Genomic DNA, 72089 nt, shown 5'->3' on the forward strand with positions numbered 1-72089 from the left:
ATCTTCACCTAAATCAAGGGAGACTCAATTTTTACTTACATTTTGCCTTGCTATTTTCTCTCATTCAAATACACAATCATGTCATTATGAAACTTTTAATCAAAGTTGTGCTTAGTTTTTTGCTTGCCTATTGGAGTGCTTCATACCAAATGAAACTGTTACTGAAATTTTTTATAAAAGTTGAGTAAAAATATGAGTAAGGGCTGAAGATGATCTTACAAACTACGTTTTCCACCATAAAACTCCACTTGCATGCTTTACAAGCATTTACTACCTATATGCTACCAAAGAAACTTGAAAGCAATAAATAAACCAAACATCAAGTGTAACTTGAAGATCAAGTCCCCTTTCCATCCATAAAGTTGAGTCCAACAAGACCATCCCCAACCAACATCCATCGTCATGGATATAATCTCCCCTTCTTCATCTAAAATAATACTCTTTTTCAATCACCTTATAAAACTTTTACCTAACAATATAATATCAACTATGTTTTGGCACCAACAACTAAACTCACCCCTAAGAATGGCATCTTCCACTTTTTGTAACAAACTCCTTTTAAGTTAACATGATTGGCCTTGATGGCTTGGAAAGGCTCCTTTTGGATGAGATTTGAATGGTTAACAACCTATTTGCAAGGCACTGGACAAAGACAACAAAAAATGATGAACTCGTGGCCAATGGAAGGTGTTCAAAGGACATTAGGCTCATAACTATACGGTAGTTTCTCAAACGAACTTATATCCTCTAAATAGATTTGATACTTCGCTATACTTCACCAAATAATCTCTGCCTGCAGCATTCCAGAGCAAGTGTGGGTTCATCTTTTCCTGTTTTGACCTACTCTTAATTCGTTCTGCTTGTTTTTTAAGCCAGACTACTAATTACACAGCATGGCTATCTAAAGAGGGAAACCCAAGCTTTTGGCAATTTCACCACAGAATTACTTTACGTGCAAAAAACAAAAACTTAGATATGCATTTTGTGCCAATGGGGAAAGATACCCAGTATGCCAATTCCATTCACCCCTATTCCCCTAACAAACAAGATAGTAGTACAAATTTGAATCACATCAGCTAGCAAAATCAAAATTGCAAAACAGAAAACAAACTTCATGCTCTTAAACAGATGTAGTAAAACGAAAACTAAAATAACAAAAAGAACCTGCACAACAATTTTCCGAACGACTTCAACAAAGTTCAATTATAGTATTATCCAAGGTGATCATACCGAAAGACTAACCAACCAATCCCAAGTAATATACACGTGTACACAAAGCAAGAAGGCTAGACATAGCATTACAAGCTTCATAATACCAAATCCATACCAACCAAAAAAAAAAATGAAGACAAACGCAAGTCCACCATTAGTTTGTTAAAAGACCAGAGAGTGGTACACTGTTACGCCGCCGAGGTCCCCTCCTCCACGTCATCGCAAATCCTCAGGTCATCCATGTGACTAAACTTCCCCAACAGGAACCCGTTCTTGTCGATGATCATCGACGCAATCAAACCCAACCGGTGACAATCACCGGAATCCGTACCCGACACCGAATTGCTCGAATTGCTGCTACCCACGTCGACTGAGCAGTCGCTGTCGATCTCAGCTTTCGGTTTGGCGGCTAGGGCGGCCGCGTCGAACTCGAGCCGCTTAGCCAGGTAAGCGGCGCGGGCGTCCTCGGCGGACCCGAACGTGCCGAGCCAGACCCGTGTCTTGGTGAACGGGTTGCGGATCTCGGCCGCCCAGCTGCCCCAACGCCGCTGCCGGACCCCAACGTACGGGCTCCTGGACGGCCGGTTGCTGTTGTTGTTGCCGTTCGAGTTCGCCGAGACACGGTGCCGTTTCTTCGGGGGGATGAGTTCACGGGGGACCTTGACGTCGGCGAGATCGATGAGGCGGACCAGTCGCTTGTTCCCTGTCTTGCTGCGATCGCCCTCGTCGGATGAGCTGTCGGTGGCGTCCGGGTCGGAGTAGACTAGTCGGAGTTTCCTCATGATTTCAAACCCTAGCTGGCTTTGATCTATGGAGTATTCAAGTCCTAATTGCTATCTGTACGTGGGGTTAATGTATTTACATTATCTACGACTATATATACATCTGTGTGCCTAGTGTGAGGATGGAGAGCAATCCATATCCATGTTTGATGAGGAGGGAGAGAGAGAGAGAGAGAGAGAGAGAGAGAGAGAGGAAGCTGGAGATGGGGGAGGAAACGGATTTGTGCGGAGAATATGCTGATGGTAGCGTAAGGTGGGGGAGGCGCAGGAGATTATTATTAGGGCATGAGTAAATTGGGTTTGTTTACCTGAGTTGGGCTTGTGAGGCCTTGAAAAGGATAAGAGTTAATGGACTGGGCCATGAAGCCCAACCCGGCCTGGTCAATCTGTGATGTTCACCAACCCAATTAGAGGAACTCAAGACTATCTTTTTGCATCTTATTCTTTTTCTTCTTCTTTATTCTTTTTCTTCTTCTTTATAATTTGGGTCACAGCCAAGCAAAAGGTGGTAAAATTCCATTGAGATTAGGATCCTCAGAGGTCAAGTGTGAATAAGGATGACACTTATTGGATATAGCAGCCATAGCTTTTTTTAATCCTAAAGGGATCAAAATTTCCTGTGGGAGTTGGACTGTTTGTAGTTATCCACATAGAGTTAGAAGACTGGAGACGGCACAAAAGAGTCCTTCCTAGTTCCTAGGACCCTCAGGAACGGTTCATTTGTTCCCTGTGCTCGGTCTCGTAGACCTTGTTCTGTTTGGTATTTGGGTTTTGGACTTTCTCTCAGCGTCGTAAGGTCCTCAATAAATTTTTCCCTTAATCATTACTCACATTTCTCTTTCTATCTCTCTCCACTCAAAATCCAAAATCTAAATACCAAAACGAACAAGGTTGTAAGGTCCTAGCAGGTGCATTCCGTGTCGGGCTGTGACTGGTCTATTGCCGGTTCAATCGAAAATAACTCTCTAATTCCTAAAATAAGGGGAGTGATTTTGTTACTCCATTTTTTGTTAATGTCCCTCTTCTTTGTGTCTTTATTAGATGATTTCTTTTGTGAGAGAAGAGGAATGACATTAACAAAAAAATGGAAGTAACAAAATCAATTCCCTAAACTAAACTGACTTAACTTGCAAATTATTGGATAGAATAACCTTTTCAATCACTTTTTATGTTTAACACATTTTTCACTGATGACCGACTTTTGTGTTAAGGTTTTAGCCAACCATGAGCATTCTCCAAGGACTGCGATACTGTACGGCATGAAATGGAACCACAAATTAAGTATATTTGTGAACGGTGGAGGAATCGATAGTCCTATTAATAGCATCATACTTTAACTTTTGGTCTTGTTTTATTTTTTCGTATCTCAACTTTTGGTCTTGTTAAGAATCTATTCTTCTACTGTATTATTTTGTTTCGTCTAGCTTGTGGACGACTATTCTATATCCACGGGACACGGGGTTCTTTAATGTTTAGGCGTTTTCCACTCTTCAGATTAACAAACGTCCTTATTTTTTTTTATAAAAAAACAACACTAGATTCTTACTATTTTGAAGGAGGAAATGGATGCCAAATTACTAGTCTTGTTATTATATTGAGAAACTATTTCCCAGTGTCGTGCAAATTTAGCCAAATGAGAATCTCTCTTGATTATCGAAGAGAATCTATTCTCTGTATCATCCCAATTTGGCCAAGTAAGCATCTTTCTTGATTTTATCTAAAAAAATAAAAGAATCTCTATCAAAGATTCTTTTTCTAGATGGCAAAATAAATTACAGAATTACTGTTGTTTTTGTTTCTCACTCAATTGATCAGGATTCGATTTTTTATTTTTTATTTTGAATTATCTAGTACTAGCATATATGATCTGTCTTTAACCAGATCAGGGAAGAGAATAGATGAGGCGTACGTAAATTGATCCGAACATTCTGCCCGTCATTTTTACTGCAAAAATAACAAACCCGCATGCCCCAAATACAAAATTACTACATGTACCTTCTCTTGTAGTGTTTTCCATACAAAAAGTCACATCCGTTCTATCCGGTTGTTGTTTTCATCCTATATTCTTATTTTAAAAGGAAATTAAAATCTACACTCCCTTTTTTCACATCTACACTCCTTTTTTTGTCTTTTAACAAAAAAATTACATACACTTTCAACACTAAAATCCAAAAAAGGGAGTGTAGATGTCAAAAAAGGGAGTGTAGATTTCAATTTCCTTTTAAAAACTGTTTTTGCAAATAGTACTAAATATTTTAAGAGTTGCGCTATAAGTACCGACCGGCCGGGAGGGATTTCGTACCGACCGGCCGCGCCGGGCAGTCTCCGGCCACTGGACGGCCGATCCGAGCCGTCCAAAAATTCTAAAAAAAAAAACCGAGGGTTCTCTCGCGGGAATCAACGGCATCCAAGGTGTGTAGCTTGCTTGATCCGAGCATCCCTTTTTTGTGTATATACACGTATATACATATATACACGAAAAAGGGGTGTCGGATCAAGCACCCTACACATCTCGGATGCCGTTGATTCCCGCGAAAGGCCCATCGGTTTTTTTTTTTTTTATTTTTGGACGGCTCGAATCGGTTGTCCGGTGGCCCGAGAGGGCCCGGAGCTGCCGGTCGGTACGAAATCCCTCCCCGGCCGTCGGTACCTATATCATTTCTGATATTTTAAAGGGAAAAAAACTGTAATAGTCCTTGTAGTTAAGTGTTCGTGTCAATTTGGTTCCTGTAGTTATAATTGGCTCGATTTACACTCTGTACTTTCCATTTTGTTTCAATTCGGTCCAATTACTAACTTCTGTTAGTCCGCTGTTAGTCCTTCAAATAGCAAAATCATATGGCCCTCTTTTTTGGGGTTAAAACAGACACGTTCAGCTAAATAAGCCAATTTTCTTATTTTTTGTCCTTATTCAAAAAAAATTCGTATTTTTTAGTTTTTCGTCAATTTTTTGGGGGTTATTGCATCGTCATGAAGAGAAGAATCTAAAAAGTAAAAAATTATTATCGAAATTCAATTTTTTTTAATAAAGACAAAAAAATTGGCTTAGGTTTATTTTTCAACATTCCTAATCAGGAATCAGTGCATGGGCCAAGTGTAGGAAAATGAATGAAATGACAGGGCACTATTTTTTGTAACCACTTGGGCTGTTAAGTTATGTTTATTGTAACCTAATTGAGTGGTTTGTTATGTCTATGTATTAGGTTATGACATGGTAAATTTGGAACTGAGTTTATATAATATTCTTACTTTTGGACATGGTTATTTATCATGTTGTGACTTTTAGATCTATATCATGTTGTGACTTTTGGACATGGTTCTATATGCATTTTCAGTACTATGCAGAAAAATAAGGCATCTCAGTATTTGTCCACAAGTTGAACATGTAGACAATATCAGTGGTTATGATGCCTCATGGCTGATCATGAAAATGCTGAATTCGAAGGCAATTTTTTGTAGAAAATTATAACTAACTTTCTTCCCAAGTGCCTCATTATCAATGGAGAATGGAAGAATGAGCTGTGTTTTGGTTTGGATGTATATTAGGGCAAGAGGGGAATGAGTAACCCTATTCAGCTAAATAAGCCAGTTGGCTTATTTTTTGTCCTTATTCAATTTTTTTTCGTATTTGTTAGTTTTTCGTCATTTTTTGAGAATTATTTCATCGTCATAACAAGAGGAATCTAAAAAGTAAAAAATTACGATCGAAACCTATTTTTTTTGAATAAAGACAAAAATAAGTCAATGAGCCAATTTTTTCGTCTTTATTAAAAAAAATTAGATTTCGATCATAATTTTTTACTTTTTAGATTCCTCTCATCATAACGATGCAATAACCCCAAAAAAATTGACGAAAAACTAACAAATACAAAAAAAAAAATCAATAAGGATAAAAAAAAATAAGCCAATTGGCTTATTTAGCCGAACGAATCTATTTTAATCCCAAAAAAGGGAGCCATATGATTTTGTAGTTTAAAGGACTAACGGCGGACTAACAGAAGTTAGTAATTTGACCAAATTGAAACAAAATGAAAAGTACATAGTGTAAATCGAGCCAATTACAACTACAGGGATCAAATTGACACAAATGCTTAACTATAGGGACTATTTCAATTTTTTCCTCTATTTTAAAAACCCGTAGTGTTCAAACAGTAAGTCTACACACAGATTTTTTCACATAAATCGGGCACAGATTATAGTGTGGGCACATAAATCGGGCACAGAACAAGGATCATAGTGTGGGGCCCACTACAGGGATCATAGTGTGGGGCTCACTACAGGTCTCATACAAATGATCCAAACTTTTCATTAAATGTAGAACAATTTTTCAAGGGCCCTGGCGAAAAATTAGGTCAATCCAATGCGCTATAAGTATTTGATCCAATCATCTAACTTTTTATTATTCGAAAATCTTAATGAAAAGTTAGATGATTGGATCGAGCACCTATAAATATCGAATTGAGCTGATTTTTTGCAAGAACTCATGAAAAAATATTTTACATTTAATGAACGATTTTGATCGTTTGTATGGGACCCTTATTGGACCCCACACCATGATCTGTGCACGATTTGTGTGCAAAAATCTGTGTGTAGCAGCATTGTTTTGTAAATTATGACCGCAATGCCCAATAGACCCGTTCAATTTAAACCCGTGGATTGAATTGGTCCAACAAATATATTCAAATGATGATTTCAAGAATATACAAATGAGATGAGAAAAGTCATAAAAGATACTGTACCTTGCAAACAGTGATACAAAACAACCGATTGGGACTAGCTCATTTGGTCAGGACTCTTGCATCTTATTAGGAGATCAGAAGTTTAAGTGGGCTGCGTGTGGGAGTTCTTCCCTTAAAGGGCTTTTCTTTCTTTGTTTGTTTTTAGCCTTATAATGAGCTTATTTATTGTATTGGTTGAGTTGTTGGGCTTGATTGTCTCGTGGACTCTCATAATTAATGTAGTTCATGAGTTTGTACTCTATACTTCATATCTGATGATGTAAATTGATCTTTCCTACCGATTGAAAAAAAAAAAACAGTGATACAAAACAATGGGACAACAAAAATGCCAAACCATCCAAACACAAAACCGAACACAATTCCTCACGCGTATGTGAAAGGTTGTATTTGGTGTTGTGTTCGAATGATTGTGCAACTAGCATTTTTTAACTAAAACAGGCAAAACTATACGATTTTGAACCAAGCAATATATAAAACACAGAAATGATACAGGTACAGATATAAATCTGTACCAGCGAGTACATACGCTTTTTTTTTGGCATGTTTTGGGTCTCAAAAAAATGATCGGACCCGCTCATTTTGTTTAAAATATTTTTTTTATGGTCTTTGCAAAAAATAAGCTCAATCCAATATCAGTAAGGGTGTTTACAAAACATCTAACTTTGCTTTAGAATTCAGGCAATAAGCTGAATTCTGTGGCAATGTTGGATGTTTTGTAAATGCCCGTATCGATACCGGAATGAGCTTACTTTTTGCAAGGACCATAAAAAAAGTATTCTAAACAAAATGAGCGGCTCCGATCATTTTTTTGAGACCCAAAAAAGCATTTTTACACGGTGGTAAAGATATTAGCACCACTGATATAAAGGGCTAACAAATTTTTTCTGGAACAGGTGTCCAGCCTTATTTGACTACTGTGTAGAAGATACAGTTATTTAAATTATGTCAAACAGAACATAAACTCATAATCATACAAACCTTAGTTGACAGTCTGTTAAATGAAAAAAAAATTTAAAAAAAACTGAATAAATAACTCTATTCAAAGGAAAAAATTATCAATCGCATTTTTTGCCAATGTAATTGACCCCTAATTTCTCCTATGAACGTGTATGAAAGTGGCCAATTGAGCTCACCCGAGATTTTCTGTACCAAAAAATTGGTGTACCTTTAGATCGTGATGTATTGAATAGTTAGATTGCGGAATTAATTTACCGTATGGTGGTAATTAACTCGCACGGATTCGTTGGATGGAGGGTGGAGGCCGACCACACAAATACTATCATTTTCTGGGTATCTTGGACATTGTCCAAACAATATTTCTCTGTGCTTTCCATTCACTTTTCACATACCTCTAGCTGAAAATGGACCCGCACTGAGTAGTTAGACATGTTCCGGTAAGCATGCAAACGAGTTGAGCCGAGCAAAATTTTAGAATATTTGAATTCGGATCTTGTTAAAAGTTTAGTTTGTTTAGCTCAGGAGTCAGGACCAACTCAAGCTTTGGATTAGATTGGGCCCAAATAGTCGATCGAGCTGAAGCTTGATTGCTATTCAAGAACTAGAGCTCGATTTAAGTAATAAATGAACCCCTGTAAACGAGTCGTGATCATACATATAAGTTGAGCTTATCAACAGGAGCCAGGTTAGGATTAGCTCAAACTAAATTTGTTTGCTAAAAAAGCTATATAAATATAAACTTCTCGAACTTGACCCGTTTTAATGAACAACTCGAGCCTCTGGTGAATAAGTGGATTGGGTTTGAAGCCATAACATAAGCTAAGAAAGGTGATAGTACTCCTATTCAACACAAATCCCATCAAATCTACAGATTGAATTTTTAATCGTACTTTTAGTGCTGTTGAACGATAATTCTTCAATGATTACTGACCACATTTGAATTGGAGTACAAGTTTTTGTTTACAGTCATTTACTGTATTTCAAGTGAAGTACTGTATTATACTTTTTCTTTTATGAATCTTGTAATTCCAGATCTTGTGCTAAATCTAACCGGCATTACTAATTTGGGGTAGTTCATCAAAGGTCTGATTTTGGGGCGATGGTGAGGTAACAGGTGAAATTTAAGGGGAAAAAATTCCATGTTTTTGGCTCAATCGGTGTTGGATTTTGGGGCGATGGTGAGGTAAGAGAATAAGAAGCCACGCAGTGTGGAAAAATTGAATGGGTTTTGCGGCTGCGTCCAATTCGATCAATGGAGGGAAAAGTGGTATAGGGGTTATCGGCAAGACTGTTTTTGTTATAGACGGTATTGAAACCTGTTAATTCGCAGTTAAAAAAGAAGAAGAAGAAACCTGTTAATTAGTCCCCCCCAATTACTTTCGAACATCCAAAATAAATGCAAGAGGTGTTTTTCCTTCTTAAACCCCTCGTTTTTCTCTCAGCTTCTTCTTCCCGCCTTCGCAGTGTCGCACCCTCCACCCCGACTCCTCTAAAATTTATATTTCTCCTCCTCCACCAGCACAAGCAGAGGATATTTTTGAAGTCTCCGACAATTGTAGCTTAAAAAACCACACAATGTCGAGACGGCGAGGGCGAGGAGGTCTAGGGCCGGGTTGGGGAGGGGAGATGGAGGGAGTTAGGCCTTGTTTCGCAAAGGGTTTCTAAATAATAAGTAGTACTTATTTGCTATTTTCAAACTTAAAAATAACGCCTCGATAATTTAGGTGTCTAATTAAAGTTTAACAAAGTTTGAGTGTCTATTTGACATTAAGGTTAAAGTTTGGAAGGTATTTTGAATTTTTCTTTTAAAGAAGTTTGAGTATTATTAGCTTTTTAGTTTTCACCACACAAAAAGAAAGGGAGTATGAGCCTAGCTGGCTCATAAGGTATGTAATCGCATCATCACTCACTATACTGCAACTTTCTTTAGGGTATGTTTGGAACTTTTAGAAAGGAAAGAAAAAGAAAAGAAAGTGTGGGGAAAATGTGAAGAAAATATAAGAGAAAATGTACAGTGCTTTAAAATTTTGTTTTCCTATTTCCTTCTCACTTCCTTTCCAAAACTTTGTTTTTCTATTTCCTTCTCACTTTCTTTACAAACCAAACAGGGCAAGGCAATATATATATATATATTTTTAATTTCCTTTCTTTTACTTTATTTTCCACATGTTCCAAACAAAGCCTTAGTTCCCATTATCTGAGCAAACCAATTTCATTTTTAGTTACCATTTATTCTAGCACTATTCGTAGCCTATGTAAATAAACCACTTCTAGGATTTTGTTAATGATTACGGAAATTTTTAGAATCTGTCAATAAATTAAAGATCAATTTTGCTAACAATTGTCCATCTATAGACCCATTAATGCCAAAAAAAAAACTAATTCATCACAATTGTCAATAAACATTCATCAATCACTTTTTGTAATTAGCATAGTTCCAAAAATCAGTATATCACCCACCCTTTTTCCAACTAGTGTATCAGCCACCCCACCCCTCGAAAACAGTCCCCACAATCCACCTATGTGGCCCAAGAGACTATTAAAGGAGGTAGCAGGAGCAGGACCAGCTGGTTATAGAAAGAATATAAGTTACCAGTGTTCGATTTTTAGGGTCTAGTCGGAAGAATGTTACTTCTTGCCAATTTTCTAATCATGACATGGACGATTTGTCTTTGATCGGAGGGAGAAATAGATTACTTGAGGTGGGCATGGGTTGGTCCGACACCCCTTGCGAAAAACAAAAAAACAAACAAAAACAACTGGTAGAAGGATTGAAGGAAGTGCAAGTGGCAGGGGGCAGTGAAATTGGAAGACAGCTATGCATTACAAAAAGTCCAAAACACTCATATCCTTAAACGGCCTCATGTTGCAGATATGCTTTTGTTTGGCGTTACACAACGCTAACAGTAATGAGAAACGCTATCAAAATATCAAGGAAGTTGATTTTCACGCTCTCCTTTTATTTAAGTGCGCTTCGTATTTTGTCTTCATTCATGTAAGATTATAAAATTATCCTTCATACACTTTTTTCCATCATACATAAAAGGGTAATTATGTAATTTCATATTATTACAAAAAAAGAAAGAAATGCATTTGGATGATAGGAAAGTGTAAAAATCAATGAAAATTGATTTTCGCGCTCTACTTTTATATACAAGCGTTCCATTACACAGGCGCCGTACAAAAGTGGAGCATAAAAATCAGCATCCAAAAGCAATTCCCAAATATCAAATTAGCACTGCTAAGGCCATCCACAGTGGTATAATCAAATGTTAATTGTTTTTAAAGTTAACAATGTTTGTGCAAAAGATGGCTCACAATGGTATAATCAAACTTAGCAACATCCTTAAAAATAATCAAATTTTAAGTTTTGGATAACCAAAACTAGCAACATTTTTCAATAATCAAAAGCATTTTTAAGCTTTGGATAACCAATTTTAGGCTGTGAACCCCTTATTTTGGTTATGGACTAAAAGCGACCATTGTGAACCTCAACATTGGTAAGCTTAACAACCTTTTAAATGAATAATCAAAAGCTGATGTGTCAACTTTTGGTTATCCATTTTTGATTATACCATTGTGGATGGCCTAACAACACAGACAATTTGTGCACATATTTTGTTGTCGGGCCCATCACGGGTCCCACCGGTGGACCCCACACAAATGATCTGAGCTTTTCATTAAATGTAAAATATTTTTTTCAAGAGTCTTCATGAAAAATCAGCTTAATCTGATACTTATAGATGCTCAATTCAATCATCTAAACTTTCATTCAAATTTTCGGATAATGAAAAGCTAGATGATTGGATTGAACACCTATAAATATCAGATTGAGCTGATTGAGCTAATTTTTCGCGAAAACCTTGAAAAAATATTTTACATTTAATGAATAATGTGGTGGCTCGGAATACACGGACTCAGGCCGACTCCGAGGCATTTGCTGCTTCCAGGGTTGGTCCCTAATGCCTGCCAATGTATGCTCCGGGCGATGTTTTAAAGAGCTCGGGCAACCAGCAAGATGCTGCTCGATATATCACGCGTGACGACGTACTACGCATCAGATGTAACCCTCATCCTTGTGCATCCAGGACCCTCGGGCATGTACGTCATCATGACATAAGCCGAGATGGTTACAGCATGACGGTTGTCATTGGGACTGAGCTAGCCATGTGCTCCGCAGCGGCCTTATCCCGTTCGTCGTCTCTGACATCACCCGAGACGATTACTCGAGCGTACCCTCCATTTGCTTGCTCGGAGGCCAAGCAAAGCTACGTCTATAAAAGGAGAGGGACTCTAACCTAAATGAGATAGACCGTTCTATCCTAACCCTAAACTTATACATTTCTCTCTAGATTTTAACTTGATCTTCGGAGGGTTACTCGACTTCCAGAGCCCTAATGACTTGTTGCAGATCCGGTGGCGGACGCACGAAGCAACAGAGGAAGGAATCGGAACCCTCTCACGATTTAGATCCCGACAAATCAAAATCTTACAAATAACTAGCTCCACAATAAAATCACAGAATGTCTGTGCGGACAGACTTATTGATATGCTAATCCTACTACGTAACTAGTAAATAAATGGATGGTCCACCCGTGGTCCACGATGTAGGGTACTTTAATGTGTACTTTTTGTACCACTAAAGATTCTACTAGACTGTAGCTATGCTGCTGCTACTTGCTAAGGGTTAGGAGTAAAAGAAAAATCAAATGAAAGCCAGCCATTGAAAAACCAACAACCTTCGGTAGGAGTAGTTACTTACTTTCAATCATACCCATGAAATCCTGCGAAAAGACATTTGAGATTTAAGGAATAGTTTCATTCATCGATTCCAACAAACAATTCTCAAGGAACTAGATAATCATGAATACCTACAGTATAGGCTGCAAAATACTCCAACTAGACACAAACACAAACTTCGTATGGTAGATCAAAAAGGAGAGAGGGCAAAGAAATAGTGTGAGCAAAACTTGTAATGGTAAAATAAGCTCAAGTCAAGCAACATTTCTTACTGCCACTTTCAAGGAGAGAAACAAAGACCCTTTGGACGGCTCTATTAAGTAGCAAAAGGAAAATCCAAGGACTTCTCTCCATACAATTTCAACCAACAAATTAAACTCAGCTCAAAAAGCCACTCAAGAACTTATTTTATGTTCTTGAGACTCTCTAAAACTATATACTATAATAGTATATCTATATAAAACCATATTCCTACTAGCTGCAAAACTCATTGAATTAGGGGATTAAGCCCCCATTGAGGGGTTCATCAGCCCAGGCATGCTCTTCATCGGCGAGCTCGAAATCGTAATCCGGAAGATCGCTGGGCTCACTGTCGTCAAACCCTGCTAATTTGACATCGTCAAGCCCACGCAAATCGCCCAACATGTTACCGAGATCATCAAGAAACAACGAATCAAAGTCCATTCCCAGATCAAACCCATCATCATCCCCAATTTGACCCATCAATGCCTCCTCCTCCATGGGCGCTTGATCAAGATAAGTCTCAGCACCCGCCAAATCTCTCACTGTTCCATAGGACATCCCGTCACATTTCCCGTTTAGGTTCGAATTCGAGGCCGATGCCATCGAGTCCAACTCGAGGACCGAGGACGGGGACGTGTGGGACAACAAGCTCTCGGAATCCTCCGAGCACGCCGCCGGGGCCACGGCTTCGAATTCGAGCTTCTTCGTATCGTAGGCCCTGGCGGCTTCCTCCTCGGTGCTGTAGGTGCCCAGCCAGACCCTCTTCCTCATGAACGGGTCCCGAATCTCCGCCGCCCATTTCCCCCACTTCCGCTGCCGGACGCCCTTGTGTTTCGAACCCGTCGACAGCCGTCGGCTCGGGTTCGAAACCCCTCTCTTGCTTTTCGGTGCATTTTCTTTTTCTTTTCCTTTTTCCCCGTTGTTGCTGTCTTGGCAAGAACTCTCTGTTTCGGGGTCTCTTTTAACGGGCCGATTCACAGGGGCGAAAGGCAGGGTTATTTCGCGGACCATGCGTTTCGGTCCGTACGGGTGGGGATTTGACTCGTCGGATGAGGAATCCGTAGCGTCCGGATCGTAACAGATTACACGGATTTTCTTCATCTTGGTGGTTTCAAAAGCGGAAACTGACTTGTTCTTTGGTTTCGCCATTTTCGGCTGACGTCACACCCCCAAATCTTGGTAAGTCCTTGTTTGGAAACCGGAAAAAGGAAAGGGAAGAAGAAGGAGAAAAGGAAAGGGAATCACTAATCAAGATTATAGAGATTTAACCAGTGAGGCCGTCTCAAGAACAAGAAGAGATAGAAGAAATGCTTTATGTGAAAACCCCCAAAGAACTCTACTCCAGAACAAGTCCTGCAAAAAAAAACAAAAAAACAAAACCCAGTTCAAATCAGAACCCGAAAAACGTTAAATAACACAAAAATTAAAATAAAAAACAAGAAAAAAAACATGTAAATGGGGAAAATATTTGTACCTCTTTGGCCTCAAACGCATCGAAACAGTGGGGAAAGACAGGTGGGTTGTCTGCTGGGGGAGACAGCAGAGGCGTTGTCGCATGCAGAGAGCGGAGAAGGAGACGGAAGAGGAGGAAATCCAGAGCTTCAATGGAGCCCCAATCGCAACCAATTCAGCCGACATAAATCTTCTCACCTCTCTCTCGCTAAACCCCTCTGGTTCCAAAAGGGAGAGAAATTGTAAGCGATCGACGGATATAAATAATGGACAAGAAGTGGGAGCGGATTAGGAATCTATGGCTGCGATTTCTCTGTCTCTCTCTCTCTCTCTGGAATGGGACAAAGATCGGATTATGGTTATTCTCGATAGACCCACACCAGTGACAAGTGACAACGACTGTACACCCCCGAGTGAATGAACGAACGGGGTGTGTTTCTACTTAGAGAAAGAAAAAAAACAACCATTGAACAGAGACACATATCTCTGTATAAATACTATTTCCTCTGTCCCTTTTTTAGAGTTCAGTATTTCATTTTGGGCTGTCCCTTAATAAGTGTCCATTTTGTAAAGTTAATGGGTAAAAGTTGGTGCATTGTCTATTTTGGCCTTAAAAGTAGATTCCTTTTTGAAAAGTAAGTGAGTAAAAGTGTAATGATGATGGGTAAGTTGGGAAAGTGGAGGAAAAAGTTGATGTGAAAGATATAATGATGATGTCTTTTTAATAAGTTAGAGTTACGAAGCAGGACACTTAAAAAGGGACGGAGGGAGTACTATAAAAAATTTAAAAAAAACCGTGGAGATAGATATTAATGTTAATATAATCGAATATCAAACAGAAAAGGTTCACACAATAAATATACACGTACCTAGCTTGTCTCTCTCCTTCTCTCTCTACTGTGGTAGTAATTTACTCTTTCTCTATCTCTGGTTTTATTTTGATTTCTTTTTAAGACCGGAGCCGGTTCACCTTTTACACAAGCGGTCAAAATATAATAAGGGAGTATTTATAATTAGTAATGCTACACATACAGCATTTATGCACAGATTTTGTGCACAGATTTATTGTGGGGCCCACTACGGGTTCCACAAAAATAATCCGAGCCGTTCATTAAATGTAAAACAATTTTTCAAAGGTCTCCACAAAAAATCAGCTCAATTCGATACTTACAGATGCTCGATTCAATCATTTAACTTTTCATTTGAATTTCAGAATAATGAAAAGTTAGATGATTAAATCAAGCACTTATAGGTATCGGATTTAGTTGATTTTTCGCGGAGGCCCTTGAAAAAATGTTTTACATTTAATGAACAGCTCGGATTATTTGTGTGGGATCCGTAGTGGACCCCACAATAAATTTGTGCACAAAATCTGTGCATAAATGCTGTGTGTGTAGCATTACTGATTTATAATGCCCGAAAAATGAGAAATTTTTCAGTGGCGGGTGGTTATGGCCATGTGTGTCCCTGTGTGCATTTCGATTGTCCAAACGCACTTTCGACAATCTAGATTTGTTTGGATAATTTTTTAGTATAAAATTATCAAAATTTCCCCTCAAATTCAAACAAATCAGAGCGATTTAAAACACATTTAGACGACCGAAATGCACACAGATACCACGTGGATGTGCCACCTTGCACTAAAAAATTTCTCCCGAAAAATGGTAATAAACATAATAAAGGCAGAGAAGGAAATTGAATTGATTGGGAGATGATGAGGTGGCGGGGGAATGGGAAACGCTGTAGCGTAGTGCACCTCGCATTCGGTCGTTTATCTCTGCACAAACAGTTCGAATTTAATCCTATTTTTTATATATTCAAGTCTTTCATTGTCGAAATGAACGATCGGATCGGCGTACAACCTCGGATCCAGGCCTGGGACAGATGGACTTTACATTCTTGTGGCATGACCATACCATCTCATGTCATGCATATCATGCCATGGCTCTGCCACTGGGCGATTCCTTATCTGATGATCTCGTTACCTCACGCACTATTCTCAGCGTGCTGAGCACTCGCCAGAAGAGATGAGAAAAGGTCCCGCTTACGGGTTTTGAGATTGAGATTTTGGATTTGTAGGTAATGAATATAGAGAAAATTAGATTAATGATTAGGAATATGGTTCATGATTGGAGTTGGACAGAGAAAAAAATTAGAGTAATAATTGAAAACAAATTGAATAATGATTAGAATCTAAAATTCAAAATCCTTAAATGAACAAAGTTGCTAAGAGTCTGTTTCAGAAAGAGAAAAAAATTCTTATTTTTTAAGAAGGCAATTTCAAGCTCAAAAACTATGGGTTTATTGAAATCTAAAAATATGCAATATAGATCTTGTTTGAAAAATCTCGATGAGATCTTTTATACAATGCAACAAAAAATTGAAAAATTATTTTTTATTTATATTATTTTTGAGTATGAAAATGTAAAATAAACTTCTTATTTTTTAAGAAGGTTTCTGGAACGGAACCTAAGTTTGGTAGGAGGGTGGAAGGACACACGACGTTGATGTAGAGTCCGTTAACGTTTCTGAAGATTACAACTACGGTTTTTTCCCAATATTGGGGCTACGTCTCTCCGAATTTACAATACCGCCACTATAGATCCTTGTTACCCAAGTTTACCCGGAGAGAACCCAAAACCGGAAATTCATACTACACTTTCGGGGAGTAGATTTCGAACTGCCAAATTATTAACCGAACTCCGAAAGAAAAATGCACAAATCAATTCCATATTAAATTTTGCATTTCCCAAAATAAATTATTTGCGGAGTGCGAAAATCTACTCTATATTGAGAGTTAATAATTAAGGAGTACAAAAACGGAAATGATACTCACACAACCGTTGTGTGTGTTGTGTAATCAATTTTGACCGTTCAGATGTGTTTGGACGCTCTAGATTTTAAAAAAATTCTTCCAATGAAAAGTTTTAACTCTTCCAAGGAAAAGTTTGAACGAATCTTGACCATTTATTACAACAATAGACGGATGGAGATTGGTTGTGTTTGATGTTTTGCACAACCGTCGTGCATGTAGCATCTTTGGTACGAAAATCACTTCTCGTACTTTCGGGATTTTGTGATTTACCCTTTCTTAACCAGAATTTTTTTACGAAGGGAAGGAATTTTTTTCCCGGTGAAAATACATAAACACCCCATCAATTATCACACTTTCTCGTAAACACCTTCTCACATTTAAAAGCGCCCATGGAGACCCCCTCACCTATTCCCGTTACCCAAGTAACACCCTTCCGTCTTAGAACTGTTTGTTGGGAGGTCACATGTTAGCAAATTGGGCATTTTTTGGACAAAAATGCCTTTTGACAATCCACAGTCCACCATTGTCGCCACCACAATCTACAATCCACCACTGACTTCACCACCTCCACTATTGTTGCCGCCACAATCCCAAACCACCGCCAAGCACCAATCACCACCACCAAACCCCCCTCCCACACTCGGTCTCCAACAGTCACAACTATCACAAACCACAAATTACCAACTGGTAACCTCGTGGTGCAAAACCTGAGAGAGAGAGAGAGAGAGAGAGAGAGAGAGAGAGAGAGAGAGAGCAAACGAGAGACAACTGTAAATCCTCTTTCTTTCTCTACAAATTCTAATTGAAATACAGAAGAGAAGAATTTGCACTTGGATTATCATGCTTGGCCCTTGGAAGTGGATTTATCGGCAGCCATTTCTATTTGTTGAGAAACAAGTAAGAAGAAGAAGATGCGAAATTTATTTCTAAAAGACGAGATCTACCATGTTGGAAGAGCTATGAGTGGTGGAGTAGCCACAGAATATGTACACCTACATATCCACCATCTTGCACCATATATGCCTAATTACTCGAAAACAATTGAAAGAAAAATTGCAAAATTTGAAGGTGGTCATGACTAATATTAGCTACCAAGATTTAAGCTAATGAATCAACAGAACAATCCCACAAACAGAGGGATTTCCTAATTCACCTAAAGCCACAGAATATGTAAACCTACATATTCACCATCCTGCACCACATACGCCTAATTATATACAGCATAACAATCTCACTTTCTCATAATCAACATTCTACAATCTCGAGAGAGAGAGAGAGAGAGAGAGAGAGAGAGAGTCAATTTTCTTGATCAAGAAACAAGAACCCCATCTCCAGCCCTATTCATGGCAGCAAACTTGGTGGGCCTCGGCCAAAACTTCTTTCTCCTCTGATAGTGGCTCGACGGCCTAATAATTTGTATCAGAAAACGGCTTCAGAATGCAAGCCTTAGATTGATTTGGGTCAAGGCAATTGATATGGGCTGTCGATCTGCTCGAGAGCCCTCAGGAGTTCCTATGGAGGCTGCACCGGAACGAATCCGGGTGGGTCGTCAGAGAACAGAGGCACAGAAGAACAAGACGGTGTCGATCTCCTCCTTCTCCTCTCTCTCTCTCTCTCTCTCTCCCCCAGAGCGGTGGAGTAAATAATTTCAGGATTTTTTTAAAAAAAATTTCCTTTAAGGGTATAATAGAAAAGGGTATCCTAGTCATTTCCTCCATTCTGTTAACAGAGTTAGCATTTTTTTTCATTTTCAGTAGCTGTGGGGGTCTCCATAGGCACTTTTAAATGTGAGGTGGTGTTTACAAGAAAGTGTGATAATTGAGGGGATGTTTATGTATTTTCACCTTTTTTTCCCGCAAAACCAAGATCTATACAATACTCTCTGTGCTTCCCAATTATATGACTATTATTATTGGCTTGATTATCGAGACTGGTCATGTTTTAGATCTCGTCGATAACATATTTCAGGCAAAAAATCATGTTGATTGAACATTTGTAAATATGACTTTGTTATATATCTATCTAAAAAACATAAGGGTGTCGGGACCACACAAACATAAATTGAAAGAAGTGCTGAGATTCATTTGATGTAAGGGCTGATGTGTGTTTTTCAACTCTCTTAAGAAAACACTTATACTCTTACAAATACTCCTTCCGTCCCAGTTTGTTTGTCAAATTTCGACATATGTGTCTTTTACAAAATTATCTATATCTCACAATTTATAATGTTTTATATAATTTTGAAAACATCATATTTTAGATCTAATTGAGATATATAAACAAGATACAAGCATATAAAAAATATAGACAATTTTGTAAGAGGTCCTAAATAGTGAAAAAAGACAAACAAATCGGGACGGAGGGAGTATATTACAAAAATGTCATCGGTTCTTTTTACCCACTTCTCAGTTTTTGGCGTTGGCATAAAAAAATAAAAATATATTACAAAAATGCCCGTGCCTACGGCACTACTGGGGTGCGTAGTATCATAGGCACGGGTAAGCACTAATATATATATATATATATATATATATATCAGTTTGGATCAAGTCCGCACCGTTCGCACTTCACATTTTTCAATCGAATTTCGATAATCTGGGTCATTCAATGTGATCAGAATGTGATTTTAAGAGTACCCGCAAGAAATCAGAAAAAAAATGATCTGGAAGGTCTTCATCCGAACAGTTTTTTATTGAACAATTCAATAAAAAAAACTGTTCAATTCAAGCCCTTCGCTGTGTCTTTTTTTTTTTGACGATTTCTTGCGAGTGCCCTTAAAATCATGTTCTGAACACATTAAGCGGCTCAGATTATCAAAATTTGATCGGAAAAGAGGAGGTGTGGGCCGTAAAAGGTGTGGACTTGATCGGGACTCTGTGTATGTATATATACGGGGCGGTTCCGGATACACCTAAAAAAATACCTTAAAAAAAATACCTCATAGTTTCCGATCAAATTTTGATGATCCGAACCGTTCAATGTGATCAAAACGTGATTTTAAGAGTACACGCGAAAAATCAGCCAAAAAAATTACCGGGAAGGGCTTGATCCGAACAGTTTTTTATTAAACGGTTCAAATAAAAATTGCTCAAATCAAGCCTTTTCCGGTCATTTTCTTTGCTAATTTCTTGCGGACATCTTTAAAATCACATTCTGCACACATTGAACGGTTCGGATCATAAAAATTTGATCGAAAACCATGAGATTGAAATTTGGAGTGTTTTTTTAGATGTCCCTTGAACCATCCCGATATATATATAAGCGCATGCGCTCAAGCAATTAGCACACATAAATCATTATGTGCTCACATGCAATGTCTCTAGTGATGAAATTAACATAATCTAAACACTCAATGCATGGGCATTCACAGAAGACATAGGTTTAAGCACATGCAAATATAATATGGCCTCAAATGACATTAAAATTACAATCCAAATTAAATCCATCAAATTCCCTTTTAAGCTACGCAAGATACGTATATAGAAAAAACTACATGAAAACATGTTTGGATTTTTATCACAACACATTTTGACATGACATTATACACTCGATCATGGTTATTGATTCCAAAAACTCAATCGTCTTCATAAAATCCACTATAACAGTTTTGGAATAAATAAAGCTTCATATTTGATCCCTACAACACCAATGATTGAATTTAATGAAATAGAGCAACATCTAACTAATCAACCCAAATTAAGTAACATAAGGAAGCAAAAGAGATGACAGAACTGTGCCTTTGAGATGGTTTCACTTATATATCCACATGGATTTCGACATAGCTGATTTCGATGGCTTCAAGCTCTATTACCAAGCTCAAACTCCTAAGGTTTATGCGGGAGGTTACCCTTGAAACCTGTATAAAATCAATATTTTTTCAAATCATAAACACAATTTCAACCATCAAAACACTTTGCAAGATGCTACCGTTGTTATGTTCGTTCCCTCATCCGTATATGTGCATGTAATAATGAAAGCCAAGTTACTTTTCAGAGTCAGGTGCGTGGAGATCTTAGTCCTAAAAATTAAATGAAGTTTAGGAATGGATAATAGAAATAGTGTGTCAAAATGAATAATACCAGAAAGAGGATGGTTTTATTCGTTTTGACACACTATTTCAAAACTGTTATAGTGGATTTTATGACGATGTTTGGGTTTTTAGAATGTGATCAATACCATGATCGAGTGTATAATATAATGTCAAAATGTGTTGCAATAAAAATTCAAACATGTTTTCATGTAGTTTTTTCTATGTAAATATCTTGAGTAGCTTAAAAGGGAATTTGATGGATTTAATTTGGATTTGTCATTTTGATGTCATTTGAGACCATATTACATGTGCTTGAACCTTCAGTGACTGCTCATGCATTGAGTGTTTAGATTATGTTAATGTCATCACTACAGATATTGCATGTGAGCACATAATGATTTGCGTGTGCCGATTATTCAAGCCGTGCCTTTAAGTATGGGCATGCGCTAGTGTGTGTATATATATATATATATATATACACGGAGAGGTTTTGGGGTCACCTAAAAAATCTCTAAAAAGAAACCACAAATCTCAATCTCATAATTTTCGATCAAATTTTGATAGTCCGAACCGTTTATATGTTTAAAACGTTATTTTAAAGGTACCTACGAGAAATTGGCAAAAAAAAAAAAGACTGAAAAAGGCTTGATTTGAGTAGTTTTTCATAAATGCTGACAGTAACTATTTTATGAAAAACTGTCTGTTTCAAATGAGGACCACTTCATTTTAGTTAAAATGCGAACTCTCCATTTCCCGATCGAATTTCGATAATCCAAACTGCTCAATGTAATCAGAACATGATTTTAAGGGTATCCGTGAGAAATCAGCAAAAAAAATTAACTAGAGAGAGCTTCATCTGAAGAGTTTTTTTATTGAACGATTCAATAAAAAATTGTTAAAATCAAGCCCTTCATGGTCATTATATTGGCCGATTTCTCGCGAGTACCCTTAAAATCACGTTTTGAACACATTGAATGGCTCGAATCATCAAAATTCGATCAGAAAAAGGAATCCGCATTTTAAGAGGTCTTCATTCGATAGTAGGCTTTTCTGGTATACAGCAGCAGCAAAGTTTTAGGTAAACTCCCATTTCGCGTTGCATATGTGATATTCTTTGATCAGTGAATGATCAAAATAGATGTTTCATGTTTGTGTGAATAGTTTTTTTTTTTTACCAACTTCCCAAGAACACGAAAAAATCGTCACAACGATATTACTACTCCAATTTGGAGCACCAAGTGGAGAGGACACGTTGTACTACGGCGGTATCGGATAATTACCCCACAATGAACTGCGCTATAGCCATCGCACCAAAATGCAGTGGCGGGCCACTGCACGCCGTGTGAAGCTCATTTCGGGCCACGCACAAATGATCCGAGTCGTTTAATAATTTAAAAAAAAAGTTCGAGTGGGCACCGCAGAACATCAGCTCTATTCAATATGTGTAGGTACTCGGATCAAGTTTCTCATTTTCTGTTCACCAAAAAACCAATCTTTCCATTTTTTTTCGATTTTCCAAAACTGAAAAGTTTGATCCGAGTACTTACACATATCGGATTGAATAGGCTGTAGACTTTCTGCCCCACAAGAAGACTATGCACGTGATTGTGTTGGCTTTTGGAGTAGCACCATGCCCCTCTCAATCAGACGGATCAGGTCGTGCCACCTCAGCACGTAAAACCAATGGATTGTCCCCAGTCCGTGTTCAAATGCTAAGGGGTACCGACCAAGCCGTGTACATACGGCGCACGTCGTCATGTGGGGCTTACTAAGGATTCCACACAAATAATCTGATCCGTTGAATAATTTTAAAATATTTTTTCAAGCGGTCCCGCAAAAAAAGAAAACTTCTGAATAAAAAGTTAGAAGATTGGATCGAGCACCTAAAATATACTTCAATTGAGCTGACTATCCATTTGAAAAAATATTTTTAAACTTTTCAATGGATTGCATCATTTGTGCGGGAACCTTAGGAGACCCCGCATAGCGATCACGGCTTCGTCGGTACCAATAGTCGATCTGCAGTCCATACCTAAGTATGGAATTGTTACAGATTATACTAATTGCTGTATTTGGATGGATTTTTGAGTTCGATTTTTGGATAATGTGTGAATAGAGAAATTAAGGTAATGATTGAAAGTATGGGTAATGAATGAAGATAGATATAAAGAGAAATTATAATAATGATTGGAGATAGGGGTAATGAGTGAAGGAAAAATGAGAGTAATAATTAAAAGTAGAGGTAATAAGTATTTTTTGAATTGTTTTTTTTTTCTTTCCCAGAAAGGTCCACACAAAGCAACTTTCTCTCTATCTCCCTCTCTCTCTCTAGTTTCAAAGCAGAGCACAGAAAGTGGGAGAGAGTGGTTGGGTGTGTGAGAAACTTTTAGGTATATTGGGGATATCAAGTCCCATGGTATTCTTTCGGATCCATTTCTCATTGTTTGGCTATTTTTCGATTACATTTGGATGATCGGTTTCGTTCATTTTGTAGAGTTCAGCGAGACCATAATCATTTCGTTCATTTTGTAGAGTTCAGCGAGACCATAATCATACCAAAAATTGTGTTTATCAGACTTTATTTGATATATGATCAGCACATATGAAAATTAAAGAATATCAAAACTGAGTCCAAAAATACACAAAATCAAAACCTAGTTTTAGTTATTTTGCAATTTTCACCTGTACCGATCATGTATCAAATAAGGTCTGATGAACACAATTTTTTGAAATATTATGGTTCTCGCCGAACCCTACAAAATGAACAGAATCGATCATTCAAATATAATTGAAAAATAGCCAAAAAACGAAAAATGTAGTGAAAGGGATACCGAGTGACTTGGACCCGGGGACCCTGCCGAGCGGCACCCCTGCCGAGCGGGTGCCGAGCGGCCAATCCGGCCGTTCATCTCGGAATCAACGGCCCGAATCGAAACATCTTTTTCCTTTTTTTTTTCTTTTTTTTTAAATCCGTTCGGTACCTTTACATCCGGGCCATCCAAAACACTTTTGGACGGCCGAGATGCGCTCGGCACCGCTGCCAAGCACCTCTGCTTGGCAGCATCTCCCAATCCGAGTGACTTGGCATCCTCGGTATAGCTAAAAGTTTCTCGGGTTGTGTATGGCCTCTGTTGTCCCTGAGATTTTGTGAACAAAAATGCTACACACACAACCATTCCCACACAACAAGTCACACAACCGCTGACGTCAGCATGACGTCAGCTCAAAACGACGTCGTTTTGCTTAATATAAAAATAAAAAAAAAAAACCCAGGTCACAGAATAACTTTCCCTTCCCTCCCCGGCTCCCCCATTCTCCTTCCCTCCACTTTCACGCTCAAAATTTCAGAGAAGAGTGAGACGGGCTCCCACCACCTGACGACCACGGGTACTCTTCCCACCACCACCGGCAACCACCACAACCCAACCTTAGAGCTCTCCCACCTCCGGCGATCGCCACCACCATCGATTTCTGAGAACTCCAAGGTTGATCGATAATCACCACGAAGGTTTCTCTCTCTCTCTGATTTCAATTAGTACCCTAAACTTGAATTTGTTCTTCTGTGAAGCTTTTTTCGTTCATTTGTAATTGTATGTATCTGCTTAGACCTAGAGCTTTATTTCTTTGGACTGGGATTAGTCTTTGTTTTCAAGATAGAAGGGAAAAATTCCGAAGAGTTATTAATTGATGGGGGTTATCTCTCTCTCTCTCTCTGATTTCAATTAGTACTCTAAACTTAGTTGCTACATTGCTGGAAAAAAAAACCCCTAAACAATGAATGTTTACATTTTTTTAAACCGAATGTCAGCGGAAGATTACCTGAAATTAGTGACGATAGGTTGTACAATGAAATTGGTGCTTTCAATTGACCCAAAGTATTTGAAATACTTCCTCCGAAAGGGGTTCCAGAGGCACCAGAGTCTTCCAGTGAAGTAAGATTCCCAATCGACGAAGGAATCCCTCCAGTCAAATTATTACTATAAACGTAGAGTATTATGAGTCTCGTGATAGAATAAGCAAGTTCTTTTGGGAACTCTCCTACTAGCTTGTTTGTGCCTACATTAAGGAACATGAGATTTGAGCAATGAGATAGGCTTGCAGGAATTGTACCTTGAAAACTGTTGAAGCTCATATTCAATTTCTGTAACCTAAAAAGATGGTTATTGACTTATTGTGCCAGTTTGACGTAGACAATCATCATGTATGTGAAGTGCTGATAAAAAAAAATCCTCATGTTTAGTGTCTATGGAAAGAACTTTGTAAATTGTAACCCTTCAAATTATGTCTTTCTTTGCATTCATGAATTCATATTTGTTCCTAGGAAAGTTAGAAGTGAGACCAATAGAAGAAATCAAGCGAACATTGCGTTTACATAAGACGGTCTGACCCTAGTGCACCAATTAGTATTGTTGTTGCAAATACTAATGGGTAGCTGTTCTTGTTCTCATCCACCTTCTTGTTTTTTTTCCCCTTTCAAAAATACTAGGTGTTGATAACAATTTGCGAGCATGTCAAATGGTTCTAGCTTCTTGTATTTTATATTGTTGTTCACTCTATTCATTGCATTGTCAGTTGATTATATCTCTGTATAATTGTCTCATTTTCTTTATCAATAGATGATGTCCCCGGATTCTGTTCCGTCGGCAATGCCTCCAAACAAAGAGTGCATAGAAGAAGAAGAGGTATAGAGTGAAGATTGTGATGAAATAGATACTAGCAAAGTTGGGAAGGAGGCAACAAAAAATTGTGAAGATGGAGTTGAAGAACCAAAAGAGGGAATGACATTTGACACATCGGAGGAAGCTTATTCATATTACTCAAGATATGCTAAAGAAAAAGGGTTTGCTGTGGCAAAAACAACATCAAGAAAGGGAAAAGATGGAAAGTTGAAGGATGTAACTATAGCATGCAGTCGTGCTGGAAAGGCAAGGGTGACAAGCAACCCGGTCAAACCACGGCCACAATCAAAAATTGATTGTCAAGCTCATGTTACCGTTGTGTTGCACCCGAATGGAAAGTGGAGGTTAAACCGGGTTGCTTTAGTTCACAATCATGACCAGAGCCCGGGAAAGGCAAGGTATTTGAGGAGTAATAGGGTACTTGATGAACAAGTGAAAAGAAGACTTGAATTGAATGATAAAGCTGGGATCAATCTGAACCAAACTTATACCTCACTTCAGATTGTCGAAATCATGTGGACCACAACCAAGTATGCTGGAAACTCAATGGCAAGGATGCGGAGGACAACAAAGTTATACGCAAATGATGAACGCACCGGATAATGTTGAAGACTAGTTCACTTGCATTGTATTGTTTTATATCGTGTCCTGTGTCTTCTGTCCCCTTTTGTGTTCTTGAAAGTTGTCCATATCGTGTCCTGTATCCTGTGTCCACATTGGCTAACATTTTGTGGTTAAAGTTACATAGATTTGTTTGAAGATTTATGTTTCAAGTTGACTTCTTTAATGAGATGCATTATACTTTTGTTCATAAAATTGCGCCCGTGTCATTTACTTTCTTTCTGCTTCTGTTTTATGTTGAGATCATGATATTATTGAGATTCTATTCCATTTGACATTAACCTTTTCCTTGGACAGAGGGATTGATAGTTTGGAAGGTTGAAGTTGAATTCATAGTTCCATTAGATAAGATTTTGAAAGTAAGTTTTCTTTTTGGAGGATGATTTGGTCAGTTCAAAAGCTTAGAATAAAAGCAAAATAGTACCAAGTTTTAAGGTGAATTCAATCAGCAATATGAACACTAGAATCATGCTAGTGTATTTGGTTCTGGAAAAAATTCGGCATAGTCTCCCCTGTTTTTGGTCCTAGCCTGACGTCTCGCGTCTCAGTCAGTACAATAATAACAACATTAACAACATCAGGTTGCAATCCATTGCCAAATTATCCATTCCCAACAAAAACCATAAAACAACAGTCACACAAATAGGTTACAAGCGAAGTTGGGTTTCACAAAACTACAACTTGATATTTCAACTTGATATTTCAACTTGATATTCCAACAAATTACAATTTCATGTTCCAAATTACAACAATTGATCATTTTCTTGGCCTTTGATTCACTTGAATAGCTTCAATCTATTTCAACGGCATGTGGCATCTCGAAGTTGTTGAACTTCCAAGCGGAGTCATCTCTATGCCGATATCTCTCTATTTAAACTCATGAATCATCTTCAAGCTTTTTCCAACAAAAACTCTTCTTGGGTAGGAATAAGCAATGGTTGCTATGGCTCGGATTTGAAATTCCAAAGTTAACAGCCATATGTAATCAAGCTGCCCTCTCAATCTTCCAAGCATAACCTAAGAATAACAATGAGTAATAAGAATAACACAAAAATTTGCAAACATATTTAGATGATCCGTTGGGATATTATTATCTAGGGATTGATGTCCTCCACAAAACAAATAATACATGTTGCAGAAGTTTATAAACTGAACAGGATGCAGTTCAATCCCTAACATGAGAATTTTCCAAGATTGATTTTAAGAATAAAACCTTTAACTTGAAACAACATAAAGCATAGAGAATTTTATCTAGCCAAGTGGATATAATTGCTTTTCCTATTGTTTTGGCAGCTATCGTTATAGCATGTCTACCATGTATCACATTCGGTTGGATAGCAGAAATAGTAGATGGTGGAGAAATGAGAAAGTTCCTTTACTCCCTTTACTTCATGCATCTTCGCTCTTGCGGGCAGGAACGGAAAGGAAGGGACAAATGTTTGGAACGGAAAGAAAGGGAGAAGAAAGGACTAAAAAGCTGATGTTGAGGAACGCGTCCCTTCTAATCTCTTTCTTCCCATAGCTTCCAAAAGGAGTTCCAAGTCCCCCCCCCCCCCCCCCCCCCGTCCCAAACAAAAGAGAATTAGCATGCCAATACTATTTTTCACCCAACCAAACCAGCAGCTGTTGACTGGACAATGCAGCGTTCATGGTCTTAAATTCCAATCTCTAGCTTGCTCATATGGTGAGAATGGAGATTGACATAATAAAACCCCGTAACTGTGAGTTCTTCTTAAAGTATGTCTACCATTCTTCAAGCCATTCCGGTATCCAAACAAAAGAATTTTTTCTTGTCACCATCCATTTCCATCAGCAAAAACAACTCACTTGTTCTCATAATATGCTATAATATGAACTTTTGACACAAAAGCAGACCTCAACCAATTGTGAGACTACCAGACCTACAGAAACCAACTCATAGATTGTCCCTCATACTCGAAACATTACCAAATGCAACAACTTCAGAATTCCCAAGAATTAAGGTTGACTAGAATGTGGAGTAAGTGTTAATGTGCGTCAACTGGTATCCTCGTATCACTTATGGGAGCCATTGATAATGCTAGCATGATTTCAAAACAAATTAATAAGACAATTTTCCATTTGCATGCCACCAATACTGTCTTCCACTGTACCAAAATCAGCAAGCATGGTCTTCAACCATATCTCGATATTGAACAGCCATCCAAAATATAGAATCTTTCACTACCAGAAAAAATGAAACTTTAATTTTCGAATTAGGGTTTTTTATTCAGCAACTCAATTTAGGGTTTTTTTTTTTTCCACTAACTCAGCAATTCAATTAAGGATACTAATTGAAACAAGAAGAGAGAGGGAGACCTTTGTGGTGGGGCAAAGTCGGACTGCTCAGAAGCCGGTGGTGGTGGCGTTCGCCGGCGGTGGGGAGCGCTGGGGGTGGGGCAAAGTCGGATTGCCCAGAAGCCGGTGGTGGGGAGCGCTGGGGTTGGGTTCTGATGGTGGAGGTGGAAAGCGTGGTCGCCGGTGGAGGTGGGAAGCACGGTCGCCGGTGGTGGTGGGGCTTCTCCTGTTTGTAATCTGTATGTCGATCGTGAGAAAGGGGAAGAAGGGAAAGTTATTCCGTGACCTGGGGTTTTTTTTTTTTTTATAAATCAAAACGACGTCGTTTTGAGATGACGTCATGCTGACGTCAGCGGTTGTGTAACTTGTTGTGTGGGAATGGTTGTGTGTGTAGCACTATTGTTTTGTGAATCACAAAGTCACGTGATCGGTGATTGTAATACTACGTCATTACATGCATCAGAATGTTGACCATAGTACTCCCATTAGGAGAGAGAAAGTAGGGGCGAGTGGGTTTGAGTGGTGCTACAGTTCCCCACGAAATCCCGACCGAATTTCTGACGGTCCGCCGGGCCCATTTCGGATACCGAATGAATGATTCGAGCCATCCAAAAAAAATTTTTAAAAAATTAAGTGGGCCTATGCGAGAATATATGATATACATACAAAAATAGAGTATTTGGATCGGTCACCTACACACATCGAATGTCGTTAATTCTCGCTTGGGCCAACTCGATTTTTTTTAAAATTTTTTTTGGACAGCTCGAATCATCTGTCCGGTGGCCGGAGTGGGCCCAGCGGACCGCTGGGAATTCGTTCGGGATTCTCCGTCGGGAACCTCAGACTTTTCGTGTGGGTTTAGAACCCGTTCTGGAAGTGAAAAAAAGTCCTTATTTTTAAAAAAAGCAATTTCAAGCTCAAATGTTATGGGTTTATTGAAATCTAAAAACATGCAATATGAATCTTATTTGAAAGATCTCGATGAGATTTTTTATACGATGCAAAAAAAATTAAAAAATTATTTTTTATTTACATTATTTTTAAATTCAAAAATGTAAAATAAACTGTTTATTTTGTAAGAAGATTTTTAGAACGGGCCTTAGAGCATCCGCAATGGGAATAATCAAAATCGATAACCAAAATGTGTCACGTCAGCATTTGATTATCCATTTAGTTCATAATCAAACTTAACAAACTTGATCTCCACATTGGTTATTTTTGTATCCCTATACAAACGCCCCACACAATATGCAATGCAACTATGTCCAATTGCAAACGAGTTTTAATCACGCACCCGACCATACCAAATTATTTATCTCGATGAGACGATTCTAATGTGAGGTGTTTTTTAATTTTTTAATTTTGAATTTGGTTATTGAGTTTTGGTTATTGGTAAAAGTTGTTAAGTTTGGTTATGAAATGAGTAGAATTTGGTTATTTGCTAAAAGACTTATAACTTTGCTTATTATAATATGAGGTATTTTTTTAGCATTGTTGTTAAGTTTACTTATTCATACTAATTTGCTTATTACAATGTGGATGCTCTTAGCAAGCAATAAAAAGAAGATGACTCAACAGATTGGATGCCCGCACTTATTTCCCGCCAAAGGTCCCCGGCGGGCTCCGCAGCCTGCCTTTTTTCCAAGCTGTGCACAGAGCGCTTTTTCCTAAATTTTGAAATGATTTTGGGTGTTTTGTTAACATCTCTAACGATATCGAACGAAACTCATTTTTTACAGAGACCTTAAACGACATATTTTGAACAAAATGAGCGACTCTAATCATCTTTGTGCGACCCGAGACAAGAGAAAAAACGCTCTGTGCACAGCTACTATGCACAAGCTGTGCAAGTAGCTTTTCTGTTTTTTTTCCGCCCGAAAAGCTGTGCACGTAGCTTTTCTGCTTTTTTCCCGCCCGAAAACAATCCACAGGCCTCATTTGCCGACTCGGCTCTCATCCAATTTGGTAAGCAGTCAATTTGGTCCAATTTCGGTTATTTGTAAACCTCTTCTCGGGGTTCACATTATGATCGAAATTAGTTGCTGTTTAGATCTCGTCGAGAACAGCGACCGTGTTGAAAATTAAGCTCATCAGATACAGGTTGTTATGATTTAGAAATGCATTAAACTTAGAAAAATAGAAGTTGCAATACTAGATTGCAACTCGTTTGACACAATTTTCTGAATCTTAATTCATTTCGAAATCATATCAAACGGTATTCGATCAATGCGATTTTCGACGTGTTTATATTTTTTGAGATCTCTAACAAAGTGAACAATCTCGATCATTATTATTGGCTCGGAAAAGGCCAAGAAATGAATGTAACTGGAGCCGATGCTACCAAATCGGATGGGAGCCGGCTCCCTCATCTGCGGTCAAAGTTGCAACGAGTGACAGAGTCATGACTCAGATTTGGGTGTGACGATGGATGTTTAATGAGACTTCACTAGTATTTATAATTTTTTTCCGTACAAGTATGAAGCGAAAAATTAAATGTAAAGTGGTTACAATAGTTGCATGGATTTAGATTGAAAAGTGGAATAATAATTTATTTTTCTTTTTTATTTGAAAAAAAATTCGCATTTTTTAGTTTTGCGTCAAACTTTTGTGACTTATTAATTCGTCTCAACGAGAGGAATCGAAAAAGTAAAAAAATTTAATCGAAACTCATAATTTTTTGAATAAAGACGAAACTCATTTTTAGTTTTGTATTTGACTTATTTTCGTCTTAATTCAAAAAATTATGAGTTTCGATCAAATTTTTTTACTTTTTCGATTCCTCTCATCGAGACGAATCAATAAGTCACAAAAATTTGACACAAAACAAACAAATGCAAAAAAAATTTAAATAAAGAAAAAAAAATAAGTTTGATAACATTTCAATCCAAACCAGGCCTATATTTCTATTTTGTTACTTTGATTTAATTCTCTTGTATTCTTCAAGCGAAAGCCATTGCAATATTCTTTTTATGATCCAAAGTACTCTTTTTCTGAATCACTAATTTTCCCTTATTTTTGTGGGAAGTCAAGTTCTTTGGATACCGATAAATGTATAATTCTATCACTAAATCTCCCATAAAAATAACAGTATTTAGAAAACCGAGGTGACTCTTGTCACTCCCATTCAATTTAGCTTCGCCCCGCGCTTTAATGACCATTTTTGTTCCAAACATGGGCAAAAAGGGAAATATATTGCCCCGTTTCACAAACCATCTTAAAAAATAAGCAGTTTATTTCACATTTTCAAAATCAAAAATAATGTAAGTGAAAAATAATTTTTCAATTTTTTGTGCACCGTTCAAAAGATCTCAATGAGATCTATTAAATAAAATTCATATTGTTAGAAAAATTATTTACGTAAACACATTATTTTTGAGTTTAAAATAGCTTTCTTAAAAAATAAGTACACATTTGAGCTGGGCTCAATACAAAGTGTTTATACCCCACGCAAGTGTAATAAAAAAGTGGCATGAAACACCACGCGGGTAATAATCTCCTATCGAAATAGCAGTAGGAGATGTTTTTTTGGCTAAAGACCAGTGTGAGCCAAATTATTGGCTCGAATTGATGTAAAGCAAGGCGCAAGCTTCGATAACTTTAAGAAAAAATACAAGAAAACAACTTAAATCCAATTTCAAACACAATTATGTTCAAAGTCATCTGCTATATATGGCTCATATGCATAAGATGACTTGGGAAACATTTATGTGTTCAGTGTATGAGTCTGATCACATGCCTAGTGAGTGTGCACTTTTTGTGCAATTGTTGATGGTTGAAAACAAAATTTTTTTGGTGTCTCCTATTTCCAAGTATATCATTGTTTGTAGTAACGATCAACTAAGAGCATCTGTAACATTGTCATCAAACGTGGAGATGTCAAATTATTTTGAACACTTATGTGGCAATTTGACATGATAGAATTTGACATCTCTACAATGCTCCTCCAACCAATATGCCTAATTTCTTATTTAAAGACATATGTTAACTTTTGAGAAGTTCAGTAACCAATGAAAAGATTTGATATCACATGTCAAATTTGACATGAGAGATGAGATGTCAAATGACACCTAAGCATTTGACGTCTCGATTGGAGTTGTTGCGCATGTCAATTCTTCTACTTGGCATGCCATGTCAAGTTTGACATATTTGGGTGTATGAGGGAAGTAACAAATTCACATACCAAACATGAATTAGGTGATACTATATTGAAGAGTTACTTGCAACACCTGCAATTCAAAGGGATCTTCAACTATGAAGGTTTTTAATACTCTTTTGACTTTGAGGTACCCAATTTGTTCACCAATCACAGTACTATAATTAATGAGACAATTTGAGTGGTACTCATTCTCATTTTCTCACTATTCAAATATGAAGAGTAAGAAAGCTACACCAAAATGTTGTAACAGGTTACTACCTAAAATCTTTTGGATGACATGACAAATTTAAATATAGTTTTTCTCGTAATTGAGTTTAAATTCTTTCCATCTGTGGTAGAAATCTTGAGTTTTCCACCACCGCCCGGCGCCTATTGTGGGCCTCATTAAACTTTTTTTTTTTTGTTATAATATGAATCATTCATATTGTAGGACCCATAAAGTAGAATATTCACATAAAAAATCAGTTTGGTCGGATATCGATAGATATATATTAAAAATTAGATTTTGGTTTACAGAATGGACAGTCATAGATTTTGAAGTTAAACTATCCACGACAAATTTGATTCTTGATATATCTATTGATGTCCGCTCAAGCCGATTTTTTTGCTAAAGTATCCTACTCTACGGACCTTACTAAATAAACGATTCAGATTATAAAAATAAAGGTCTGATGGGCCCATAGGGGTGGTTGTGGAAACTACGGGATTTTCACCTCTTGCAAAGAGAATTGACCCCCTTTTTGTTTTTTTAATTTCGTTACCTTGTTTGGAGATGTTTCTAACAATGACAAGTATCATTCCATAATTATTACATCTAAGAGCATCCACAGTAGAATAATCAAAAGTTGCTATATCATCTTTTGATTATCTATTTAAAAGATTGCTAAGGTTAGTAATATAGAGGTCCATAATAGTATAATCAAAATTAAATAACAAAAACTTGTCACATCGCCTTTTCAACTTATAAAAATCTAGAAATTGTGACATAGGAAATAATTTTTTTAGAATAGTTTTCAAACTAATAAAGACAAGTTATTAGAAAAAGAGAAAATAGTTTTTTAAAATTTGGTTTAAAAAAAAACAGTTTTCGGAAAGAGATTTAAAAAAAAAATTCTGAATAAAAAAGTTTGAATTTTTTTTGAAAAGAACAGTTTTTGAAAAAAAAGTTGTAATAAAAAAACTGTTTTGAAACAACCTTTTTTTTGCAAAAAAATAAAAACCGTTTTTAAAATTATTTTTCTTAGAAACATGTTGAAAATGGAAGAGAGAGAAAGTTTTTGTATAATGATGGTATACTTGATTGAAGAAATGTGTGGACAATTAAATTTGATTATTGGCAAAAGGTTACTAGTTTTGATTATTTAAGGATCAAAATTTAATGGGTTGCTAGGTTTGGTTATTCCAATGTGCAGTTCCTTCTTATGAGGGATCCCTTACTTAGCTTAAGTGCGGACCTCATAGATTCCGATCGAATTTTGTTAATCCGAACCGTTCAATGTGATCATAATGTAATTTTACTGGTTCCCGCGCTAAAATTAGCAAAAAATATAACCGGGAAGTGCTTTATCCGAGCAATTTTTATTTAACGGTTTAATAAAAAACTGCTGAAAACAAGCACTACCCGATCATATTTTTTGCTGATTTCTTCCGAGAATCTTAAAAATCACATTCTGCACGCATTGAACGGTTCAGATTATCAAAATTTGACTGGGAAAAGGAGGTCCGTACTTAAGATCCTCACAGCAAGTGAATTGTTCCAATATGAGCTCTTTTTTGAATATATGTTGCTAACATTAACAATTTTTTAATTTTAATTGTACCACTGTGGATGCTTTAATAGGAATTTTTTTCGTAGAACTAGTTAATCTTGAGTATTTGTCACGTTTCGAACAAATATAAGACTTTGTGCTGGGTTTCTTGTACAAACTGGGCTACAAGGTCAATGGCCTTTCATGGGTATCAAATGGTGGGTTGTACAAAGTTGCCTAAAACTAAAAGGAGTGTACGAAAATGGGCCACATGTGAACCCATTTATGCTAACGAGAATGGACAAGTTCAAGGAAGCAAGCCTGGGGTTTGTTCTTACAACCAGCCTCCTCGGTTGCCCATCTCTTTAGGCTTTGCGACCACCCACTTGTCGAAAGTTACCTCCTCGGGTGCCCATCCCTTTAGGCTTTGCGACCACCACTAGTCGAAAGTTACCTGCGACCACCACTAGTCGAATGTTACCTCCTCGGGTGCCCATCCCTTTAGGCTTTGCGACCACCACTTAGTCGAAAGTTACCTGGTTTCTTATTCTCAATACTTCCCCACCAAAATCAACCATATGCATTTTACAATCGACACAATTCTCTGCTCTTGGAGCAAGCTTGGACACATTGAGTACATCTTATACATGTGTTATAAATTTTTACTGAACGTGGAATCCATTTTGTCAAACAAAACAATTTGTTAGAAAACGATGAGGGTATGAAATAGGCAACAGTTGCTTAATTACATATAATCACAAAAACAGAAACTTATGATACTACCAAACTTACAAACAAGATTATGTAAACACTTTTTTTTTAAAAATGAATAGTCACAGAGAAAAAGAAGGATTATGTAAACCTCGATCTGGTTACACGTATATGGCAAATGCTAATAGGCGCTACATAGCACCATTTGGGCAGATTTATCCTTCTTTCCAATTTAAAGTACTGAACAATGACATCACAAAAAAATATTTATAGATGATTTTACAAGTTTGTCCTTAGTTTTGTAACTATTAACAAACCAACCATTAATTTATGTCGACATCCTCTCTTCTCTCCCTTCTCTCTAACTTTCTCTCTCTAAAAATAATCCAAATCTAGGTTTCTGGTTTGGGGAGGGGCTGCTCCCTCCCCCCCTATAGAGATGCCTGAGGTCGGAGATGGAGCAGGTCCGAAGCCTTAGGGCTCAGTTTAGATCTGCCACACACAGGGGCAATACGGCTGAAGGCAAGTCTTGTTTCTCCACAGCCGTAAGGAAATGTTGAGTTTCCATCAGCAGCAGATGGGTCTGTTTATCCGCTGCCACTTTCACTCTCTCTTCCTCCGACATGTCTGTTCCCTGCTCCGGTGTTCGTTTCTCAAGCGTACGAGGCCTCTTTCTCCAGCGTAGTGTGCTCCGGCGACTCTATATTTCGCCGCCAATGCAATTTGTTTTGTCCTTCTTTTTCCATTTCATTTTTACTTAGAACCCAAGAAGAATAGTGGGTTCCATCTTTGTCGATTGTGTTTCTTCGGCGAGGGTTTCGTCACAGTCACTGGCGATTTCCGACGAGGATTTTTTGGGACGAACTGGTTTAGGCATTTGAGGGCTAAGACAGTGGCTAGGGTTCGGAGTTCAGATTTGTTGATTCGTTAATGGTTCTCTGCTTCTCCAAGATCGATCAATTTGTTGTCTGATTGGGTAATGGGCTCTGCTTGATTTGCTTCCATCTGGGTACATATTTGCCTCTGTTTTTTTTTAATTACTCCCTCCGTCCTTTTTTAAGTGTCCTGCTTCGTAACTCCAACTTATTAAAAAGACATCATCATTACACCTTTCACATCAACTTTTTCCTCCACTTTCCCTACTTACCTATCATCATTACACTTTTACTCACTAATTTTTTAAAATAAAATCTACTTTTAAGGACAAAATAGACAATACACCAACTTTCACCCCCCTAACTTTACAAAATAGACACTTATTAAGGGACAGCCCAAAATGGAATACTAGACACAAAAAAAGGGACGGAGGGAGTATCTTTTTTCTATATGAATGAGTGTTGATCGATTTGATGCCAGATCTGGTGCAACCTTAGTAGTATCGATTTCTTGATTTCGTTTTTATGGTGGTTTTGATTATTGTTGTGTATGGATATGGATGTGTATGTATATACCTGGGGAATACCTATGTATAATTGTGTTTCATCTCTTTAAAAATAAAAATAAAAAGTACAACGTAAGGCAGATAGCAGATAATGGATGGATGGACAATTGTTTCCTGTGATGTTTGTGGCTTTAGGTGTTTAGACATGGCATTGCCAGAAAGTCTAGGCTCTGGATGCATGTGGATTCACTTCGGTTCCCAAAAAAATATATAAAAGTTCCATAAATTTTAAGATAATTTTTTTTGGAGTTCTATAAAAAAATTAACACGAACATATATTGGTAAATATCTTTTCTGGATTCATAGGGTGAAACTATTCAGTTTTGCATTACGAATTCAGAATGAGCAATTTTTCTCTACAAATTTAGAAAAAATATTTATAAATATCAATTGGAGCTGATTTTTTTTTACAGAATTTCATATATTTTTTTTAAATTTATAAATTTTTTTTTGAATTTTTGTGATATTCGAAATGGCCTACACCTGTTCGGTAAAATTTGTGCGGTGATTATAGCACTGTCTATGCGAGTAAACTTGGAAAGAAAGAAAGAAAAAACGTGGAAAAGAAAGCAAAAAGTTTAACTTTGAAAAAGATACATAGTGTAAATAAAAGGAAAAGTAAGGAAAATGGTAGATTTAGTAAAGCAAAAGACTGTCGAAGACTCAAACTCGTGATGCTGACATAAAGTGAATTAACTACCGCAAGAAATAATTACTTTGTTTGTTGAGCTTTTAGAAAGTTATTTTTGAGAGTTGGAGTGATAATGAGTGAAGAAAGATAAAAAAAAAATTTATTGAAAACTGTGTCGAGAGTTGAAAGTTACTTTCAAAAAGAAGAACCAAACACAACGACTGTTAAATGGTGCACTATGGCACCCATTAGCCGGAACGTACATATATATACATGCTATACGCAATCAATATAACTTGTACTCTATTCTTTATTCAGTACGAAGTGAAAATTGGCGTGACTCGTGGATATACTCAACTGGATAGTTGGGAAACTACATTGAAATCTCGGTGTCTCATTATGTGCTTAGTTTTTCTTTACTATTTTTTTCAAGTGTTGTGTATTTGTTAGTACGTTTTGCCTATTTGCCTATAGTTATACTTTCTCTCTCCCAATTTACTTGTTCAATTTTAAACTTTTGGATGTCCTACATGTTTGTCCATTTGAGTATTTAATTAATGAGTCAAATCCCCATTTCATCCTTCTTTTCTTAGATATAAAGTAGCTTTTTCAAAAATATAAAGGGCAAATGTTAAAAAGTTGAGACTTTTTAGGTGTAATCATTATATTTACTACGAAGCTTAAACTTTTAAAAGGGAATTGATATTCACACTTTATTTTTTGTTGTTCACATTGTATTTTTCATTTTTTAATTTTAGAAGTGTCTGTATTTTTTTTGCTAAAAGACAAAAAAGAGTGTGGAAAACAAAAAAAAAAGGGAGTGAATATCAAGCTCCTTTTTTAAAATTAGACAAACAAATTATGATAAGAGATTAAATTATTTACACTGCTGGTGTAAAACATTTATTTCTTCTGAATCAATTACACTGTCCAACGTCGCCATGATTTATTAATTAAGACTACTGTTTTGACGCATAGGACAATATAATTGATTTGGAGAAATTTATTCTCATTATAAGATAAAGGTACAAGGGTGGAATTTAGAAAGACTAGAACCGATTCTATAAGCAGTTGTCCACTTGCCTGGTGTTTGCGCTCTTCAATACGCAGATCATCTGATTAATGAACTTTAGGTTGGTGTTGTGTAGTGACATGTTGTGCACCTTCGAGTTGTCGGATCATGCATCCGACAACTCAAATCTCATTTCGACAATCAACGATTAAAAGTCATTCATTGCTGAGATGAGATCCGAATCATCGAATGCACAATTTGACAGGTTGAATGTGCGCATCACAGTGCTGCGCACACCACTGCACAACAGATCCGCTAACATATGTCATTACCGGTACTTTGAAATAAAAAATGACCCCAGTTAAAAAAAAATTAAAAATAAGACGACCCGAATAATTTGGCTGAAGTCTTCTGAGAGTCTTATTAAAGTACGGATAAGCTCCAGTAGATTCTTCGTAGTTCCATACTCCTCCTCCATACTCTCATTTTCGTCCTCGTTCTTGTTATATAATTACAATTTGAACCGTTCATCTTATACAACATGCAAAGGAAAATATATCTGCAGAAAAAAAATTCAATATAATTTTAATAGACTCGTGTATGGACTTATTTAAGATGAGCGGCAAGTATATTCGAAACTCAAACCTTAGATCTTACAGCAATGTAATACAACCTGTTCACTTATCTTTTTATATCCAACCAAACATATTTCTAGCCAAAAAATATTCTGAATATATTTTGCTACTTTCGGCAAGATGAATGATTCTGATTACTTACGATATTCCGGATAAACGAAGGAAAAATAAAAACATCTTAAGGGGTAGGTATACGGAGAGAATCCCATAAAGCACAACACACATGGGATAAAAAAGCACGTAACACATGCTGCGTTGGGCCCCAGGTGGCCTGCTTGAAATCTTCAACTTCGGACGTCACTACCCGGGCCACCACGACGTCACCAAAAATGATATCATCAATGATCAATACCTCACCATCTTGCAGGGGTCGTCGATCCCGAGTGGCCTGTTTCAAGACTTCAACCTATAGACACACTACCTCGGGCCACCATGACATCACCGAAAATGACATCATCAATATTACTGCACCATCCGCCACCCGCCACCGATTTTTATTATTAGTAAAGTAATAATAATTCTTTTCAACGAACACCGATTCTTTTGATGGAGTAAAAAAAAAAGGGACCACCCGCCACCGATTCTCCTCTATAAAAGGAAACAGCTTCCAAGTATCTCCCTAACATTTCCCATAATTGTATTCTCTCTCTCTCTCTCTCTCTCTTTTTTTGTTGGATCAGTCATAATTAATATTAATATTCTGTGAAAACCTTCGAGTCTCGTGACGACGACGTTTGATCTGCTCCATCTCGGGTACTACCATGGACGGGGAGAAGAGGAAACGGGGGCATGTTGACGGAGAAGCGGACGGGAAGAGGAGGAGGGTGAGCGAGGATAACGGAGTCAAGAAGGAGGAGCCAGATGACGATGAGGTGGAGGAGTTCTTCGCAATTCTGCGACGGATACGCGTGGCGGTCGAGTATTTCGAGAAGGGTAACGGCAGGGGAGGCCGCCGTGCGTTGATGGCGACGGAGTCTCCATCGAGGCGGGGTCCGTGTTTCGAGCGCCGAGATTTTGAGGAAGTTGACGGTGTCAAAGGTCCGGGTGAGGAGGAAGAGGGAGACACGGGTCTGGATCTTAATGCCGACCCAGAGTCAGAACCAGCTCTGGTGCGCAAACCCCTTGTATCATGAGACCTTTGTGTCCACAAGCTAACTAGCTAAGCCTAAAGCCTTCATTTCACTTCTCTCTCTCTCTCTCTCTCTCTCTCTCGGTTGCTTTTAGGCTGGTGTATCTGTTTGTTTTGCTTTAGTTTTAGTTTTTTCCGTGGTGGTGGCACCCTTGTGGCGCTATGTTCAACGTACGAAATTTGGTATCTGCCTCCCTCTCTTTTCTCTCTCTAAGTTCAAGTTTTTTGGTTGCCAACCATTCTAGTACAACTGAAGTGTGCGCGGAATCTACCATGAATATATGTGAGTTTGTGGTGCTAGCATTTTCGTTTTGGTAAACAAGCGGTGGTTTTATCAATAATTGGAAAAATATGAGATAAGGAGGGATTAACACCCCTCCATATCTTCATCCTCTGTACTTTTTCATTCGCAAAATGTTAGGTCATCTCCAAAGGAATGAAATAGAGATTTTATGAAAGTTAAATGTAGTGTTCTTAGAGCAAGTTTATAAGTGCATAGTCAAAAATGCTGATGAACAGTACATATTTTTTATTTTACCTACTCTCATCTCTTTCAACACTACACTAATACGAAGTATTATTTATTTTACCAATCCTCTATTAACATATTATTATTGTATTCCCATTTCCTTCAAATATTACAAAACCTATTCATCAAAAACAGAAAGATATACATACATATGTATATATACATGCGTATATATACAGGCGCAAATGTATACATCTTTCACAAAGAAATCACCGTTCGCGTTGTTCGGAAATCGTTGTCAGCGTTGATCGGAGTCGCAGATCGCCATCGGAACTCACCGTTGGAGATCACCGTCGATCGGAATCGCAAATCATCGTCGTTTTGCAACTGGTGAAGTCGATTGTAATCACAAATCAACGTCGGAGGGGGCGCTGAACTGGTGAAGTTGTGAAGGAGAGAGAGAGAGAGAGAGAGAGAGAGAGAGAGAGAATAATAAAATAATAGGTACCGTGTGAACAGTGCTTCAGTAGAAAAAGAGAAGTACTGTAGTGGGAGGTAGTTTGCCGTGGTGTTTACAGAAGCTGCTGTGTGTGAAATTTTCTCAATTTCAGTAGGTAAAATAGGTGAAAAGCTTCTTTACAACATCTGATAAACTTGCTCTTAGAAGTTTACATTTTGCTTTCGTTTTCTCAAAAAAATAAAAAATAAAAAAATCATACGTTAATCTACTTCACATTTAAATTATTTTTGCTGCATATTACAAGCATATTATAAAAGTCGAAGAGCAACCTCTTTGTTAAATGTCTAGTTTTCGTATTTTTTTAATCATGATTTCTACAATTTTGCTATTTTCTCTTTTATGCGATTAAAAAGAAAAAAAGTTGTTTAGTCGCATTTATCTATTTTATAATCTTCTTTGAGTAAAGATGTGATTATGATCGAGTGTTTTATGCCTTGTTCTCTTTACTTTTCAAAAAGAATTTTTCAAAAAATCCCCCCTAGATTTTTTATACTTCCAACATTTCTCTCTCTACTTATTACCCCTACTATTTTTCAATTTTTTTTTCAAAAACCAGATTAAACATAGCATTAATATCTAGGAATGGTATTCACACGACACACGACACACAACACCGATGTTGTAGCTTAATTTAGATTGGCCTACTTTGAGATATATTTTGCTAATATGAACTATATCTGTTTTAATTTGGAGCTCATGGATCAGATCACTTATGTAATAAATACATGTTGCATTGAGTATTGGTAACTAATAGCTATATATAATCAAATTACCTTAAAAATTCTTAGCCATTTCTCACATACCTACAGAACATCTTGAAATACAAACCGACCTCTTAAAATTTCTCAGCCCGTTGTAAGTTAGCTGACAGCATCTTTCCCCTAATCGGAATATATTGTACTAGGTTGCTTAATATTCAATAGTGCTACAATTCTTAATCAACGATTACAAGATCGACTAAATGATTTTGGACATTTCTTTTTAGTAATTAAAGAAATTCTTTTTAATCTGGTGAAAAAAGGGAGAATAATTATAAAAAAAATTTAAATAATAGTCATTGAAAAAGAAAATATGAAATAAAGACATTTAACGAATGGGTACATAAGTTTTCAAGTTGCATATTATATGTGTACTATGTAACCAAATAAACATACTAATCTGATTTACATATTTTGACTATTCGATAAAATCTAATTGAGGTGAGAAATATATTACGTCTTTTATTATTTTTATAAGAAAAAGTAAAAGGTAAAATACTTTTGTCCATTTAAGAGGAGAAAAATACTTTTGTCCGTGAATTCCATATGTTCCAATCACCGCGCCCGCGAGAGGGGCGAAATTGAGGCAGAATGTTAACTACAGGGTCAAAATTGATAAAGTTAGTATTAGAGAGACGAAATTGAGATTTCATGCAAACTACAATGACTATTTCTAAAATTTATCATAATCCAAATAGTCCATCTCATCTATATAGATGATTAAAATATTTGTGTGAAAAAATTAGCCTAATTAAACATAGATAAGCATGTGCAAAAATCATACTCCCTTTGTTCATTTTTATGTGTCTACTACAGTTTTGCGTGCCATGTTCATGTTTGTATCTCTTCATGTATATTATTAAGCATATGTAATATGGATTTTGTTTATCATATCTCAATAATTATTATAAGACGATAATTTTAAAAACACAAAATATAATAGATGTCAACAGATTTAATGCATTGAAAATGATACGCAGAACCATAATGGATACTTAAAAAGGGACAGAAAAAGTATTGGCTAATAAAAAAGAACAAAACATGAAAAGGTAAATAAAATTACGCTGGTCATTTTATAAAACAAAGTATATAGGCTACTATCTATGTCCAATTAAGATGAACTTTGTAATGTTTTAGACTCTAAAACTTACACACACAAAAAAGGCGTTTCAGTGTGGTAATTAATTCTGATTAATGTTCTAATATCAGGGTGGGGTTGTGAGTGAGAGTCTGAAGAGGTATAGAGAGAATATGATGGGTGCTCAACCAAATATGAACGGGCATAAGAATATTACAGACTATTTATGCGTTAAGAAAGGGATTGCTCCCCGTCAGTTTGTCCCAAAAAGTTAAAACTTTTGGGTTTTATTTTGAATATTTTTCAAAATATTTGGGTAAAAGTTATACTAATTTTTTACTTTTCTGATTTCTCTTCTCGAGACAAACTAATACTAGTAATTCATAAAAATTTGACGCAAAATTAACAAATGCAAAAAAAAAAAAAAGGAATATAGACAAAAACTAAAAATCCAAAAAATTTCAATAAAAAACTATGTAAAACGGGGAATCCTACACGATAGTGGGATTAGGAATCCCCTCCATATTTATGCAAACAAACAAAGAATAATTAGGCCCACAGAATTTAGCGCAGCACACGGGATTAAAAAGCACACAACACAAGTTACGTTGGGCCCCAAGTGACCTACTTGAGCCCCAATACGTCAGTCCCCGTAGCTAAAATGACGTCATCGGATGATATCATCACTTTCACCCAAATATCATCTCACCTGTCCACCAACTTGACGTCTTGACCTTTCATTTACTATTAAAGAACACTGATGAGACTGATGCCTCAATAAAACGAGAAAAGCGCTTCTTCTTCTTTTTTAGGGAAATGAAATGATACACCCACCGCACCTCACCTACCGTACCGTCCACCGCACGCTCGCCGAGTCCACTTTGGCCACCGGACAGCCGATTCGAACCGTCCAAAAACTCTTTAAAAAAAAAACCGAGTGGGCCTATGTGAGAATCAATAACATCCGACGTGTGTAAGTGCTCGAACCAATCTTCTATTTTTTAATGGCTCGGATCATCTGATTTTTGAAAGTTCGGATTGAGAACTTACACACATCGGATGCCATTGATTCTCATGTGAGCCCACTCGGTTTTTTTTTAAAGAATTTTTGGACGGTTCGGATCTGCCGTCCAGTGGCCGGAGTGGGCTCGGCGAGTGTGCGATGGGTGTATCATTTCCCTTTTTTTAATAGTAAAACAACAGCTATATTTACAACAAAAAGCTACTCTTTCTGTCCTTAAATAAATGTTCGGCGCACAAAATTAGGCCTTAAAAAAGAAGCATTTGCTTCGTTAAAAAAATTAATTTTTTTCACAAATCAATAGATAGCAATGAGTTCTATTATTGTTGAAAAAAATTAAAATTTTTAATAAAAAATATGCATGTTTTGTAAAACTTAATTTTACGCGTTGAAAACTTATTTAGAGATAGAGGGAGTACCAAAGCAAAATGTGGAGGTCCGCAGTCTGCGCCCAATTGGCAAGACAATGGGCTAGGTTAGGGCTGTCCAAAAAACCCACCCGATCGACCACCCGACCCGACCGGAAATTCAGCCTCGGACGGTTTAAACTGAGACAGTCGGTCGGGTTCGGGTTGGCTCAGATGGACCCGACAGTTTGTCGGTCGGGTTTTGGGTTGCATATATTAAGTTTCAGGTCACCCGACCCGACCGAATTTCACACCTACTATAAAAGAAAAAAAATCCATATCTTCATTAGGGTTCTCACTTCTCAGTCTCCTCTCCTCTCGCTCTCCGCCGATTTCCACCCCACCCCACCCACACCCAGCCCCACCACGAACGGCCCCCACCCCACTCTCTCAGTCTCTCTGACCGGCGACTAAATCTTCGGCCAATCCTCTCCGCTCGGACCTCTCCTGCTCTCCAGTCTCCACATCCACTCTCTTCTCGATCTCGCAGCGACACAGCCGATCGAGTCGATCGACAACGGTCAACGGCTAACTCTGCCACAGTGCCACTCTGGTACCGTGGTACGTTTCTCTCTCTCTCTCTCTCTCTCTCTCTTGCTCACCAGTCAGTCTCCGATCTCCGATTCTCCATAGTTTTGATGATTTCATTATGATTTAATTTTTCAACTTTTAGTTTTGAATTTCTAGATCTCCAGATTCTCTGTGGACCACTCTCTCGTTCTCGTTCGTAGCCGATTGCAGCTGATCGACGCCTAAATCTGGTACTTCTCTCTCTCTCTCAGTCTCTCTCTCTCTGGAAGTGAGTGGCGGCGCGCCGGCGCCGGCGGCGGTGGACTGGTGGTTAATGGAGTTCATTTTTTAACTGTTAGTTTTGTAATTTGTTGCTAGATTTTGATGGAGTTCATCTCTAATCAGAGAGAACTCGTCTCTGTGTGTGTGTGTGTGTTCTTGTGGAGGGACGACTGTGAATCTGTGATGTACTGATGTTTTGAAGGGAATATCGTGTGCTCACATTTGTATATGGTTGATTTGTTGTATTGCATTTTATAATGCCTATTGAGTTCACAATTTGCCATAGTAATTGTCCATATTAGTGCAATATATTAGATGTTAGACTATTCATTTCAGGTATATCTAAACGGCTAAACCTGAAAACAATTAGCTCAATCTTTGGGTTTCAAAAGATTTAGTTTTATAAATGTCAAATGGGAAGCACTTCGGTTTTTGTTTATTAGCTGCAAGTTAAATGTTAAATTAGCTCAATCCTCTCTCTCCACAATCACCCCTCTTTATCTTCCCCCACAGCATAGGGACCTCCCTCACATCGCAGTACTTCATAAAAAACTTTGTTGCATTGCAATTGCATAGGGGCGTCAGTGATGTATCCAATCTTGTCAAAAATGGCGCGTGATGTATTAGCTATGCCTGTGTCTACCGTAGCTTCCGAATCAGCCTTTAGTACGGGTGGTCGCGTACTTGATCCATTTCGAAGTTCACTCTCACCGTCAATGGTCGAGACTCTTGTATGCACCCAAAATTGGCTTTTAAGTACGGTTCCAATCTCTCTTCGACAGTCCATGGATAAAGTTGAAGATTTTGAACGAGGTAATTTAATTCAATTGATCTAGTCTGCTTACTATTTAGTTTTTCTTAGTAATGTATTGAATTAAGTGTGTTTTTTTTCCAGAACTCTTACAAACTGAATCAATTGATGATGCAACGCAAGTTCTTAGGGATTGAGTAATGGGCCTTTGGACATTGGACCTTGGTAGAACATTTAACATTATGTTATTTTGTAATCTTTGAAGTTTTCAATTTGGTTGTATGATTTTTCTTTCTATGTAACAGGTTTGGTCAGTTTACATGGGATTGGGGAGCACTTTGGAGGACATTGCACTACAAGACTAGTTTATTTTATTATGAACTTGTGTGTTTGGTTGTTTTAAATTATTATGGACTTATAGTTTTAAGCACTTTGGACTTGTAATTGCTTGCCTAGTAGACACTAGACAGTAGTTGACTGAAAATATTGTAAGTGGTTGTATGGCTGCTGAAAAAACAGGGGAGAGGAGTGACTAGGGAGGCTGGTCACTGGTGTGTCATGTGTGGCTGTGTGCCCACTGTGCCGTGTTTGGTTTTGTTTTTTTTTGACATGTGGTTGTGTTTGGTTTCTTAATCCTGTTGGATATCACTTGCTGGAAATGTAGTAGTAGTGGACTGGAAAGTAGGCAGACTGGAAATCACTTGCTGGAAATGTGGTTGACTAGTTGTGTTTGGTTTCTTAATGAATTTTTTTTGATATGGCTTGGTGGAAGCCGGAAGGCTGGACTAGTGGACTGGACTGGAAGTTTGGAAATGTGTAAATTTTTTTTTGCTGATGCTTGGTAAATTTTTTTTGTTGATGAATGTGTAAATTTATATGGCTTGGTGGAAGCCCAAAGGTTAATAAGGGCATTGGGCCTTTGTGGCCTGCTCTGAAACTTGCAAATTTAGGAGGTTAACGGCCCAAAATAATTAAGAAAATGGAAAAAAATAGCCCAGAAAATTGAATACGGCCCAAAAAATAATAAGCCCACAAAGAGGCCCAACCTGATGACCCGACCGAACCCGACTGAACCCACCCGACCACAAACCCATCCGAACCCGACCATAAGTTCAGTCAGTTGCGGGTGGGTATTTCTCCAACCCGACAAATGTCGGGTCGGGCTCAACCCGAGCCCGAAAAAACCCGCCCGATGGACAGCTCTAGGCTGGGTGGACCAAACGATGCTCAACCTTTATTATCCTTTAAAAAGCTAGTGTGGAGATTTCTTATCCAAGGTTGTGAAAGAAAAAATTATCTGTACAAGAGCATCTCCAACAATGTAGCCATAATTCTAGCCATTTACCATAGAATTTTCCTTTTGGCTAGCCACAAAACATGTCCACCACCCAATAGCCTCAATAAAAACCTCAACAGAGTATAAAAAATAAAAAATAAATTGAAGCAAAATCACAAAAACAGGGCAGTCCGGAGTACCGCTTGTTGGAATGGCGGTGGGACAGGCGATCGACCGGCCTTTGATCGGGATGAAGCCCAGAAATAGAGCGGTCCTGAAAAATCGACCAAAGACAAGTCAATAATCCACTGGAAATCGAAAAACCTACCAGAAATCGTGAAATCGAAAACCCCACGAGAAGAACCCTCCAATGACGGCGGCGAGATCTGACTCGCCGGAGTACCTCAGCTCTTTTTCCCGACCGTTCGTTTGTAGTGTGATATAATCCTATTTTGTTTTCCGGCGCCGGATCCGGTGAAAGCAAGGAGAGATAAGCGAAGCGAGGGTTAGTACCTCGCTCACTGTGGCGAGGAGTTGGAGCGAGGGGGAAAAATGACTATCTTCCGGCGAGGCTGCTGGATCAGGTTTTGTGCACTTTGGCTCGCCTCTTTGATGTCGCCGGAGGAGAAGGCGAGTCTCCTGGAGATGCTCTAATGGGTGTCAATCCGACGGGCTAGCTGCATGATACTCCCTTCATTCCGATTTATTTGTCTACTTTTTAACTTTGCATTATTCTAATCAATTATTCTAAGACCACACCCACTTTACACACCCAAATACACACCCACACACACAAGTGTGTGAGCTTCACACTTACTGCACACTCTAGTATATGTGGAGCTCACACACTTATGTATGTGGGTGTGTAAAGTGGGTGTGGTCGTAGAATTACTCTATTCTAATTTGTTTGTCCATTTGACTTTTAAATGGATAAAATTTCTTTTTGTCCTTACTTTTTTTAAATAAAGTAACTTTTCAAAAAAGGTAAAAGGTAAATATTGGAAAGTTAAAATTTCCTTTTGCCCCTTGCGGTACGGTGCGATTCGTGCAGGGGTATTTTTGAAATACAGACGAAATACCAGATTATGGTTAGAATAAAGTCGGTATAAATACTCTATGTTGTAAACCCTATTTTGTACTGTGATAATAAAGAACAACAGCCGCTCTTGCTCCCATAGACATACTTGGTTTTTGGAAACCATGTATATCTCTGTGTTAATTTCTTTACTGTTTATACGCGTTTATCGTGAATGTGTATGACGATCCTAACACTTTCTTAATTTCCTCGCCCCATCATGTCCACTATAATACTGTATTAACCACCTGTTGATCAAAAAGGATGAACGGAGCCGGAAGGTATGGTTTAAGAACGAACGAAGGTGGTCGTGCCTTTTCGGAAGGGGGGCCGGGACTTGCATTTTTAGTTTTTCCCGGGCAGCCCAAGTAGACAATCGGTTAAACCATAGAGCATGATCGGAAGCCAATGCAAGGGCACTAGTAGTGAGGAACGGGGCATCAGAGAAAACTCTCATTAAGAACTTTTCCAGATTGCCCGGAGAAGCGGAAAAGCTTCCAAATAATCCCGCAAATATATGTCATAATTATATACTCTGAAAGTCTGGTAACTCGAGTCTCGTGACGACGACGCCGGCAGAAGAGGAAACGGCGGTGTATTGAGGGAGAGAAGTGGACGGAAAGAGGACGAGGGCGAGGAAGGACAACGGAGTGAAGACGGAGGAGGAGCCAGAGGATGATGAGGTGGAGGAGTTTTTTGCAATTCTGCAACGGATACGCGTGGCGTGGCGGTCGAGTATTTCGAGAAGGGTAACGTCAAGGGAGGCCGCCTTGAGTTGACGGCGACTGGGACTTCGTCGAGGCGGGCCGAGATTTTGAGGAAGTTGACGGTGTCAAAGGTCCGGGGCCCCGGGCGGTGGAGAAGTTCTATGCAATTCTGCCACGGATACGCGTGGCGGTTGAGTATTTCGAGAAGGGTAACGGCAAGGGAGGCCGCCTTGAGTTGACGGCGACTGAGACTTCGTCGAGGCGGAGTCCGTGTTTTGAGCGCCGAGATTTTGGTCGGGGACAACACGTAGAAAACAGAGGTCCACAGGGGAAAGCTCACTGATATGTTCTCTCAGAAGGCTATTGGACCTTACTTGGGCCTGCACATTTTACATATTAACCCAACTACAAAACAACTTAAACATGATCCAATTACATACTACTAAATTTTATGGCCCAAAACTAAACATGACATTTTAACCCAAATACTACAAGACGTTACTTTTAACAAGTTGTCAGCGATGCAAAGGTAACTTGCGTCTTGCGGTGTGAGAAATAAAGGCTAGCACTTGTGTAGAGTGTTATTTTGTATAAAATTACTCAACTTTGAGATCTATTTGATGACTTAAACTATATTTATTTTGGAGCTCATTGATCAGATCACTCATGTAAAAACTACACGCTGGTCGAGTATTAATTGGTAGCTTATAAATGTATAATCAAATTATCTTAAAAATAGTTCTCCCAATTTTAAGACTCAAGCATATCAGCATATGGATTCAACAAGCATTTTCTTTGTGTATATTTACTTCTTCTTTTATCACTCTGTAGGTGCGGTCAAAATTATTAATTCTTGACTAGAGGAGACTATTTGACCCTCCAATTAGCAGCGGACACGTGGCAGTATAGTCCGCGCCAAAAAGAGGCGTCGGTCAAACCTTGATCTAAAGAGGGAGGTTTGACCGTCCAATTCAAAAAGGGGACGTGTATAAAAAAGTAAGGAAAGACCCGCGGAAGGTGTAATTCCCGCGGAAGTCAACCTTCGACGTGGAAAGGGAAAAGTGAACCCCGAGACGATATCCACAGTAGATGACCACGGGTGAAGTCCCGCGGATCGATGAAGCTTACCAATTACGAGGAAAGAGCTAATTAAGGAATTTCTAGAGTTTCGTCCGGGCCACAAGGTAGGGTCCAAAAGGAGCTCCGCGATGGGAACACGATCGCCGCGGGTCGTGAACTTACTCCAGCGGGAATAGGGGAGTTTCTTGTGGCTTTGTGGCTTGGGATGGAGGTCTCGTCGCAGAAAATCGAGCTCTCTCCCAGAAAAGAGTCCGCAGGAGGACGAGTTTCTCCAAGATCCAAAGGTACATGAGGGACACGTGTTGGGGTTTCATACGAGCACCGTCCTAGGCCTGACCTAGGCCCAAATGCCCTATAAATACCCCTGACATTCCTCCTGATTTGAAAGAGCTAACTTTTTCTGGAAAGAGAGTATGTGAGCACTGAATTTGAGGAAGAAGAACATTCTTCCCTAGAGAAAATGTGACCTCACTCATTCAGTCCAGACAAAGCCAGACATAAGCCCCGCGGAAAGAAACAAGCTAGGGACGCGCTGTCTTTGTCTCTTCTGTACATATTGCTCCTTCCCTCACCCTACAAGATTACTCCTCTTTTCCTCTTACTAACCATCGACCAATCGCACTTCTCCAGCTTACGTGAGATCTACACGTAAGCAACTCTCGGCGGAACCCCCTACCCACACACTCCTACATTCATATCATGCATACAAGAACAATTACGTCATTCAACAAAAACATACGAACATTATGAAGCCAAACACCATAGATAAGACCAATTTCCTAACTAACCATTATCGCTCTTGATCCTTCTTCCAGAACCAATCGGAACATCAACACCAATGAGCACGCGGCTACGTGTGAAGCATGTCACCTAAAACTAGTACTTGGAGAAAGAAAACGAAAAAGAGAGCCACAAGATTTAACTAGAGTTTGATGTCCTGCTACCTGCGTGCCAAATTTGAGTGTTTATATTAAAGAAACCTAAGGAAAGATAACCTAAAAATAAGCGAAAAATCTATGAGTACCGACCATTGGGGGAGAGAAAACGTACCGACGGCCGCCGGCGGGCCGTCTCCGGCCACCGGACGGCCGATCCGAGCCGTTCAAAAATTCTAAAAAATAAAACCGAGGGGGTCAACGCGGGAATCAAGGGCATCCGAGGTGTTTAGGGTGCTTGATCAAAGCACCCTTTTTTCGTGTATATATGTGTGTGTACATATATACACGAAAAAAGGGTGCTTTGATCAAGCACCCTAAACACCTCGGATGCCCTTGATTCCCGCGTTGACCCCCTCGGTTTTATTTTTTAGAATTTTTGAACGGCTCGGATCGACCGTCCGGTGGCCGGAGACGGCCCGCCGGCGGCCGTCGGTACGTTTTCCCTCCCCGTGGTCGGTACATATAGCAACACTCAAAAATAAGCCATGGATATCGCATTCATTGTAGGTGTGGCCCACGCCATAATAAAGTGAAATATACACCATACACCTTAGTATGAGAAGATTTGTTTGGGCATTTTTTTTATTGATATCTAATTTTTTGTGAAAGCAATATTATTGTTTTCCGAACATTCAAAATTCATGCTTATGATATCCAACAACTGAAATTCTTTCTTTCAATAGTATTTGACAAGTTCACGTCACTTTTTTTTTTTTTACACAAGAAGGATGGTTTTTATTGCTAAGAGTCGGGCAGAGAGTCCTAATAACCTTAAGAGCTAGAGATGATAGCCATTGAAGATAATCGCCCCGCCAACATACCATTCTAACAATCCAAAATAACCGAGAATGTGCTACCCTGTTACAGTCACGTTTTACATGAGAAAACGAACACAAAGAGAATAAAGAAGCAAGTTGAAGACAATCCAAAATAACCGAATCACAATCCGCATACGTCTTCGATTGATTTAGAGCATGAACCACCTGTAATGCATCCCCAACTACAATGACCCGTCAGTAGTTTCATGACAAAGCTGTTTCCAGAGCATAGCGAAAACCCATGGCTTCAATAATCCGGGTGAAAACGAAAATAGTATGGTACTTGAATCTCAATCCATTGGCCATAGTGTTACGCAAATCTAAGGCCCCATCCACATTAATTTTAACATAATCATTGGTTGGTGGCCTCCACGTACATTATGTAATGTAAAGTGATATTGTTACCACAGGCCACTTTCCATATCAAATCAGAGTTGCTTTTACTTTCACTGCAATAACTACACACTATATTAAAGATTGCTACGACTTCTTTATGTCATCGGGTTTTTGTCACTAATTTATTTTATCGCCGAGTTAAATAATTGTAATTGGATTTATGTTTAACAACGTTATAACTCAAAAGATCATGATTTATAATGTCTTACCATGTGTGGAGTGAAATAAATTGATGAAAAAAAACTCGGTGATATGCAGTGGGTTCAGACTCAACTTATTAACAGATCGAATTGGTCCGTTCAAGATATATCTTTTATATATACTAGTCTAATGCTCGTGCTTCGCACGTTTCCGCGTGCTCGTTGGTTGAATTGATATCGGGAAGTGTTTTTCGTTTTCGTAGAGATGATGGTAGAGAAATAGCAAGAGTTTATTGAAGCAGAAATCAATTTCAAATGTTCCAATCCAAGGGATTCACTATTTTGGCACACCTTTTGTGTTATACAACTCTGGTACTCTTTCTTCTTTTATCGGCAAAAGAGATGTGAAGAAGACATTATAAAAGGCCAGATACCAATCGTTGTATGCGGCTTGGCCAGAGAATGATGCATATGCCTCGTTGAAGAAGAGAGTGAAACCAAATGCGATGTTCTTATAAAAAAAAGGTAGCATATTTGCAAAAAAAAACAGAGAACCAACACATCATCTATCTCATTTTATTTGAACATTAATAGTGTGGATGACCAATGTTTTAGCCGTAAGAAATTGTATAACTTACATCACTTTGAAACTTAGGAAATAACACGATGCCAGTTGGGCTCTCCAAAAGGAAATAGCATCGAATATTGTAAGGAATCGTAACATCTGTAGTAATATTTGATCCTTTCACTGTGGCCATCATGTTTTTGCACCAATATATCACGTTCTCTTAAATCTAAAGTATCTTCATTGTCTTTCCAAATCACTGCAACTTGAGATACCACAGGTGCGCTTGAACTTTGATTCATCGAGTAGGGTCCACAAAAGGTTTACCTGCCCACATGATAATTTGAGTGATTTAGTCAAAGATGATAACAGATAAAGATAATCTAATTTCTCTCTTTTTCCTGTTTTAAGTCTTACCTAATATGCAATTCTTGATCAAAAAATCATAAAGTACTTCCATGCATCAGTTTTCATCTCCCACACGACACTTTCATTTTGTGAGACCTCGGTCCCATATCTTCTCTCTATTTTCAATTTAGGATGTTTCCAAATTTGGGTGATCACCTTGAAAAGATAAGGCACAAAACTTGATGGTTAGTTTTCCTACACTATCCGAAATGCTTATCAATAATAGTGAAAGAGAGATAAAGGGCCACATGGAATCAATTTAGCCAACAGAGGTTTGTCTAGTTATTAATTTTCAAGAACCAGGATCGGTCGAGATTCGGGTAAATGGCCCCGAACAACCAACTATAAAAAAACCGTCATAATGTCCTAAAAACACATGATGAGCTCTTTGACATCACTGCTCAAATAACTTTCCCTTGAGCCTGTGCCTGGACCATAACTCTAAAGTTCCTCTGCCCAACTAACAGTGTAATGGATGACACATTTTTGCATAGATCAGCTGTCAGTAACAATGAACTTCTTTGAATCAACCTTAAACTGACACCATTTACCCAAGTACTGAAATACAAAGAACCCGAAAATGACATGCTTGGATTAGGTACAGGAAATTCCGTTGTACATCTAGTCATCCTTAGCAACCGATCAGTGCTCTGTTTCGATTATGGACTTTTTAAGGACTATCAACATAGAAGAAAATGTGAAATATGCGCAGCTCGATAGCTCAAAAATAAATAATGTCTACCCCGGCCCACTCTAACAGTTCATTATCATCCAACGTCGATGGGTTCCTGCATTAGAAATAGTAATTTGCTCAAAGTGATTGGCCTCATATTCAAATGAGTAACCTCATGCTTTGTAATTGAAGTCCCAATACTGAATTTGATTGAAGATTTAAAGTCCTATCGAGAATCTGTCAAACTCCTTTCTACAATTCCCTCAATTAAAAGGATATGTTCGAATTTCTTACATTTACTGATGTTAAATAAGCAGAACGATTCATCAGTAGGAACCACTTACATGCTCCTCTCTGAGGCAATTTATCAAATGGGTGGTGGCCACTACGACAGAGGCATCTACTCCTATAGTTTTGAACCAAGGCAAGTATTGCCACGAAGGAGAAGGAGAGAGACGAGGATTACTAATTGAACTGTGACACCCAAATCGAATACAGTGAAGGAAAGTAATTTGTTTATTCTCTAAGTTGCACGGCTTCTCATAGGGGCAAGTAATTTCGGGACGTATGGCGTTATAAAAACCAACGATAAATCAAGAACCCAATTGAAAAATCAAAACGTACCAATTCAGGGAGGGAGATATCGGAGGAAGCCGACTCGGAAGCGATCGGCAATGTCTGGGGCAGCGTAGAAGCGGGTGACGAGACGACGCCCAAGAAGTGGTTGCCGAACGAAAGAATCAATTCGATTAACCCAAAACAAAATCATTAACAGAAGTGAAGAATGTATCATACCTATTGGGAAAAAGACGATTCAGAGGCAAGAGTTGTAGAGGAGTTCGACATAAATTAGTATATAACATTGAAGGATGGCAACAGCCGCTACAACAGTGATTTGATGAGGTAGGATCGTGGCTACAACAGTACTACCTTGCCGACAAAGAAACGAGAAATATGGGTGATGGTCGGAACAAAAAAAAGGTAGAGTACAGTTGGAAAAGTCTAAAATACCCCATAGAGTAGAATACCTAAACAACCCACACCTCAACACATTGAAGAAGAAATTGGAAGACAAAACTTGAAAGGGCAAATTCGTAATTTCATACTATGTCTTGGCTTACCATGCTAGGTTCTTTTATTACAAGTGTATTGATTACTCTCTCCGTTCCTAAATGATAGACTACCATGTAAATACATGCAATTTTTGAAAAAAAAAATATAAAGTACTTTTGCACATATTTCTTTTTTAATTTCTTGACACCAAATTAAAAACAACGAGAGTTTGAGTCTTGACAAGAGGGGTTCCTTTTCTCTATTTGTTCAGTGTTTACTGTTCTCTTTCTCTTTCTTTCTTTTTTTTTCTCCTTTGTTCCTTTATTCTTTATTTTGCTTACTCCATCTCTCTCTCTCTCTCTCTCTCTCTCTCTCTATATATATATAGTCCGTCTCCCGTAAGGACCACCTCATTTTAATAATATGCGGACTTTCCTTTCCCGATTGAATTTTGATGATCCGAGCCGCTCAATGTGTTCAGAACGTGATTTTAAGGGTATCTACAAGAAATCAGCAAAAAAAATGACCGGATTGAATTTTGATGATCCGAGCCGCTCAATGTGATCAGAACGTGATTTTAAGGGTATCTACAAGAAATCAGCAAAAAAAATGACCGGGAAGGGCTTTATCCAAGCAGTTTTTGTTTGTTTTTTATCGAACGGTTCAAACAAAAACTGCTCGGATGAAGCCCTTCTCGGTCATTTTTTTTGCCGATTTCTCGCGGGTACCCTTAAAATCACGTTCTGAACACATTGAGCGGCTCGGATCATCGAAATTCGATCGGAAAATGGGAGAAATGAGGAGGTCCGCATTTTAACTAAAATAAGAACTCCCTCATTTGAGACTGACTGTGTGTATATATATATATATATATATTATTCTGCTTTTGCTTATTTTATTCCTTTTTGTTTAATATAATTTCCTCTTTTGCTTTCTCTCTCTCTCTCTCTCTCTCTCTCTCTCTCTATATATATATATATATATATATATATATATATATATTATTCTCCTTTTGCTTATTTTATTGCTTTTTGTTTAATATAATTTCCTCTTTTGCTTTCTTTCTCTTTCTTTGCTTTTTCCTTTTTTTTCTTTATTCTTCCATGTTGTTATGACCATTTCTGTAGTGAGTGTTTATTACATAATTTGTGTCTGTTGGACATCCCTTTCGTTGCAATTGGTGTTTTTTTGGTGGGTTTGGTTGGCTCTGTCACGTAGCTTCTCTCCCTTTCATTTACCATATTGGTGGTTCTTCGGTAGGGCTCGAGATCTTATCTAGTATATCTGATTTAAGTCAGTATCGACTCTCTCTCTCTCTCTCTCTCTCTCTCTCCAGAGTTCATTGGAGCAACCATGAATCCTACCCTGTACAATGCGGTCATGGAAGGTAAATTGGATGTCCTCTGTCAATACACTGATGACCAACTCCATGCCGAAGCCACCCACAATAGAAACACAGTTCTCCATGTGGCAGCCCAGTTTGGTCACTTGCCATGCGTGGAAAAGATCTTAGAAGCGTGTCCGTCGCTATTAACCTTTGTGAATGTCAAAGGCGAGACTCCTCTACATATTGCTGCCAGGGAAGGGTACTCCGAAATAGTCCGCACAATCATAGAGAGCGCGAAAAAACTGGAGCAAGATTCTGAAAGTGGCCGGGGTGCGACAACCAAAGAGATTTTGAGGGCGACCAATGTCGACAAAGACGCGGCCTTGCACATGGCGGTGCGGAATTGTCACTTTGAGGTAAACAAATACTTGGAAGTTGTCATATTGTTAACCAAAGAAGATGTGGACTTTGAATATCCCGCCAACGATGCCAAGGAAACTCCATTGTACCTGGCCGCTGAGCAAGGAGAACAAGGTGTGGACGTGTTGTCTACCCTCTTGTTAAGTACTTGCAAATCGTCAGCATACGGCCCTGGTGGTAGAACGGCATTGCACATGGCAACACTTCAAGACTTCACAGGTTTGTTTTTAACATGAGATTCGTTGCTTTTTAACTAGCTTAATTACAACCTACAAATTTTTCCAAATAAGAGAAGGCTTCAAAACCCCTAGTTAGTCGTAGGATCAAAATTACTCGCGAGTAAATGAATCAAAGCTGACGATATACTGGAACTAGAACGAGGATGTGGTTTTTGCCCGCATGAAACAAAATTCATCGAGTTTTAGGATATCTCTGGAGCAAGAGAACAACAACAATAGGATTGGCATTTATAGGAATCCAGTTAATTGGACTCAAGAACTTGATTGAGCCATCTTAAGAAATCTGGTTTTCCTTCCTCCCTATATAAGCGGGCTATGGCAGGGGCAGTATAACACACTTGGAGGGCAAGAAACGAATGTATTTTTTTTTTTTTGGAAACAAGCAGCCATTTCTAGAGGTTGTTTCTGTGAATCTGATCAGATTATGAGAGACTGTACTTGGAAGAAAGTAGGGAATAGCCATGGCAATAGAGCTTTGTGTATCGCTTGGAATATCTCGGATACAATTTTGTAGCTTGACCTATAGCGCCTTTTTTTGCTACGCGAGTCTTGTACTTGTGTAGTTGTTCTGCCTAGTTTCGGGGGAATGCCCCTTCGGTTACTTGTATTCCTGTCTCCTTTTGGCAAATAAAATCCTTTTTATCAAAAAAATAATAATAACAACAATGGGATTGCAATAAATGGAATTATGGTCACTGAATTTCCTGAAAAATCAAAAGCATCTTTCCATTGCTAATCCTTAACTTTCCTCTTATTTTCTTTTCAGGTCAAAGCACAAGAAAATTGCTGGACTGGAAGGTAGATCTAATCAACGAAGCAGATCCATACGGGTGGACGCCGCTTCACTATGCCACGTACATTGGGAATGTAGCAGCAATAGGAGAACTACTAGAAACCGAAAACTCAGCGGCATACATTGCTAAAGCAGACAAGGAAGATGGGAACACAGCCTTTCACATAGCGGCAGCTCATGGCAATGTCGATGTAATGAGAATGCTTCTGTCGTACAGTCCAGATTGTTGGGAGATAGTCAATTTTAAAGGACAGAATGTTCTTCACATGGCTGTGGATACTGGATACAGAGAGGGAACCGGTGATTGACTTTATCTTGAGTAACTCATGGTTAAGGCATCTTATAAATCAGAAAGACAAGGAAGGCAACACGCCTCTTCATCTGCTTGCTGCTTCTGATGACATTGCAAACGAGCTATGGCACCAAGATAGAGCTGAACGACACGCTTTCAACAAGAAGAACGTGACCCCTATGGATGTAAAATCTCCGAATTCTAAGAAGGTAAGGTTACAACAGAATACAATTGGATTAGATTGATACAAATCATTACGTTCGATTTTGTAACCGAATCACCGGTAAAGGAGTAAAGTAAAAATTATGCGGGCTACTAATGTAATATTCAAAAAGGGGAAAAAAATATAAGAAAACGGATGTTGCAGTTGTTTAATAGTGGCTTGGGAAGAAATTAATGATCAGATTCGTCTTTATTTAATACTGTACTACTAATATTTTTCTGTTTTTATCATGACTTAGCTCTTCAAACTGATCAATCAACAAAATAATAATAATAATAATGCAGGCTGGAAGAATTATAGTCCACAATGCCCAGGATAACATAGCAAAATGCAAGAAAACGGGTAGAGATCAAAAGGGGATGAGGAGAAGGATCGAAGAAGCTCTGACGAAGAAGAAAAACGAAGATGCCGACAGGATGGCAAAAATGGGTGAGAGCCACATTATAGTGGCAGCACTCATAGCAACCATCACCTTCGCAGCCGCTTACGCGATCCCCGGTGGCTATGATGGCAACCAAGGTCGGGACCAGGGTATGGCAGTCCTATCAAGAAGGGCAGCTTTCAAAGCATTCGCCATAACCAACACCATAGCCGTTGCATCCTCTGTTTCCTCTTTACTTTTTTACATAGCTGGAGGATTTCTTCTCGTCGAATCTGGCAACGTGGTTGCTCTGGCGAACGTCAATTTATATGGCTTCATACTTACTTTAATATCCCTTGTTGCAATGATGCTCGCGTTCATCTCGGCCTCTTTTGTTGTGTTGGCACACTCTGTTGCCCTTCCCATCGCCATGTGTACTATTTCTTGCGCCCCACTGCTCCTTCTTCTCTTTCCGTTCGCATATTGCTGTGTCAACAAGTTCAAGCAGCGGCTTATGCATGCGTAACTCTTGATTATGGACTCAAACCCACTCTAAAATTAATGGAGGGATTTAAAACTTGTGTGAGGGCATCTGGAGCTAAATGGTGTAGTTTTCTTCTTCTTCTTCTTCCATTTTTTTTTTTTTTTTTGTATTTATAATTGTGGGCTATGGATGTATTCTTGTAGTTTGCTTTGTCGAATGGATTCATGATTTGTTTTGGATGTATTTCGACTCTTAAATTGGCTTGTGTTCTCCATTTGGTTTTCGATTGTTCCTCATAAAATTCATAACAGTGTTATTATTTTTTGGTAGTCATTTGTTTTTTCAGTTTTAATTACTAGATTGTACCAGTCAATTGTCTTAGTTACTTGGCTCTCAAACTGTTCGCATAGCAAAAATGCAGACTGATAGCTATCAGGTTCTGAAAGATGGTGACTGCCTATATATGTGGAAGAATATTATAGTGAGCAATGCACAGGGATAACAATTGCAAAATGCAAGAGAACACGGAGAGATGAAACGGAGATTATGAGGAAAACGAGTGGAACAAGCTAATTAAAAGATGAGTGAAGATGCTAAAAAGCACCAGTTAAACGAAAAAGGTGAAAGGATGACAAGAATGGGTACGAAAACCCCACATGATAGTGGCAGGCTGCACTTATAGCAACCATAACCATTGCAGCGCTTTCGTGATCCCTGGTGGCTATGATGGCAATCAAGGTTGGGATCAAGGGTATATATCAAAGTCCTAGCAAGAGCAGCAGCTTCCAAAGCATTCATCATAACTAACACCGTAACTGTGGCATGGTGTGTTTCAAGTTTTTGCGGGGGCCAGGGGCATATGGAACTAAATGGCCCGTGGAGTCTTCTCTTTTTTGATTGTGGGTAGGTGTTGTGGTTATCTGCATCAGTCTCATGGTCATCGATGATTTGCATGTTATGATTTCCATCAGGCTGTCAAAAATCTCTGCACAGCAGCACAGGTGAGACTACTCTACTGGGAGGTGGCGTTAAAGATTCAATCCTTACACCCGATCCGCTCCCTTCGTGACATCATCAAGCCTTTCAACTGCACAGCAGCACAGGTGAGACTACTCTATGCTGTTTCCTTCATCTCTACTAGGAAATTTCCTCTTTCAGGGGAAGGGGGCAGTGATATTCATCCAATTTTCGACTGGAAGTGTATTTCAGTTGCCATCTCTAGCAAAAGTCAGCACTTTAGATTGAGAGCATGAATTACTCATTACATCTTGCTGTAATTCTCTCTACTTTAAGATCAAATTCGACATTTCGGTTCACGATGCCCCTAGCGGCACTGTCGACTCTTAACCGCAGACAATAATTGTTCTTTCTTACCATCAAGATTAATTTGTAAGTTGGTTTGAATTTTTCAAGAGCTAGCTGTTTCTCGACGTACTTTAAACTCTATACTGAACATATACCATTGTTGTTGTAGTTCATGATTATATGCTTCTGATCGATTTGGAAACTATTGGAATTTTAAACTCTATACTGCACGTGTTGAAATTCTACCATCAAAATTTTCCAAGGTCACAGTACTAAAATGGGAACTGAGAGAGCACTCAAGTTGGGCTTTATAGAAGGGACCGAAAACCTCATCTTATTGAAGGTGGCTAGGGTTTGAAGGTTGGTTTGGGCTGGGTTTGGGTGTATGGGCTATCTTTGTTTATTTTGGATGTGTGGGTTGGACTTTAGTGTTTGTTTTGTATGGACCCTTGAGTGTTTCGGGCTTTGTTCTTATGATGTATCTTCCAACTCTTTGTTAGATTCTCTTCCTCTTTTCCCCATTTTTAATAAAATTCTTTTTGCTGATAAAAAAAAAAAACCTCATCATATTGTTGGATAAGTGGTTGGCACGGGCATAAGTGGTTGATGTTTTTATACTCATGAACCCTTGCACCTTCTCTTAAACAACAAATTCAAAACAATCTACCAATCTTGTTTTGATTTTTGAAAGAGGAAATATGAAACTTGTCTGGGGCGTCAAAGTTCATCCCCTAATTACCATCTTGAATGAAATAAAGGGGCGTTTCGCTAGCCAATAAGTTATGGACAACTTCTTGTTATAAAAAAACGTCAAGTTGTTTCCACTAACCTATAAGAACATCTGCAGTGGTAATAATCAAAATTAATAACCAAAATATGCCACATCAACATTTGATTATCTATTTAGTCCATAATTAAATTTAGGCCCCGTTCCATAAACCTTCTTAAAAAATAAGCAGTTTATTTCACATTTTCAAACTCAAAAATAATATAAATGAAAAATAAATTTTTAATTTTTTTTGCATCGTATAAATCTCAATAAGATCTTTCAAATAAGATCCATATTGCATATTTTTAGATTTTAATAAGTTTATAATTTTTGAGCTTAAAATTGCCTTCTTAAAAAATAAGGGCCTTTTTTCCGTTGCGGAACAGGATTAACAACCTCTACCACCATATCGGTTATTTTTGCATCCCTAACCAAAAAAAAACTCCACAATACACAATGCACATTTGTCCAATAGCAAATGAGTTCCAATCACGCACCCGACCACACTAAATTATTCATCTCAAGGAGACGATTCCAAAGTGGAGTATTTTTGAGTGATTGAGTTTTGAGTTTGGTTATTGAGTTTTGGTTATTGGTAAAAATTGTTAAGTTTGATTATGGAATGGATGAAATTTATTTATTTGCTAAAAGACTTGTAACTTTGCTTATTATAATGTGGGGTGTTTTTGAGCATTATTATTAAATTTGCTTATTTAAATTCATTTGCTTATTGCAATGGGAATGCTCTAAGTAGCAGATAGTTTATGAGTAGATGAAGGGGAAAAATAGAGGCGGGTACGTAGATGAAGAAGTTGTAAGTACAAATAACATGGCAAAATGCAAAAACCTGCCGTTCAAAAATTTTAGTGAAAACGCAGTGAGGAACGAAATTCCCAAAATTGTAACTTTTCCTCCTCTTCTTTTGGCATAGATAGCCTTTAATAGGTGGGAACACCATTTACTCGACGAGTTCTACAAAATGAACGATTCCGATCATCGAAGCGAAGCCGGAGTGAGCCCAGAAACTGGGCCCACCAGCACGCTGCTGTACACAAGGGGACAGCAGCCCCCGCCTCCCAGAAAACTCGGTGTTTTGCTTGATCTTCACGTGTTGTTTGTATGTTGCAGAGATTGCCTTGAGTTAAAGTTTAGGATGCAGCCCCATTCCGCATTCTCGCTGAACCTTCTTAAAAATAATATAATTTTAAATTTAAATATAATGAAAATAAAAAATAATTTTTTTAATTTTTTTTTGCACCATTTAAAAGATCTCAATGAGATCTATCAAACGAAATCTATATTGATAGAAAAAATTATTTGCGTTAATACATTATTTTTAACCTTAAAATTATTATTTTTTTCCTAAAATATTCTTTTTTTAAAAATGAAACGCCTCCTAGGCTCTTTGTACTTTAAATATTAGAGATCTCTTCTACTTTTGTACTCTTTATAATAGTCAAAAAGAAAAAGAGGCCATCTTTAATTAATTTCTGCTCTTTAGCCTCTGGAAAAGTCAGTGCTGGGTCCGATTCGTTAGTTTCGACGATTTGTCAATATTTCCATGGTAAGAGGCGCATGGTTGGAATCTAAAACCCCGTTTCACTAAAGCTCTTATTTTTTAAGTATTTATTTTTTTCTTTATGAAACAGATCATTTTTTTATAGGGTTTAGTCGTGCCTTTAAACGTAAGATATAATTAATGGTAATTGTGCAATTAATATTGTTTGAGAAAGAGAGGGGGAGAGTCGTAGGATTTATGGAGCAAATCAATGGTTAGGATTTATAGAGAGATAAAATTCAAAAAACCTCCTCACTTATTATGTTGAGTTTGAGAGAGAGAGAGAGAGAGCCGTAGAATTTATAGAGCAAATCAATGATTAAAATTTATAAAAAAATAAGATTCAAAAACCCTCATTCCTTATTATGTAGATAACACATTATATTTAATTTAAAAAATAATTACTTACTTTCAATATTTTCCTTAGGAGAACGGGAAAGAATTTCCTTAAATAGACACATATACAAGCAGTTGTCCACTTGCCCTCATGTTTCGCATTCTTCGTAAACATATCATCTCGATCAATATGTACGAGTACTTTAAAGAAAGAAAAGACCCCATTACAAAAAAAAAAATTAAAAAAAGACCCCACATGAAAAGACCCCATTACAAAAAAAAATTACTAATAAAAAAAAGACCCCAAAACATGTGGCTAAAGTCTTGTGAGTCTTTTTAAAGTAGTGATATGCTCCAGTACAACCCCGTGGTGCCATACTCCTTAGTGCTCTCATTTGTGTCCTCACTCTTGGTTAAATTGTAATTATAATCGAAATTGTTCAAATTGTATAATATGTAAAGAAAGTATTATTGCAAAAATTAGTTTTTCAAATATCAATAGACACTTGTGTGAACTGTTGTTTTTATTTAAGATTAATGGCATTCCAAATTTGTACCTTAGATTTTACAGAAATAAATGACAACTTGCTCACTTATCCTTGTACATTTCTATCAAAAAAAATGCTTTAGTATGTATCTTACGATATGAATGAAAATGTGTTCCACTAACTAAAATATTTTTTTTAATTAAAGATGATGTATTATGAGAGAATGACATATCTTGTAAAGCAGAAAATAAGTACTTAAAAAATGGGAGCCCTATCAGAACGGGGCCTACTTCAGATTATTTTGCAAATTGCAAAAATAGAAGTATCAATGTTAGATTTTTTGGGGAGTTCCAACATAAAATCAATTAGCCTCTAAATTTTATTAACCAAGCTTGAATGGCTTATAGATGATCAATGTGGGACAAGTCTCACCCTCCCCTTATGTGCAACTTGGATGCATGTGGAGGTACGATTTGAGGAAATTAAGAGATTTGACTTGGGCGACCCCTCACATGCAGTCCGGATGCATGTGGAGGTATGAATTGATGAGATGAGGTGATTGCCTCGGGCAAAGGAGACTTGACCACGTGAGGTGAGGTCACCCAAGACTTAACTCTGATACTATGTTAGAGCAAGTTTATCAGCATAGCAAAACAAGTTTTTGAAGCCATTTTACCTAATTAAGACACCAAAACTAGCTTGCACCAACTTCGGCAAAGAAGAAGCTAGTTTGCCTTTCTGAAAAATGTTAGGTAAATATACCGAACCACTATTCACAATGCATCCATTAAAATTTTTTTTTTTCTCTCTCCTGAGTCTCCTCCCTATCACTCTCTCTCTCTCTCCAAAAAAGAATTAGTATTCTAATAAATAATAGGTAAAGTAGAGAGTATTGGTATAGTGTTGAAGGAGATATGAATATGTAAAATATAAAAAGTACACTGTTTACTAGCATTTTTATCTTTTAACTGGTAAACTTGCTCTTAGATTTTTTAGAGAATTTCAACCTAAAACCAATTGATAATAGGTAGAGTAGCCTCTAGATTTTATTAACTAAGTTTAGATGGCTTAGATGAGCGATGTGGGACAAATCTAACTATCAATGAATGAGGTACCCAAATAAACTTATCTATAGTAAAAAGCAAGTACACCAGCATAGGTGAAATGCTTTTTTAATTTTTTTCGAGAAGAAAAACTCAAAAAACATAGCTGCACCAGATTAGGTGTATTTCTCTACTTTTACATACTGAAAATCTACACACATAGACAATCTGTGCACAGATTTTAATGTGGAGCCACCACGGGTCCCACATAAATGATCCAAGTCGTTCATTAATGTAAAACATTTTTTTTAAGGATTTCCGCAAAAAACCAGCTCAATCTGATATCTATAAATGCTCGATTCAATTGTCGAACTTTTCATTAAGATTTAAGAATAATGAAAAGTTAGACGATTAGATCAAGCATCTATAGGTATCGAATTGAGCGAAATTTTAAATGGAACCCTCAAAAACTTGTTTTAAATTTAATGAACGACTCAGATTATTTGTGTAGCACCCATGGTGGGCCCCACAACGGAATTGTGCACAATCTATACACAGACTGCTGTATGTGTATCAGGGCTCTTTTACATATAGCATTGCTCATACTCCTTTCTTTTTTTTAATTATTTTTTTCTCTCTCTTCTCCCTCCTTTCTCCTCTGTTTTTGGGTAATATATGTAATATTTGAAAAAGGGAAAAAAAATATTTTAATAAATGTGATAGATAAAATGAATAATCTTGGTGCAGTGTTGAAAATGATGAATAGCATAATATACACTGTTCATTACCATTTTTAGCTCAAATTTTAACTCTATCGGTGTATATGCTCTAAGCAGTAAGATTGGTCCCCATAATTAGTCGTTTTGCGTAAAAATTGTCCCAAAATTCCGAGTTACGGAAAAAAAAAAAAACCCGTAACACACGGGATCAAAAAGCGAACTCGACCCTGTTGTGTTGTCCCGAGTTCTGAAAAAGCACATGTCACTCACACATGTTGCGTGAGGGCCCAAGTGGCGTGCTTAAGCCCGCCCCGTCCGTCAGTCCCGTGTCCAGAAATAACGTCACGAACATGATGTCATCACCATCCCTCCACAACATCTCAGCCGTCCACGTACTTTTGACTTGGTCTTTTGAAGAACGAACACCGATTCCTCTATAAAAAACGATCACAGCTTCCTGCTACTCCTCGTACGACGACTTTGATCTGCCCCACTCCTGTTACATTTTCTGTTTTAGTAATTTCTTTCTATCTCCTGTAGCATGGAAGTGCAGAAGAGGAAACGGCGGGGAGTCGACGGAGAAGCGGACGGAAGGAGGACGAGCGTGAGGAAGGATGACGGAGTGAAGACGGAGGAGGAGCCAGAGGACGATGAGGTGGAGGAGTTCTTCGCAATTCTGAGGCGGATACGCGTGGCGGTCGAGTACTTCGAGAAGGGTAACGGCAAGGGAGGCCGCCTTGGGTTGACGGCGACGGAGCCGGAGCCGTCGAGGCGGAGTCCGTGTTTTGAGCGTCGAGATTTTGAGGAAGCTGACGGTGTCAAAGGTCGGGGTGAGGAGGAAGAGGGAGACACGGGTCTGGATCTTAATACCGACCCGGATTCAGAACCGGATCTGGTTGGCGAGCACGTTGCATCATGAGACCCCGATTCAATTCACTCGTTCTTTCTCTGTCTCTGTTTGATGTTTTTTGGTTCCTTTGGCTCCGTTTAGAACTTACGCCCTGTTTGATAGGAGGGATCGGATTAGATGGGGATAGTGTTTACACCATATTTCATCCCGAAATGTAATAATTATGAGAATGTTTTTTATTTTATTATTTTATATTAATAATATAACTAGTTTTATTTTTTTTATTTGTTTGTATTTTAATAATGTGCAGTACACTTGTCATATTTCTACACACTTTGAAATTAAAGAAAAATTATTTGGACAAATGAAAGCAAAAGAAAATAAAGAATATTAAAAAAGTTTGGAAGTTATTTTCTGCACATCTTTATTTTCCTATAAATAGTCTTTAGGCTTCATTGTAAACTCTCCAACAAATCAAAATCTTTACCTTGCTCGTAATTTTTGTCTTACTAACCCACTTTTGGGTTATAATTAGGAGTAAAAGTAATTTAATTCTATGTATAAATTTCGCTCTTGAAGATTGGTGTATGCTTTGCATAAATTTAATTCTATGTATAAATTTCGTTTTTGAAGATTGGGGTGTGCTTTGTAATTTAATTCTATGTATAAATTTCGTTCTTGAAAATCTTTACTTTGTTCTTAATTTTTGCCTTTTTAGGCTCCGTTTGGAACTTACGCCCTGTTTAATAGGAGGAATTGGATTAGATGAGGATAGTGATTAAGGGATTATTAGTGAGATAATTATTAGTTAGGGGACTATTTGTGAGTATAGTTCCTTATATTTTATGTTTGTTTGTGTATGAGATTTAAAAATGGACAAGGTCAATCTCGTGTATTAACGTTTTTTTTGAATACCGCTTGACAAAGTTTAATGGCTTAACTGTCCATATTGACCCTAATACGACTTATAGACGAGTGATTCTATTTGTATCCAAAAGATTACGGCTTTGTTTGGAACTTATGAAAAAGAAAGGAAAATTAAAAAAAGTTTCCCTTCCCTTGTTTGGTTGGGAAAGAAAGAGAGAATAAAATAAAAATTTTAAGTTTAGTGAATAGTAATTTTTCCCTTCTATTTTCGTATCATTCCTCCCTTTTTTCTTTCCTTTTCCTTTCCTTTCTTTTCTTTTCTTTTCTTTTCTTTTCCATATGTTCCAAACAGAGCCTATGTCTAACCCCCATTATTATTAAGAATGATGAGAAAAATAAGATTTTTGTACATGTTTAAACGAATTAAAAATTAGAGTACTTAATTTTTTTAATCACATTTTTAATATATAAACAGTTTGAAAATATTAAATATTTTAATTTTTAATTCGTTTGAACCAGTGTAAAGATCTTATTTTTTTGATTATTTTATTCTAAGGGTCATAGTTAATTGTTGTCTCAAGGGCTCTCATAATTAAATATCTACTTTTTATTTAGAACCGTGTAAAAAAATAAGATCTTTACATTTGTTCAAACGGATTAAAAATTGAAGCACTTATTTTTTTGACAATTGCAACGAGAAATCACCCAAAAAAAATTAATACATTTAGACCCATAAAACATGTTTTTTAGGCTTGTTTTCAAAATTATTGAAAATAAAACGAAAAACAAGAAATATAAACTTAACCAAACAGAGCCATAAAGTTTCAATTTTAGTAACTTTGCCCTTAATCCTTCATTTTCAAGGCAAACAAGAGGGTATTTTTGTAATTTTATCCTTAATCCCGACCTCCCGTAATCTCAAGACTATCTATCCCTCCCGGACTATATTGCCCCTTTAAAAATAATTGATAATCCGGTTGGGATAAATAGTCCCGAGATTAAATATTACACAAACACATGATTAAATTGGGTGGGGGAACCAATAGTCCAATCTTACCTCTAATCCTTCTTATCAAACAAGGCCTTAAGGAAACAAAACAAAAGAGAAGGGAAATGAGAGACAAATGGGAAGAAAAAATTCACTATTCATTAAACTTGAAAATTTTATTTTTTTCTCTCTTACTTTTCCTACCAACTAATACAAGGGAATTTTTTTTAATATTCCTTCTTTTTTTTTCCCTTTTCCTTGAGTTCCAAACAGATTAGGCTAGTGTAGAAGAAAGTACCGTACTTGGTTTGTTCTTTTTATTGTTTGTTAAAACGACACAGAGACTTATGAATTTTCGGCACATAAAATCTGCCTCGGATCAACAACCCTTCATATCTGCAAAATTGTCGTTTGTCTCTCATATGCACGAAGTTGAAACTTTATCCAACTCAATGGTTCATTCGTTGATCTATATTGTACCTACTTTTTTGGGGCTCACAAAAATCATTTGATTGAAGATTGGAAGCTAACCTCCGAATTTTCAAAACAATTTCAAGAAACTTTTAGGTATCCCGGGGATACCAACCCCTTGGTATCCCCTTCCGGTCCATTTCTCATTTTTCAATCACATTTTGATGATTGAATCCATTTATTTTGTCGAGTTCGACTGTGAGACCCGAGCCATTCGTTATTGTGCAATTTGTGGGATTCAAATGAAATTGAGTTAAAATTTAAGGGCCTTGGTGATATTTAAGGTCAGTTTGCATGTCAAGGTTTAAGTGTCACTATGTGAGTTTGTGGTGCACGTAAGTGATGAGGGGAGGTGTTTTGTGCCTGAATGACTAATGCCCAGGGAAAGGAAAATAGAACACGCCTCTAAAAAGGATAAGAGGAGAAAGGGAAGAAATAAACAAAAGAGAAAAAGGAAAAAAAGAAGAAGAAATGGAGTAGATGGGGAGAACAGTTTTAAAAGAAAAGAAAAGGAGGATTGCCTCCATACCTTTCTCGATGTTAATGCTCATTAAGTGTTGGTTCTCAGTTTTGGAGAGGGTGAGTTTTACTTTTATTCAAGAGGTTTGAAAATTTGGTTTAAAAAGAGGAAACCCATGGTGAGCCGTTTCTTTTAGTTTTCTTAGTTGACCATTATGAATAATGGAGTAGATTTTGGATTAAACGCGTGAAGGTCAAGATCAGAGTAATGGTTTGATTGAAAAGAACTTATAGTTAAATTTTGACCGTAGGTGTGTGGGAGCGTGTTGTGTGTGGGTAAACATATTTGGTTCGGCGTGCTACATCGACGAGAACCGTAATCATAACAAAAAATTGTGTTCATCGGACTTTATTTAATACATAATCGGCACACATGAAAGTGGGATAAAAACCAAAACTGGGTTCCGATTCAGTGTGTTTTTGGACCCAGTTTTGATTTTCTTCAATTTTCATGTGTGCCGATCATGTACCTATTAAAGTTCTATGAACACGAGTTTTGGTATGATTATGGTTCCCGCCAAACTCTACAAAATGAACGGAGCCGATTATCCAAATATGATCGAAAATTGACCGAAAAATACGAAATGAACCAGAGGGAATACCAAGAGGATTGGTATCCCCGGTATACATAAAAGTTTCTCAACAATTTCTCACACTCCAACAAAGCATTATGAGATATGAGGCACTCTTTTTTTCTGAACATTAGCAAAGTTTGAATCATATCTCAATGAAAATGGACCCCGATTGGATCAATAAAAGCTAGCAATACCACCATAGCTGTGACTAATTGAGTTACAACATCATACATACTCGAAATTGCACTCTGCTGCTTAATACTCGATAGTGCTCCACTTCATATCAACGAATACAAGATTAGCTAAATGCGTTTAGGCATTTTTGGATTGGGTAAAAAAGAAATTAAGGAGGTTACAAAAGTCAAGATAAAACTATTAAAAAAACATGATACGGAGACATTTACCTAAAGGGATCGACTGCCTTTCGAATTTTCTAATATATTTGTAAGATGCAATAAAATAAAAACAAAAACTTCAACTACATATTTTTATTATTGGTTAAAAACAATTGAGAGATATATAATACATTTGAATTTTTATAAAGTTCAAATTTTAGAAATATTCCCCCTAATTTACACGAAATGTAAATTTCGTTCCTCTCAAAATGCCATCTATTCTAATCACGCTGTCATCGAGAGGGGCAAAATTGAGACAAAGGCTCCGTTTGTTTTGATGTAAAATGTTTTACAATGTAAAATATTTTTTCGGAAAACAAATTTCAAAGTTTTATTTTCTGGTGTTTGGTTGGCACTTGAAAAATATTTTCAAAAATTGACAAAATAGTGTAGAGAGAGAGAGAGAGAGAGAGAGAGAGAGAGAGAGAGAGAGAGAGGGTCTAAACGGTAGAGAGATCTGAGAATATTAGAATTGAACGTGGGTCAAAACTGACGATCGAGAAAACTGAGCAATGAGAATTGCTGTAGAAGCCAGTTGGTTCATTTCGGAAAATAATTTACGAAAGATTTAAGGGTAAATCATTTTCATCCAATTAATAGAAAATGTTTTACATGTGAAATATTTTTTTCATTTTTTACATAACCAAACACCAAAAAATAGGTAAAACATTTTATCGGAAAACACTTTACGCCCAAACAAACGGAGCCAAAATGTACACTATATTGTTAAAATTGACACAATTATATTTTTAAAGGGATGAAATTGACATGTCATACAAACTAGAGGGAATACTTCTGAAATAACCATAATCCATCGCGACTAAAGTAAATGTCTGAAAAAAATTGGCTTATTTCGATAAGTATGTGCAAAATGATATTTTCTTACAGAAATAAATGACAGGTAAACGATAATTAAAATTATGAAATATTTAAATATCCATTCTCTTTATTCATGCCATGTAAGATTTCATCCCGCCATTTTTTCATACTTATGATTTCATCCTTTTAGTGTGTGAATTACATTTTTTACCCTTTTCACTATGATATACATATGTTATGTTATAATTAACCATGAAATAGTTTCATGGTAAATGGTCCAAATAATTAACCATGAAATGATAGAAACATACAGACATATTTCATGTAAATGTTACAAATAATTTACCGTGAAATTGAAAAGCTTGTATTACATATATGATTTAAAATATATAAATATATACAATTAACAATACTCAAAGGGCAATATCGGTATTAAAAGTATGAGAATGATGAAATCATAAGTTGCTGAAAATGACAGGATGAATTCATAAGTGAAGAGGGCAATAGGGACGAATTTTTAAGTATCCCTAAAATTATCTTGTTCAGGTTGCTGTCTATATCAAGTTAAGATGAACTTTGTGAAGATGTTCTAGTGGTAAACCTTATGAAATGAGTAGTTCGGATCAACGTTTTAAACTCGGTGCGAACTTGCGAGTGAGAGTTTGAAGAGGTATGGGGATAAAGTATGAAGGAAAACTTGTCAAAAAAAAGTATATGAAGGAAACCAATAAGGAATGGCATAAGAAAATTAGGAACTATATCTCGTAAAGAAAATTATTCCCTCCGTTCCATATTATTGGTCCCTTTTGGGAATTTTGACTAGAAGTATTTAAAGAACAATAAACATGTAATGATGGCACACACATTCAAATTTGATGTCTATCATTTTCACCATTATCTCTATATTCTACCTATTTTACAATACTTAAATATTTACTTGTGACGGAAACTTTTGAAAAATCATCAAATTTCTCTTTTCATTTTTGGAAAAGGATCAACATTTTGGAACAACCCAAAATAGAATAATGAATTAACAATTAGGAACGGAGGGGGTAATTCGGTACTACTCTCCGCCAGTCCGTCGATAGACTCCAGTCTCCATGTATTCCAAAAAAAACATTTCCGGCTCAATAGTTTATGTGGCCCAAAGCGAAAATTCCAAATGGCCTCTCTTTATAATTTATAAAAATAGAAATTAAGGAAAATCATTAAATCATAAGAAAGTCACTTATTAAAATCAGGCATTCTCAATCCCAAAAAATCAAGGATAGAAA

General features: G+C 37.6%; 4 protein-coding genes and 1 long non-coding RNA gene across 6 annotated transcripts; 2 read left to right on the forward strand and 3 right to left on the reverse strand.

The window, feature by feature from the left end:
• Nucleotides 1–1400: 1400 nt before the first annotated feature.
• Nucleotides 1401–8121, reverse strand: LOC131299766 (ethylene-responsive transcription factor ERF118-like). The gene is made up of 3 exons (XM_058325342.1): nt 8083–8121; nt 2303–2380; nt 1401–2045 (listed from the first exon to the last, which is right to left on the reverse strand). Exons 1-3 carry the CDS (start codon nt 8119–8121, stop codon nt 1401–1403), a joined length of 762 nt encoding a protein of 253 aa, XP_058181325.1.
• Nucleotides 8122–12650: 4529 nt separating this feature from the next.
• Nucleotides 12651–14588, reverse strand: LOC131301505 (ethylene-responsive transcription factor ERF119-like). The gene is made up of 2 exons (XM_058327849.1): nt 14148–14588; nt 12651–14026 (listed from the first exon to the last, which is right to left on the reverse strand). Exon 2 carries the CDS (start codon nt 13820–13822, stop codon nt 12926–12928), a length of 897 nt encoding a protein of 298 aa, XP_058183832.1. The 5' UTR covers nt 13823–14026; nt 14148–14588; the 3' UTR covers nt 12651–12925.
• Nucleotides 14589–24263: 9675 nt separating this feature from the next.
• Nucleotides 24264–26465, forward strand: LOC131301361 (protein FAR1-RELATED SEQUENCE 4-like). Its single transcript, XM_058327583.1, has 2 exons — nt 24264–24478; nt 25587–26465. The coding sequence occupies exon 2, from the start codon at nt 25749–25751 to the stop codon at nt 26250–26252; it is 504 nt and encodes a 167-aa protein (XP_058183566.1). The 5' UTR covers nt 24264–24478; nt 25587–25748; the 3' UTR covers nt 26253–26465.
• Nucleotides 26466–26852: 387 nt separating this feature from the next.
• LOC131300903 (uncharacterized) lies at nt 26853–28854 on the reverse strand. The gene is made up of 2 exons (XR_009191100.1): nt 28608–28854; nt 26853–27287 (listed from the first exon to the last, which is right to left on the reverse strand). It is a non-coding gene; the product is annotated as an uncharacterized LOC131300903 (long non-coding RNA).
• Nucleotides 28855–56117: 27263 nt separating this feature from the next.
• Nucleotides 56118–59370, forward strand: LOC131300864 (protein ACCELERATED CELL DEATH 6-like). Of its 2 annotated transcripts, XR_009191088.1 has the most exons (3): nt 56118–56940; nt 57727–58254; nt 58553–59370. XR_009191088.1 is itself a non-coding variant. In XM_058326873.1 (2 exons), the coding sequence occupies exons 1-2, from the start codon at nt 56328–56330 to the stop codon at nt 58059–58061; spliced, it is 948 nt and encodes a 315-aa protein (XP_058182856.1). In that variant the 5' UTR covers nt 56118–56327; the 3' UTR covers nt 58062–58400. The 2 variants fall into 2 exon arrangements, 1 of the variants encoding a protein (XP_058182856.1); XM_058326873.1 differs by lacking the exon at nt 58553–59370 and having other exon boundaries at nt 57727–58400.
• Nucleotides 59371–72089: the final 12719 nt, after the last annotated feature.

This window comes from Rhododendron vialii, chromosome 9a (assembly GCF_030253575.1).
Source record: "Rhododendron vialii isolate Sample 1 chromosome 9a, ASM3025357v1".
Classification (NCBI taxonomy): Eukaryota; Viridiplantae; Streptophyta; class Magnoliopsida; order Ericales; family Ericaceae; genus Rhododendron; species Rhododendron vialii.

What these genes read in the sequence shown, in the direction of transcription:
- LOC131299766 (XM_058325342.1), bottom strand. Translation starts at nt 8,121, where the DNA reads ATGTCTAACTACTCAGTGCGGGTCCATTTTCAGCTAGAG. An exon ending in GGGTCCATTTTCAGCTAGAG is followed by an intron (nt 2,381 to 8,082) that starts GTATGTGAAAAG and finishes TGAACATCACAG; the next exon opens with ATTGACCAGGCCGGGTTGGG. An exon ending in GCCTCACAAGCCCAACTCAG is followed by an intron (nt 2,046 to 2,302) that starts GTAAACAAACCC and finishes ACGTACAGATAG; the next exon opens with CAATTAGGACTTGAATACTC.
- LOC131301505 (XM_058327849.1), bottom strand. Translation starts at nt 13,822, where the DNA reads ATGGCGAAACCAAAGAACAAGTCAGTTTCCGCTTTTGAAACCACCAAG.
- LOC131300864 (XM_058326873.1), top strand. Translation starts at nt 56,328, where the DNA reads ATGAATCCTACCCTGTACAATGCGGTCATGGAAGGTAAATTGGATGTC. An exon ending in AACACTTCAAGACTTCACAG is followed by an intron (nt 56,941 to 57,726) that starts GTTTGTTTTTAA and finishes TTTTCTTTTCAG; the next exon opens with GTCAAAGCACAAGAAAATTG.
- LOC131301361 (XM_058327583.1), top strand. Translation starts at nt 25,749, where the DNA reads ATGACATTTGACACATCGGAGGAAGCTTATTCATATTACTCAAGATAT.